This window comes from Lutjanus erythropterus, chromosome 19, assembly GCF_056507025.1.
Source record: "Lutjanus erythropterus isolate fLutEry1 chromosome 19, fLutEry1.hap2, whole genome shotgun sequence".
NCBI classification, from domain to species: domain Eukaryota; kingdom Metazoa; phylum Chordata; class Actinopteri; order Lutjaniformes; family Lutjanidae; genus Lutjanus; species Lutjanus erythropterus.
The window spans coordinates 1,023,435-1,082,921 of record NC_139335.1 but is presented as its reverse complement, the minus strand read 5'-3'; the positions used below and the strand labels follow the sequence as shown (position 1 = coordinate 1,082,921).

General features: G+C 40.6%; 4 protein-coding genes across 4 annotated transcripts; 1 reads left to right on the top strand and 3 right to left on the bottom strand.

The window, feature by feature from the left end:
- Positions 1-11,824: 11,824 nt before the first annotated feature.
- Positions 11,825-17,671, top strand: LOC146308949 (uncharacterized). The gene is made up of 2 exons (XM_084743571.1): positions 11,825-12,383; positions 15,571-17,671. The coding sequence occupies exons 1-2, from the start codon at positions 11,907-11,909 to the stop codon at positions 16,681-16,683; spliced, it is 1,590 nt and encodes a 529-aa protein (XP_084599697.1). The 5' UTR covers positions 11,825-11,906; the 3' UTR covers positions 16,684-17,671.
- Positions 17,672-20,465: 2,794 nt separating this feature from the next.
- Positions 20,466-26,152, bottom strand: LOC146308948 (keratin, type I cytoskeletal 13-like). Its single transcript, XM_084744006.1, has 8 exons — positions 25,719-26,152; positions 23,979-24,061; positions 23,430-23,586; positions 22,361-22,522; positions 22,133-22,258; positions 21,781-21,855; positions 21,542-21,688; positions 20,466-20,892 (listed from the first exon to the last, which is right to left on the bottom strand). Exons 1-8 carry the CDS (start codon positions 26,124-26,126, stop codon positions 20,761-20,763), a joined length of 1,290 nt encoding a protein of 429 aa, XP_084600132.1. The 5' UTR covers positions 26,127-26,152; the 3' UTR covers positions 20,466-20,760.
- An 11,447-nt stretch (positions 26,153-37,599) lies between these two features.
- Positions 37,600-42,720, bottom strand: LOC146308947 (keratin, type I cytoskeletal 50 kDa-like). Its single transcript, XM_084744002.1, has 8 exons — positions 42,160-42,720; positions 41,844-41,926; positions 40,259-40,415; positions 39,715-39,876; positions 39,484-39,609; positions 39,310-39,384; positions 39,066-39,214; positions 37,600-37,841 (listed from the first exon to the last, which is right to left on the bottom strand). Exons 1-8 carry the CDS (start codon positions 42,652-42,654, stop codon positions 37,709-37,711), a joined length of 1,380 nt encoding a protein of 459 aa, XP_084600128.1. The 5' UTR covers positions 42,655-42,720; the 3' UTR covers positions 37,600-37,708.
- Positions 42,721-53,690: 10,970 nt separating this feature from the next.
- LOC146308946 (keratin, type I cytoskeletal 13-like) lies at positions 53,691-56,860 on the bottom strand. Its single transcript, XM_084744004.1, has 7 exons — positions 56,441-56,860; positions 55,087-55,169; positions 54,841-54,997; positions 54,603-54,764; positions 54,249-54,374; positions 53,905-54,125; positions 53,691-53,809 (listed from the first exon to the last, which is right to left on the bottom strand). Exons 1-7 carry the CDS (start codon positions 56,804-56,806, stop codon positions 53,710-53,712), a joined length of 1,215 nt encoding a protein of 404 aa, XP_084600130.1. The 5' UTR covers positions 56,807-56,860; the 3' UTR covers positions 53,691-53,709.
- Between the last annotated feature and the right edge of the window lie 2,627 nt (positions 56,861-59,487).

Here is a 59,487-nt window from a genome sequence, read left to right as displayed (position 1 = left end):
AGTGGCTGGTGGATTTTTGATTGTTAAACAATTAGTATATTAATAATAATTACTTTTTTCCCTGAATATTTACGCTTATTTAGTTTAGAATAAATCAGATTACAAAGTTTTCAGGGGCTTTAAAATGATTTTAACTTTAATAAAACTAAACTAAATGGATTCATAAGGGCTTTGAGAGGATTTGAATTGTTGACAGATGAAAACTTAAAGGCCCTGGAAATGTATTCGTGTCTTGTTGAGAGTGGCGGGGTCGGCCACAAGCCCAAACAAACCTGCCAAAGTTAAAACACGGAGATCTCTGCACCAGTCATGATTCAGCAACACTTTCATTCAAATCTAAGGGTGACTGGTGGATTTTTGATTGTTAAACTATTGAAAAATGAATAATAATTACTTATTTTAACATTGATGATGCCTTTTTAGTTTAGAATAAATCAGATTTAAAAGTTTTCAGGGGCTTTAAAGTGATCTTAACTTCAATAAAACTAAACTAAATGGATTCATAAGGGCTTTGAGAGGATTTGAATTGTACAAAATACTGTTGAATCCTGGACCAGATGAACCGTCAGAGGAAACGAAATAAAAAGACGAACAAACGGGAATAAAACTGAACCACAGAAGCACCTGATGAGGACGACTGAGATCGAACGAGACGAAGGGGAAAAAAGAGTAAAAAAAAAAAAAGAAACTTCCTCCTCCTGCTGTACATCCACTCCTCTTCTTCTTCTTCTTCTTCTTCTTCTTCTTCTTCTTCTTCTCCTCCTGTAAAATATGTCCCGAGCTCCAGCTGCTGCAGGTGAGTTTCTGTCTCTGCAGGTGAATTTTTTTGCAATAAGCTCGTCGCCTCAGCAGTCGGACAGTCGGAGCGTCGTGTCCTGGTTTCCTGACCCGTGATGATCGTGGTTTTTCTTTTTTTTTTTCTCGTGGATCTGTACAGCGTGGACGGTCACTCACACAGAAAAGAGGAAGTGACCTTTGATTTTTTCTACCTGTTCGTTTTTAAAGTGCTCTTTAATATTGTTTGTTCTTTTTTTAAACCCCTTTTTTGGATCATCGTCAGGTGCATCTTTGTCGTCATATTTTAAAGATTTTTGGACGATCTTTGTGTCGCCACTCGAGAAAAAAAAAACAAAACACAAATTTTGATCAGTGTCACGGATTGTTTGGACTCGTTGAATGTGAATCTCAGCAGTTTTTATCCTTTTTATGTTTTGTTGTACAGTTTTTACTTTTCAAACAGAACTGGTGATGAAGAAACGAGAAAAGAGAAAGAGGTTTTTAAATCTGTGATGGTTTACTTCCTTCTTTACTCACATCTTTCCTTCCTTCCTTCCTTCCTTCTTTTTATCCCTCTGTTTTTTTTCGGTTCAGTAACCTCATGCTCACACACAGATACCTCCTGACAAACATGCGTTTTCTGCTGGAAATGATCGATTTTCAACTAATTTTCAGTTAATCTGATCAGTATGGAAACACATTAACTGCCAGGACAAGAAAACCGTACAGATAAACGTTAAAAACAGACAAATAAAAACGCAGAAATGCTGGGGAAGAAGAAGTTACATGTTTATTTTCTGTAAACAACTAACAGGTGTTTCTTTTCTTTACTTGAATGAATCTGATCTGTATGGAAGCCATTCAGCGTCAGTTAAAGATCAGGTGGGACTATAAAAACATAAACACTAAATCAAAATTAACATTTAACATTTATCCTGAAGAAGAAGAAAATGATGTTTTTGAGGGAAAATTTCTTATCACCTCTTAATTATGAGATGTAAAGATAAAGATAAAAAAACTTGAAGTAACTGATTTTTTTTTTTTTTTTTTTGGAACTGCAAAAGTTTAACATTTGAGTCATTTTATTTTTATCATTAACTTTGCATGTTGTGGAAATGAGCTTCCATATATCTATTAGATACACAAACATATATATGTAAAATATGGATATGAATGAGAGATTTAATGTGCAAAATAATGACAAACCTGTGAAAAACTGATAAATGATGCAAAGCAGAGAAAAGCAGCAAAACTGAAATACTTTAAAATCTGATGTAGCAGCGCTGAGAGATCTGAAACACACCGGCGCAGAAACTCCCTGAAACTGAACCTGACAAGAACATTAATTTTATTTTACAAAGAAAAGACATCACATAGAAAAAGGGACTGGATATCATTTGGACTTTGTGACTCTTTTCTGAGCTACAGGACCAAACAGAGTCTATATGTAGCTGATGAACGAGGGAAAAAATGAGCTCCTGAACGCCTCACGCTGGATGGAATCAGAATAAAAAAGGTCATATTTCTTCTTTTTGTGCTCTAAATTAATAATCCTTCCCTCATATCATCAGTTCAGGTCCTCAGTACATTTTAGTTTTCCTCTTTATTAAATCAAACTCAAATTGATTCATTAATTTCTTGGAATGATAAATTATCACCTGAAAAAACTACTGGAAGCTCTCAAATAACAAAAGCTCAAGCTGCACCTTTTTCATCCAGTCAGTGGAAGTTTGAAGCAGAAAAACAAAGTTTCTGTTTTATTTTTACAGAATTTAAAGTTTTTATCCATTAAAATGTGTTAAAGGGACGTCAGAGATCAAATCGAACCTCCCACTGTTCACTTAACGTCTGATTTAAATCATTCCTGCGTGTTTTTCATCTGTACCACACCGACTTCATCTTCTGTAGCGTTCAGCAGGATGAGACGGACGGAGGGAGGGAAGGATCAGATAATGGATCAATATTTTCAGTGATGTATCCTGATTACTCTCGCGTGTCGGTGTTGTTTTTCCTGCTCCGCCAACAATCAGCCGGTTCCATCGTTTTTACGCTTTGTAAATGTGCAAACTGGGACTTTTTTTCTAGCGAGACAGTGATTCTGTTTTTATGTTTGAACAAGAAAAAAAAAAAAAAAAAAAAAAAAATTGAAGCAATATGAAGCCAAAACTCTGCGGAGTGGGCGGAGTTTGATGGGTTGTAGGAGGAGCGTCTGGAGAACGTTCACTAACAAACAGAAACGATGAAACATGATCCGGAGTGGAAAAACCCGAGGTGGATCATGAATCCGGATTTCTTTTGGGTCAAATTCTTCTTTTTTGATGATGATGATGATGATGATTAATAATTTTCCTGCCTTTGCCTCTGAACGCTGCTTTAAATAATTAAAGCTTGTTGTCTGCTTCGCTAACATCTGAATCACCCAACCACTTTTCTGCAAACGCCCAGCTTTCATCTGATTCGTTGCACTTTCAGCCTCCACACGTTCTTCACATACCTCATTTTTTTCCTTGTTAAAACAGTTTGTTTGTTTTTTCCACACAAACCTCATTACCTCAGTAGATAATAAGGCGTTGATATTTGACTACGATGATGTGTATATTTTATTTTGTTCTGTTACATCTTGAGTGCGTCTCAGCTTCTTTTTCTTTTTAGAAACCGATGCTGTCGGGTAAAAATCACAAAACTGCAAACGCACATGAACTTCTCAGGTTTGAAGATCCCGTAAGATCAGAGATTTTTTTTTAAATCATCTTTCAGGACCTTCATCGGTAGTTTAACAGGTTGATAAGAACCCAACAGAACGCTGCGATGTTTGGAAGCCCCGACGTGCCAAGACCAAGAAAACTGACAAAACAGTTTGAAAACATAAAAACACTCAGTCTCATGTTTTTGACTTCACAGCTTATGATTTGTATCTATCATGAGTATTTTTTTTTATAAAAGTTTTCTTGTTTTTTTTGGTTCCTGGTGTGTAAACGGGTCTCCATACAGAACCGTAAACAGCTGGCTGGTAGTTCAGATTATTTAATAAAAACATCGACAACAGTTGTTTCGTTCGGAGGATTATTAGTGCCAGAAAAAATAAATCAGAGGAACATTTTTATCTTTATTATTTTTGAGAATTTGACACAGAATTTCAAAACTAAAGTTTAATTCTCAACATTTCAATTAGGGTTCCAGGTTGTCAGCTCTAATTAATGATCAATTAATCAAATAATACCATGTGTGTTTTTTCCTTCAGTGGAAAAGTTTTATTTCCACGGCAACATGTTCCACGTTCTCTGGTAGTAATAAGGCTGCTAACTAGAACCATATAGGATTCTTCAGCTTGTCCCCATGTTTGGTTCCTGTTAGAGCTTTTTATAAAAGTTCACTTGGAACTCTTTCTAAAAGTTCTACCTAGAACCCAACATAAAGAGTTATATCTAGAACCATCTGTGATTCATAGATTAAAATTTACATGATTGGTTAAAATCTTAACGATTGATTAATCGATCATTGATTTGAACTTTGACTTTATTTTGAAATCCAACATTAATAAAGAAGCTTCTTCATTTTTTCGTCTCATATCTGGTTCTAATAATCTTCTGTAGCCGAGTGTTTTTGTCGTTGTTTTTCCAGTTTGTCACAGAAATTTAAAGCTACTACAAGGTTGTGTTTTTTTGTTTATTTTTTTGCTTCCACCGTGTCGGGTTCTCCTTGTGTTTACATTTTTGCAGGCGAGGTTACAGCGAGTCGTATGTTAGCTGGTTACAAAGAAGCAGGAGGAGATTTTTATTTAGATAATTTTGTTTTTAAGGTTATATTTTCTGTGAAAACACTACCGCTTTTCTCCACAGGGGGCTCCAAAATCACAAAATCTGAAAGTTCCTTGTAGTAGCTTTAAAATAACAAACATGTAAAGTGCATTTAGATTTACTGACAGGAGTGGATCATTTTTGAAAATAATATATAAGAATGATAAAAATGTTTGTGTAGCAGTTTTAAATGAAGTTATTAAGTGGTTAAAGGGAAAAACAGATTTATTTTAGCTGTTGATGCAGTGCAAATAAAAACTAACAATGAAACATGAGGATAAAATTAAACTTAAAAGGAATGAAAATCTGAAAAATTGTAAGAAGAAGAAGGTAGAAACATAAAATATGCACAAAAGCTTTCATGTGAAATAATGTCAAAGAATATTCAGCCATTTCCAGATGTTCTGCTGCTCGCTGACGCTTCGCCGCGTCGGGATTTTTATTTTTTATTTAAACCAAATACGCACAAAAACAAAAAACTTCACTTTCAAAACTGCAGTTATGTGATTTTTACAGGACGACAGCTGCTTCACTACTGTTCAGATTACAGCTGCTGCCAGAGGGGAAACCTCGTATCTCCAGATGTTAACATCTGCTGCTGCCTGATGTGACGCTGCACTGAAACAGATGTTAAAGTACGAGGTTTCCTCCTGACAGCAGCAGCATCATGTGACCAATGTTGACCAATCAACACTCCTCCTGTCCTTGTTTACAAAGCCATAGATGAGAGAGAGATGTGTCAGGTTGAAAATATTAAAAAAAGGAACTGATGATGTAAAAATTTAAAAACTGTCAAAAAGTTCCTGAAAGTGAATAAAATATTATTTCTAAGACAATAAAGGGACCCGACATTCACTGATACTGATATAAATATAATGAATGTGTTTTTGATTTTCTGATGTCTTATTACAACAAAGTTCTTTATGGATGTAAAAAAGTTTTCTCAGAATCAACACTTAGAACTTAATAGAACAACTGAAGTCAAAAATAACATAAGAAAAAAATGAAATTGCAATTATAATAAGAAGGAAAATTACCTCATAATTTGCTCAGTCTCACTTCAGTCTGTGAAACAGTCAAAATATCAAATCTATAGATTTGTGACACAAATTGTAATTTAATGTGTAACGGTTTTTTGTTAATAAATTATAATTTTTGAAATAAATATGAAGCTTAGATTTACAGACATTTAGATTTATTCCATTTGATTTTATTACATACGTTGTTCTGTAAAAACAGTCTCAGAGTCATGGGATCTTTTTCTTGTTGAGCTTCTAATAATTACGGGATACAGATGTGAAAATCACGTTAGCATCTTGTAATCATCACAAGTAAATATTTCCCCCGTTAGCGAACACAGTTCTGTGAGAAACTAAAATAAAACTCAGGTTGTGTTCTCGAGATCAAAACTTAGAAATAATAATAATAATATTAAAATCCACCTGATGCATTTCTTTCCAAACCTTTTTTTTTTTTTTTTTTTCTGGGAGGAGGCTCCATCAATCAGTCCGTAGTTGTGATGTTATTATTTGGAGCACTGAGGCGCATTCAGACGGCATTCATGTGTACATATCCAGAGCACATCTTGACTCCTGTGACTTTTATTGTAATGATTTTTTAGGCGGTTTTCTGAAAAGTGGTTGTGTTGTTCCCATGTGGAGAGAAGACGATGTCGTTTCAGTTTCAGCCTCTCCGTTAAAAAAAACAAAAAAAAAAAAAAACAAACACTGCAGGCTGTGAAAAGAGAGAAAGAAGGGAATCAAGCCTGCGGTGGAACCCAGAGGAACCTCCATATTTTAAAGATGAAAAATCTTAAATGGTTCCATCACAGTGGGTTTGTAATAGAGCTGGGGTTCCTCAGGGAACGATCCGAGGTCCTCTTAATGTTTGATGCAAACGTGGGAACGAGGGGATGAAAGGGACGTTTTTTTTTGTGTGTGTTTTTAAGTTTTATTATTTTCATTTTCAAATGTTCTACTTTAAGCGGACTGTATGTTTGTAATGACACAGGGAAACGTGACTGATGCTCAGATCCTGGAGGTTTTTATTAATTTTTATTTTAAATATTTCTACTCCTTGTATAATCTCACTGAACTGACTACGTTCATCTCAGTGTTTTTGGATTTGATGCAATACTTTTGATAATAATGTGCCCTTTTTTGTAATTCAGCAGACTAATTAAACCAAATCTTTAAAAAAAAAAGTTTCCTATTTAATGATACGATTTTAAAACAGTGCTGGAGAGAGTCGGGACAGTTCAGCCTTCAGTCAGGAAATGGAAAACCAGATTTTTATTCTCAGTCAATGTGAAAATAAACTCAGAATTGATATGACTGTTGACCGTTTTGTGATCAGTATCAGTTTTGAGTGAATTATTGCCAACTTTCTACATCATTAAACAGTGAAACAGAAGTTTTTACCCGTGTTGATCACAGCAGCACCGTCTGAATGTCATTTACGCCAACTTACAAACTGTCTGCCATGATGATGATGATGATGATGATGATGATGATGAAGGCGATGGTGATGGTGTTTTTTTGTTTTTGTTTTTTCATTTTTATTACCTGTTTTAGTCCATGAGACCGGGTACTTTTTAATGTTAAAATTCAAAGAAAACCAATAAATGTTCTCGACTACCAGCCGAGTCTGACGAGTTTTATTTACTGTCTGCAGACGGAACAACAAAAAGAAAAGGAGCAGTTCGACGTTTTTCAAAGGATCAGTTCTCCTCCGTCCATCTGTTTGATCAGTTTTTCCAAATCAAACATTTGATTAAATTTATACTCTGATATTTTCTGATCAGAACACCTGAGGAGAATTTAAAGCTCTCAAAATACAGCCTTAAAAGTACTGAATTGCTAAATGGTGCTGGGGATCACAGGCAGCTACAGGATTTTTATGATATTTTTAGTATTTTTTAGTTTAGGAAACTTGTTTTTTTCAATAAAAGCAGATGTGGCACACAGGACATTCAAAATTAATTTTTATTGAATTTGGAAAAAGAATATTGAATGAAACAGCTGTAAGACTGATGCAGTGGACTACAAGGTGATGACAGAAACGTCTTTCACATGCAGGAAAAGAAAGATTGTGACCAGAGATAAAACATAATATGTAATATCATAGAAGAAGAAGAAGAAGAAGAAGAAGAAGAAGAAATGCATTTATTCTACATGAATCACAACATGAGAAATGAAATGAGTCAGAAGTGTGATGCATTTAGCTTCTGCCTGTTAGCTGTGATCATCATCAGCTTTGTGATTTTATTTCTGTTGCAAAAAAACAAAAAGAAAACAAATAAAACCTCAAGAAAACTTAATCGATTATAATGTTATAAATAAAATAAATGATCCCTTTGCCACATACGGTTTAAAACAAGCTGGCTCTTTTTTTTTTAACTTTTACATATTAACAGTGTTATTGTATCCTGTGGAGAACAACACTGAAAACTTTTAAATATATAATATATACTGATTCCACTTCTACAACTATCATCATAAACATTTATAACATGTAATAAACATTTATAACTGCAGTGACTTAACTGTGAGGATACAAGATGATTCAATCAGTTACAACGAGGCTGTAAAATAAGATTTTGATGTATCCTCTGATTGACTGATTGGAATCTGTTAATGAGACAAATAAAGAAATACACAACATGTTTGTTATTAATATGATGAAGATCAGTTACAGATCCTGAGGATGATGATGAGGAGCAGAGTCCTGACAGGTCTCAATAGAAATGTCTTTTTTCTTACAGTTTTTTGGCTTCTTGCCTAATTTTTAATATTGTTACGTCTTTTTAAAGTTTTTCATCCCGTTATGTCTTTTTGTCTTGTTGCATTTTTTTCATTCATCTTTTATTTAGATTTTTCAATATAGATTTTTCTCATCTTCCATCTTTTTTCTCTTGTCACATCTTTATTTTGTTTTTATACGTCTCTTACAGTTTTTCAACTTGTTGTGTAACATTACTTTTTTCATCTTATGACAAAAAGTCTTGTCATATCATACATTTTTCATATTAAGTTTACGTCTTTTTTGTCTTGAGACATCTTGTTACGTCTTTTACGTCATTTTTCATCTTTAGTCTTTTTGTCTTGTTTCATCTTTTTCAGTTTTATATGCCTTTTATGTAGTTTTTCTTCGGATTGTTAGGGATACTTGTTTTTCGTAGTTTTTCATCTAACTGCACAATTTTTTGGATTGTTGCTTTTCATATCTTGTTCTGTCTTTTCAGTCTTGTTACGTTGTTTTTTGTCTTGTTATGTCTTTTTTCCCGCTAAGCTGTCTTCGTCTCGTCCCGTCTGTCCTGTGTGATGTCCTCTGTCTGTTAACTGTCTGTTATTGTTTCGTCCATTGGTTGAAATCAGATGTTGGAAGGCGGCGCACAATGATGCAAAATAAAAATGATTCACCTCAATTCAAACTAAAGTAAGGAGTCTGTATAGAAACTGTGAGGAGGAGAAAGTTCAGATATTTGTGTTCAGATGTAGAGGAAAAGTAAATATTTGATTTTCTATTGTCTCATTTCAATTTATTTTCAGTGGAATTTGACAAAAATATAAACAGCTGATCAAACAGTAGACATCTTTGTTCACTGAATCATTTTCGACATAAATTAAAATCACTACCAGATTTAAATGCGTTAATACCGCTTGAATTGTTCAGGACTGACGTCACCGAACTGCCACTTGACCGCGTTGACCCGCAACAGCGGGGCGCGTGCTGCTGCTCGTTCACTCATTCATCAGAAACACCGGGCGCGTGGAGCACAAAACAACACGAGCGCGAGGTGATGATGATGATGACGACGACAACGATGATGATGATTCTATAACAATATGTCGCGCGCGCGCGCCCGTTCGTGCAGCTGCAGCGCGCCGTTGCCGTGGTAACCCCCGTACCCGCCTGAACGGGTGTGTGCACGCGCGGCTAGTGGGCAGGCAGGAAGGAAGGACGGAGGGAGAGGAAGGAGGGAGGAGAGGAAGGTAAGAAGGAGGGAAGGAAGGAAGGAGGGAGCGGAATTAGTGATAGAGGGGAGGAGAGGAGGAGAGAGAGGAGGAGAGGTGGCGGGTGGACGTGGCGGGTCCAGCAGCTACAAGTGACGGGCAGCGGAGCAGCCATGAACCGAAACACCCGCAGGTAACGTACCGCCGCTTTTCTGCTTCATGTTGAGCCGCTCCGCTCGGTGCTCGGCCCGGTGTTAGGCTAGGTGCTCGGCCCGGTGCTCGCTGCTCGGCTCGGTGTGTGCCTGTGGACGGGCTGCTCCTCTCGGCTCTTTTGACAGAAACACACCGACTGTCTCCGGTTGTGTCTCCGGCTCCCCGCTGCGCTCCTCCGGCCTCACACGGGCAGAAAGTGTCGGAGACACGGAGGAGGAGGAGGAGAAGCTCCCCTGCTCCCCCGCTGCACTCTCACTTTCTCCCCCATGCTAACAGCAGCTAGCCCCGCTAGTTAGCTTAGCGGGCTGTGATAAACAAGATGGCCACTGGCTGGCGGAGCTCGCAGCTCGTCATGGCATCCTGCCCTGTCTTTGTATGAAGAGCAGCGGCTTTCAACTGCTGCTCTGACACGTTAAAGACAGACACATGGAGTCTCTGCTCATTAACGGGTTAATTAACTCTCGGTGTCCCCGTGGAGGACACACGGAGACACTGGGAGACACACTGAGAAAAAAATCAGCGCCAGATTGTTGAGTCAGTTGGTTGAGAGGCTGCGTGGCGGCTTCAGCAGCTACCTGAGTGTTTGACGCAGACAGGTAAACTTTCCTCCTCATCACAGCTGCTGCAGATGTTTCTGATCGATCACTGTGTTTTGGGGGTTAAAGTGCAGACTCGTCGTGGTTTGACGGTAACTTCTGCAGGGCTGAAACAGCCTGCAAACTTTTCATTGTGTGTGTGTGTGTGTGTGTGTGTCGGTGTGTGTGTGTGTAAAGTTATTTGTGTCCTGCTGCACATTAAAGTCTCCACTTGTTCCACCTCATCTACAGCTGAAACAGTGACACAGAAACAAAAAACTTTCAAACAAAGAATCTCCTCCCTCTGCTGGACTGAACCGTTGACTCTGCACTCACTGTATGGTATTTAAAGGAACAGTTCCCCTCAAAATCAAAAATGCACATCTGTCCTCTCACCTGTAGGGCTGATTATCCATCTCTACTGTTTAAGAGAGATGAGCTGCAGAGATGTCTGACTTCTCTTCAGTATAATGGAAACTGTTCAAGGAGCCAAAAAAATACACTGACAATAATGTAATCACTTTCATGTAGGAACTATTTTCTCTTTAATGAACTACACCTACCAACTGTATCACTGTGCAGAAATAAGTGCACACCCACTCACATACACTTATGTATATTAGTGCTGCACAATTAATTAGAATTAGTACGTAACGTTTTGTGTTGTTACATCTTTTACGTAGTTGTTTTGTCTGGTTACGTTCTCTTTTGTATTGTTAGACCTACATCTTTTTCATCATGTTACGTCTTTTCTGTTTTGTTACGTTATTTTTCATCCTGTTGTGTCTCTTTGTGTCATTACATCTTTTCTGTTTTCATGTTTTTTATTTAGTTTATCTGTATCACCGTGCAGAAACAAGTGCACATCTGCTCACATACTACAGACCTACATACATTAGGGCCGCACAATTAATTGCAATAATATCACAAGATGGTCCAGTGCATATCCAAATCGTAGAACCAGAATTAAATTAAATGCAGTTGTTTTCAGGAAAAACTGTGAGAAAACAGCATCATAATGAGGCTAAAAATCTTTGTTCTCCAGGTGAAAGAACATGTTTGTCTGGTTCAGACCTCAAATATCACATTATCATGATTTTAATAGTTTTTTTTTTCAGTGAACATGAAAATTGTGCAAAACTTTAAACACACTTCACCGACGGCTTCAGATTGTTGCTGCGTTACAAAATAATCGTTAGCTGCAGCCCTGTTCGTTATAACTTTAAGTGTCTGAGTTTCTCCTCTTCCTCCCTGCAGCAGCAGGAGGTGAAGTCTCCTCACTCTGTCTGACCCTGTCTTCCCCGTCGTCTCTCCCTTCAGGCTCCTCCCAGTCAGGTGTGGGTGGTGACATCAGCAGGACGTCTCGCCGACTGGTCGTTGGGTTCCCAGAGGAGACGCTCAGGGAAACGCCCCCTACCTCTTGGCCCCTCCCCTCTCAGGACAGGTAGATTTCTTCAGAGGAGGGAGGGAGGACAGACAAGGAGGAGGAGGAGGAGGAGGAGAAGGAGGAAGGTGGACTTTATAACCTCAGCTATACTTCAGGTTTTGAACTAGAGCAAGGTGCAGAGGGTTAGCTCCGCCCCCTCACCATGACTGATTTGGAGACTGAATGTTTGAGCCTCGGCCTGCCCCCCGAGTGCGGCGGCTCCCCTCCCCCGCCTCTGGACGCCTCCATGCAGGTGGACTGCGTCCCGGGGCCCACCTCCTCGGCCCCGACGCCGACTCTGGCCCTCCTCTCCTCCGACTGCCCCACGCCCACGCTCAGCTCGCTGGCGGCGGAGATCGCCGAGCCGCTGGTGATGCTGCCTTGTGTGAAGAGCGAGCCGGAGGATGGAGACCTGGAGCCGATCCGCACCGTCGACCTGTCGGAGATCCAGCCGCTGTCCACCGCCGAGCTGGGCCAGGAGCAGATCAAGATGGAGATCAGCGGCCTCGACTACATCAAGTCCGAGCATCATGGTCACCACGGAAACCACCACCTGGGCCACTTCCACCACGCTGACGTCACAGAGCTGGACTACAAGTCGCACTATGAGCCCAGCTCCGTGTTTGACTACATCTCCCAGGTAAAGATGAGTAGTGTAATACGATATGTAATCGATTCTTTGGACAACAGTAGATTTCTCAAACACAAACTCTGCCAAGATATGATTTTGATTGGATTCAATCAGGGCTCTGCGATCAATATCAGATGATATCTCATGTCCATTGAAATAGAGCTGCAATGATTAATCAATTATTAAATTAATCTCCAACGTCTCTGATTTCAGTTTCTTAAATGAGAATATTTTCTGGTTTCTTTCCAGAAACACTGATCAGAGATTTTTCACAATTTTTTGGTGTTTTAGAGACCAAACCACTAATTGATTAATAATTGATTAATCAAGAAAACAATTGTCAGATTAATCAATGATGAAAATAATCATTAGTTGCAGTCCTACATTTAAAATATTCAGTTGTTTTTATGTTAACTTTCAAAAGGCAAATTATGATTTGACAGTTTTATGACTGAACTTTTGTATGGAAGCCCATTTCTGCCACAAAAGAAAAAATATCCCCACGGTAAATCAAAATTATGAGATAAAAAGTCAGAATTTTCACAATTATGACTTCTTTTAAATTCTTATCTAAGAGTGGTGACTTTATCATATTTTCTAGTTTTGAGTCTCATAATTCTGACGTATCATGAGGACATTTTTTGTTTCAGTGGCAGAAAAAAGCTTCCATACATTTGGGACACAGACATGTCATGAGAATTTCAAAATAAAGGCGTATCTTAAAGATGATGATATAGATTGATATGTTTCATCAATAATATTGGATCGTTGCACATTGAATCTACTTATTGATCCAGATTGATGTATCGTTAGAACCCCAGTAAAGACACAGATCTCTGATCACAGGTCGGTTCTTTTATGTTCCACTTTTCTCAATATGATTTTGTTAATCCAAAATAAATTTGTGAGAGTGATAAGATTTGCTGAAGGATGTGATTCATTGATTCGTCCTTTCAGAAAATACAAAGTCAGTTTTAAATGTCAGCATATATGTATAAATATGGACACCTAACTCATGAATTTGCGGAGTGCTTTTGAGAACTTTTAAAAGTTTTCCTCAGACATTCTCTCTTATTATACAAGACACTCGAAGGACTTAAATCTCCCACATTGTCAGACTTCACTCAATCAATATACACTGAAATACAGAGGAGAATCTCTGTGGAAGAATCTGCATACATCACCAAAATCAACATTATCAAAAAACATCAGAAAAAGTCCTCAATTTAGCAAAGATTATGACACAAACTGTGCACAATGTTTTAACTTTTTATTATTTTTATTTGTCTTCTGTATATGTGTGTGTGTGTGTGTGTGTGTGTGTGTGTGTGTGTGTGATGGTGTGCACACACAAGTGAACGTCATGTCAGGGCTCTAGGAGACTTGGATTACATCACACAAACAGTATGGAGGCATTTTATGGATCCATTTGAAAACTGGTCACCATTCATTTCCATTGTTTGCTGTTTTCCTGTGAAACTCCAGCAGAGTTTTGTGGACTAAAAAACTAATCCTGACCTTCAGCCAGCATCAGCGTGAGGAGATAATGATCTTATGATCTCTTGAACTCTGTGAGGACCAAGTGTTACAGTTTAGCACAGAATTTCTGACCACGTTCTGCAAAAGTTTTCAACATATCAAAGTGAAGTAAACAGAACTGCACTCGTCTTCTGTCCGTCTCATTTAGAGTAAATTAGAGGTGCACTGATTCCAATTCTGACCTGCTGATTCTGATTTCCAGTCTAAAAACTATAAGTGACAGCATTCACAAACGTAAAATTAAATTGGATGTTCATAAGAAAACACTGACTATTAAATATTCATTAAATACTATTTTACATTTTCTCCAAAGTGCTCCAGGTTACAGACAGGCCTTATTATATTTATTATTATCTCACAGGATCTCATCAACACAGGTTGTTTACTGTTCAGCCAGAACAGGAGGTGAGATTTTAACTGTCAGTGTGCTGCTGGCTAACGTTAGCCTGAAGAGCGACAAGGTTCCCAGATGTTCTGTGACACCGTCAGCTGCTCAGCTGCTGCGTCTCATTGCAGACTGTCTGTTTTCTCTTTATCCTGTTCTTGGAATCTGTTGCTGACACTGACTTCATGCAGGTGTGTGTCTGTGATCAGTGCTGTGATGTTGCTGTCAGTGTCGCTGCATGAATGACCTGGCCATCGTGTTGAGCGTGTGTGGATATGTTACTGTTACTGTTACTGTTACTGGCCGGTCAGTTACACACCGGTCAAGTCCTTATCTACCAAAACCTCTGAAAACTGTCTCCACTGTAGTCTGAAAGGGAGGGGGGGGGGTGCATAGAAGCAACAGCAGTGAGAATGAAGGTAAGGAACAATTAGAGTATAAGTACAGTACAGTACCTACAGTACATCTTTTACAAAGCATTTAACGTGTGTGTATTGTTTTAGTGATGACAGGAAAAGACAAGATCCTGTTAATTCATTCATTCATTTATGAATCAGGCTGAAATGTTCTGATAAGAGGAAATAAAAACCTTGACCTGGTCTGGAACCTTTATTTACACAAATTTATTACAGATTTTCACAGAATGTATTGATAAGGCTCGTTGTGATTTGGGTTACAATGTGTTTTTTTAATGCTGTCTTTAAATGCATAAAAGTTTATGCAGTGGTATCAGAGTGGTGCTCAGTATCAGCTGATATGCAAAGTTTAGGTTTTGAAATCCGCATCAGGAAGGAAAACATCATACTGGAACATCTCAAGTAGATTATTATAGTTGTAGGTATTTTTTTCTGGAAGCTTGTTTCTGTTGGTTTGTTTTTAAAAGTTTAAAACTCCACCTGTGTCGTGCCTGTGTGGAGTCAGAGGTGTCTGATTTCTGTCCCGCTGAGCTCAGCGTGTCTCCAGATCTTAAGATCATTAACGGACGGCTGCAAATCCTTTTAAAGGAATACCTGCTTACAGCTGATCCTCTCACAGCTCTCTGCTCACAACACAGAGACCTGTCAGGCTGCTGGACAGGATGCAAGTACACAAGTGTGTGTAGTACTTTGTGTACAGCTTCATTCAGAGTTTAGCATTCCCTCTAATATCACAGTTGCAGTATCAGTCAAAATAATCACTCATTTTTTCCAAATGGTTGAGCTCCACTGTGAGGTTGTCTGAGGTTTCTAACGGAGCGAGTGTTTCATGTGTGTGTGTTTGTGTGTGTTGCAGGTGACGGACACTCTGGAGTACATCAAGTCGGACCACCATGTTGACCTGCAGTGTTACTACACCACAGAGTCCACCCACCTGCAGCACAACGGTCTGGAGTCCATCCACATGGCGGAGCTGCGCACCGAGCTCAACAAGCTGCGGCCCGACGCCCTGCTCATGGACGGCATCGGAAAACTGGACGCCGAGTTTGGAGGCGGGGCGCTGTACGAGCTGCAGCCGGCCGACCAGGGCAAGACAGCGGCAGAGGTGGCAGTGGCAGGGGCGACGACGGGGCAGGGAGGAGGAGGCAGCGGTGGCGGCGGTAGTCTGGTCATCACGACCAAAACCCAAAGCCCGACGGTGAGGAAACCTCGTAACATGCAGGGCGAGAAGCCTTTCTCCTGCACGCAGTGCGGGAAGAACTTCAGCACGCTGGGAAACCTGAAGACGCACCAGCGCATCCACACTGGCGAGCGGCCCTACACCTGCTCGCAGTGCGGCAAGAGCTTCGGCCAGGCGGGAAACCTCAAACGACACCAGCTGATCCACACGGGCCAGAAGCCATACGTGTGTGCTCACTGTCCCAAAGGCTTCACCAAGGCAGACGACCTGCGGTCGCACCAGCGGCTGCACACTGGCGAGCGTCCGTTCATCTGCGTCACCTGCGGGAAGAGCTTCGGCCAATCGAAGGAGCTGAAGGCTCATCAGCTGAGCCACACGGGCGAGAGGCCGTTCTGCTGCCAGCACTGCGGCAAGAGTTTCAGCAAGGAGACGAGCTACCGTAACCACGTGCAGATCCACACGGGCGAGAAGCCCTTCACGTGCTCGCAGTGCGGCAAGACTTTCAGCAACTCGGGCGTCTTAAAAACCCACGAGAAGATCCACTCGGGCGAGCGGCCGTTCGGCTGCACGCAGTGCGGGAAGAGCTTCGGTCGCCTCGGCCACCTGAAGGCTCACCAGCAGATCCACACGGGGGAGCGGCCGTACGCCTGCCCTCAGTGCGGGAAGACTTTCAGCCAGTCGGGTCACCTCAAAGCTCACGAGCAGATCCACAAACGAGAGCGCGTGGACACGGCGAGCACCAGCAGCAACGGCAGCAGCAGCAGCACCGTGGGCAGTGACAGTAGCTAAAACAAACTCCACACCCTTTAACCTCTCGGAAAAACAAAGTATTATTCCTCTTTTTTATAAATACTATATATAAATTTTTTTCCTTATGAATTTTTTCATACATTTTCATACCTTTTGTGCTCTTTTGCATTTATATGTGGGCAGGGTGACTCTGACTGATTTGCTCTTATGCAAGTGTCTGTGTGTGTGTGTGTGTGTGTGTGTGTGTCTGTGTGTGTGTGTCTGTGTGTGTGTGTGTGTGTGTGTGTGTGTGTGTGTGTGTGTGTGTGTGTGTGTGTGTGTGTACATGTTGTGTGTCTGTGGGAGGCTGTGACACTGAGGGGCTTGTAGATAATCTTTGAACTGGTCTGTCTGATCTGTAGTGAGTGTAGTGTCTGTCTCTGGAGGACCAAGTCCCAGTACTTATTTTGAAGTACTTACCGATACACAAGCACAAATACTTCAGTGTGAGTACTTCACCTGTTTCTTTTTTTTTTTTACTGAAACAGACCAGCAGCTCCTGATGAACCAGGACCCCGTTTACTGATAAATCCTACAGGTTCAGTTTCTTTATGCAGGTGTTTCCTGAAGCAGTACTTCACAGTGAGTACATGTACACCTCAGACAAAAGTCTCACTGTCTCTAAACTGTATTGAGAATACAGTGAAGAACAGGAATGTTTTATACTTCACATGATTCAGAATGAAAACTCCAGATAAAATCCAGAGGTCATTTATTTCATGTAGTCAGTCATGTTTGTGTTTGTGGTGTTCAGGTCATAGTCTGACTTCTACTCAACTTTAGAAGCAGATACTGATTCTGACTCACTGCCTCTGTATTAACTGATCAGTACTGATATCAGTATTAAAATGCCGTCGATTCAGCCTAAAATGCTGCATCAGGTATCAGCATGTAAGTAAGCTATGCACAGATCAATCTGACGAGGGCTCGCTGCTGCAGACGGGTTTAAAACCAGAGTGAAGATGAATCTACTTTTTAATCCCAGACGTCTGAGAGTCTCTTCACATCTTTGTATGAACTTGTTTGAGAATTTGAACAAATTATCTCCGACCAAACAGGAAAAACCTTTAAACCTTATTAATACTGACACTGAAATTTAGCTCTTTAAGGATTCATATATATATGAAACATGTAATTAATGAAATGTTTTGGTCTAATGTGTTTTTTTTTTTACGTTTTTGAACAGCCTCGTCCCAGACAAGAATTCACAACTTCAATTTAAAAATGTTAAAATCTCAAACTAACAACACCTGCTGATAACTCAGGTGTAAAAATGTGCTGCTATCATCATCTTTGTTTTAAAATATATTTTTTATGAAGATGTTGGTCCTTAAAAGTTAAAGTTGTGTCCCAGATGATTTAATCAGGCATAAAAAGAGTCAGCTGTACCCTGAGGACCCTTGTCTCACTTCCTGGTTTAAAAAAGGCGGGAAAACTGTTCAAACTCTGGTAAACTTTCTATTTTTAGACAAAATCATTCAATAATATTTCTATCAGATGTGTCTCAGTCTTAACATGTCGACTCTGTAGTTCTTCTAAATCAAAGATTGATAAGAATTATGGTTTAAAAATGTGTATTTTGATAAAATACAGTTTTGTTGCAATTTTCAGGAATGAGTGATATAATTAACTTCACCTTCTGTTTGAACACACCTCATGTTCTGCACTGTGAAGTTGCCCGGAGGAAAATTTTGTTTCTCAGAATCATCTTTTCTTTGTCTTTTGAGAAATAACTGAGATTCTTATTTTGAGCTGAGGTCTCGTGTTTCTCCTGAACAAAAAAAAAGAAAACGTGTCTCTGTCACTGTGATCTCAGGAGCTGATTATTTAAGACAAATTTAAGATCAGTGCTCTGAGACAAAAAGACCATTTTAAGATCTGAATTTGGGCTCAAATTGGTTTCAAGCTGAGAAAAAAATGAAGAAGTTGAGAAAGACGAAGTTTTCCTCCGTCCTCTGGGTCAGTTTGTTTTTCACATCACAGTTCATAAGGGTCACGGTTACAGTGGTTCTGTTCAGTTGGGTTAAACAGCCTTTTCTGCATCTTTTTTTAACACAAGTTTACATTTGGGCTACCAAAACTTTACTTTGGCCACCGGGTGTAGAGGCTTGTTGGCTCGTGGAGTTGGTGCTTAAAAAGCGTCTCGCTGTGTGCTGGTTTTGGGAAACACCTGTTTATCTTCAGAACTTGATCGGACGGATTAAAAATCATTTTTGCCTTCAGACGTTTTTACTAAACGGGCTCCTGGTTCAGATTTTTGACAGCAGTACTTTTGCCAACCATGTGAGTACTTATTTTTGAGTACTTCCTGCCAGTGTACTACAGTAGTATTTTACTTACAGGTGTTGGTTCTCGCAGGCGTACACTCTGTTACTGTATTGTTAAAAATCTGACGATATAATTTTTGATATTTCTTATTGACCAGTATTGATTGATTGATCGATCAGGACAGCACAGTGATCTTTTTGTTGTTTGATAATCTGCTGATGACATTCCTTCAAATCATTCCAGTATCGTCACGTCATCGACCTCTTCTCAGTTTTCAGTATCGTTGGGCTCCAACAGGACCAAACACATCAGCACAAAGGAACCCAACAAACCCCCCCCCCCCCCAACACCCCCGGACCAGATCGCTCACTGTGTACAAATCTTCTATTGATAATTGATAATGTCATTCCTAAAAAAATTAATAAAATTAAAAAAAAAACAGCAGTAAAAAAGACAAAAGTGATGCAGCATCTTGTACTGGAAAAAGAATTATTAAAGAAACTAATGACACGTCTGTTGTGTTCAGGTTTCTGTGGTTGTTTGTGTTTGAACTAACTTCTACACATTTAATACAAACGTCCACTTGGACTCGAGGATGAACGGATTAGAATTTGGAGGTCAAAGGTTTCAAGAATCTCACGTTTCCACGTCAGAAATGTTGGAAACAGTTTTTCAGATCCAGCACATTTTGCTTTCTTTGCTCTGTTTAGTGATTTGGGCCTGTTAGACTTTTTAGAAGAACATCGTTTTAGAAAAACAGAATCTTTTTTGTTGCTCAAGGGCACCGCATCCTAGCTGGACCTTCCAGTCCCCAACCCGCAGTCTGAGGTGCTGCCACCCTGCAGTACTGGACTGTGACGAGGACGGTTTCAGTGTTTTGGGCCTTTTGGACCTGCAGATTGATGATTCTGGTCTTCAGGCCCTGAGTGCTGAAAAGACACGATTTCCATTAGCATTAGTTAGCATTACCGTTAGCTAACTCTGCTGTTATAGTTTAATAAGTTCACTACTACTTCAGGTAGAGTGAAAGTTAATCCACCTTTACTTTTATCCTTAACTTTCGAGAGTTTAAGATTTTTGGAAGTTGGGATGTGAAGGATGTTTTGATTGAGGAACATCTGTAACAGATTTTTTTCTAAATCACATCTTAATCCACCTGGAGGTTTCTGTTATTCAGCCGCTGTACTTGGACGCAGCTAAATGCTAACATGCTAATGTTTCGCAGATATAATGTTTACCATAATGCACCTTATTTTAATGTGTTCACATTTGCAAATTATGCTGCATTCAAGTCCTGTCAGAATCATATTAATTATGAGTTTCTGAATCTTTTTTCAAAGTTTAGTTTTGCTCCTTTAGCTCATAGTCAGAAACCCTGAATATAAACTGACTGGTCTCTTTATCAGGTATCTAATCTGTAAATCTGAGCTATAAAGGTCCAGAACGTCCTAATATTTTTTAAATAAAGGACTAGAACTGATCGTGGAAGAAAACCATAAAGTGAGAAACATTCAGACACTTTAGTTGATTTTTATTCCTTGAAGCATCAGACAGAAGGTTTGTTAAAGTCGTCCCAAACCCCGACTATCAAGGACGTAAACGTAAATGTTCCCCTCAGATTCACAACCTTTGGACTGATCGTGATTTAAACTACAGCAGAAAACAAGTGTGAAGTGAAGAAACTGCAGCCCGATGAAGAGGAGGAACACTTCATCATGCTCCTGATCTCTGAGGCAGGGAAGTGGTGAAAGGTTGAGATGTGACTCCGCCCAGACAGACAGACAGACAGACGTGTGCGATTGGTCTCAATCACTCGGTCTCCTCAGTGGTCTCTGTGTCCTCGATGACCTCTGTAACGACCTCTGTGATGACTTTGGTGGTGGTGGTGGTGGTGGAGGAGGAGGAGGCGGAGGCGGAGCCAGAGGACATGAGGGACGAGGACTGCAGCGGGATGGACTTGAAGGAAACGGAAGAAGATCTGCGAGAAAAAGATTCAGGTAGTTAGAGAAACACCAGACAACCAGCTGAACGCTCTGATGTTGTCACCGTGGCAACGAGAAAAACCCTGAGTTAAAGAGGAACTGAGATCATTTTACACCACATGGAAATATTCACGTTTTATTTTCACGTTTCATTCTACTGACAAGTTTGAGAAAGTTTCTCATTTTTTGAGAAAATTCTTATTTTTTTAAAACACGAATTCATTATTTGTAGAAAGTTAATCATTTATTGAAAAAGTTTCATATATCTATATATTTTTTAAATTTATAATTTCTAAGATATTAAGAGGAAGTTTCTCATTCTTTTGACACATTCACATTTTTTTTAAAATGTTAAGTCATTATTTTGAAAATGTTTCTCAGTTTATGAGAAAGTTCATCATTTAGAGTTTCTTCTTTTTGAGAGAGAGAACATTTTCTCATTTTTTTAAATAGTTTCTCAGTTCTTATTTTTCTCAGTTCTTATTTTTAAGATGCTAAATCATCATTTTGAAAAAAAAAAAAAAGTTTGATAAAGTTATTATTTTCAGTCCGACTCGACCGGTTTTAGTTTAAACTCTGGTCTCTTCTTACCCGACTCCGACTCCGACTCCGACTCCCTCTCCGTCCAGCAGCCTCCTGTACTCGGCGATCTCCATCTCCAGCCTGGTCTTGATGTCCAGCAGCATCTGGTACTCCTGTGACTGTCTCTCCATGTCGGCCTTCAGCTGCACCAGCTGCTCCTCCAGGCTGCCCACCTGCACGGTCACACAGGTACACTCTGTGTCAGAGCCGACGCCCAACGCAGCTAACGGACGTCAACGTGTTCACGGCGGTCTGAACTGCTCACCTGCATCTGGAACATGTTCATCTGCATCCCGTAGCGGCTCTGGATGTCGGCCAGCGTGGATTCAAGAGCAGCTTTCTACAGGAGGACAGACCAGTTAGAGGACAGAGGACAGAAACTGGACAACCTGATGTAGACAATAACACACGAGGCATCCAGATAAATTAAGTGTTCAATATATTTTTAACAGACAATCAGCACCAATCAGAAAAGAGGATTTGCTCTGGCCATGATGTCATTTAACGTTTCTCCTTTTTTGATCTATTATTTCTAAGATGTAAAAGTCAATAAAAACAAAATTTAAGCAGAACCATGAAGACGTGAGCGTTAGCATCAGTTAGCGCTGTGCTCTCACCATGCTGAGCTGTGATTGGAGCTCGATCTCCAGAGCCTGAAGTTGACTCTTCACCTCCTTCACTTCAGATGTTGATGATTTCAGCGTCATCTCTGTGGTCGCCACCTCCTTAGATAACATCTCTGACTGAGGGGAGGAGAAGACGAGAGCGTGTCACCAAAATACACAAAACAAACAAAAAAATGCACAGGTTTGTTATAGAAAGGTTGTTTTTTTGTTTCCTCCTACCCGAGCCTGGAACCAGCCCTCCAGGTCTTTGCGGCTCTTGGCGGCGACGCCCTCGTAGTGTTCTCTGATCTCCTCCATGACCTTGGTGAGGTCCTCCTGAGGAGCGGCGTCCACCTCCACCTGCACCTGGCCGGTCATCTGAGATCGCATGCTCATCAGGTCCTGCAGGAAGAGGATGGAGGTGAGTCAGGTGACGACATGAGAGGACGACCTTCAGCTAATCAACAAATCACTGCGCTTCAACTGTAATATTTATTATTCACTTTTTCTTCAGGCACCACGACTGAAAACCATAAACAACTTGTCAGCTGAACTTAATTTCCTCAGTTTGAATCTTATTTTCTGTTAAAAACTGTGAGCTTCTTTATTCAGCTGCATCTGAAATATAAAGTTTTACTTTATTTAAGTTGCCTGTTGGGCATGCTAATTTGCTAACTAGCTGTATTTTGAGATCTATAACATATATGCTATCATGCTAATGTCAGATGCTAATATGTGTTAACAGGTCAAACATTACATACAATATGTTAAGAAACTAATGTCACATACTGTCAATGCATATAGTACGCTAACATTAGCATTTTAACATGTTATGTTTGCTCCCATTCAAAATACAGCTGAGGCTAACTCCTCATTAGCATGCTAACAGTGTCTACTTACTGAACTTATCGTTGTCATGGTTGGATTAGTGTATTATTAGGACAGTGCTAATGTAGCATGCTAAAATGCTCTAGTTAGCCTGGTTTAGAATGCTATATTAGCATATTGCACATTATGTTAGCGTAAATCTCAAAGACCAGCTGCGGCTGACAGTTTAAACTTTGACCTGCTGGTGGCGCTAAGTGAAATGTCATGTGACCATCAAGTCTATTTTCAGGGCTACACTTTAAATATATTTAATGTTCATAACTTATTTATAAAAGTTTTTTGTATGCACTTTATATTTCTAAGGATTTCTATTGGACAGCGTCAGTGCCGTTGAACAGGGCGGCGGCCGGCTGGATGCTGGCAGGTGCAGAGGAACACCTGGTGGTGACACGAGCGTCACGTGTTCAGACAGGTGTCCTACCTCCTCGTGGTTCTTCTTCATGGACACCAGCTCGTCCATCAGAGCATCGATCTGCATGCTCAGGTCGGTCTTGGCCACGCCCAGTTCTCCCAGCAGCATCTTCAGGCCGGCGATGTCGGCCTCCACCGACTGACGCATGGACAGCTCGTTCTCGAACCTGCGCACAGTTCAGTACGGGATCCCGTCAGGGTCAAAAAGATTCTGTCTGACGTTCAGAAACTTTTTGTAGAAAAAGTTTGTGCATTTGAAGTATAAATCCTACAGACTTTTTTTTACAGGTTTAAACAGGCTTTGAAAATATTTCTAAACATCAGCTCGTATTTTATTTTACAGCTGATTGATGATTTTTAATGTTTCATTATCAGTTCAATCTTCTGTGTCTTTTCATCACAGTGAACCAACCAGCTGCATTTTCCACAGCGACCAGCAGAGGGAGTGATGCTGCAGGTGATCACAGCTGTCAGGTGATCACAGAGAATCAGCTCTGATTTACAGAAAAGAAAAGAAAAGAAAAGAAAAGAAAAGAAAAGAAAAGAAAAAGGTACTGACTTGACTCTGAAGTCGTCCTGAGCCAGCTTGGCGTTGTCGATGCTCAGCATGACTGAACCTTTGGCGAGGAGAGCGTCCTGGATCTGAAAACACAAACACAAAACAGGAAAACAGTGGATGATGATGATGATGATGATGATGATGATGATGATGATGATGATGATGATGCCATAGGCAGAGAAAAAACTTAAACTTTATCATCCAAAAGGGGGCGACGTGTTTAAATTGACAAATAAAAGTCTCTTGTTATTCACTGCTGTTTGTTCACCAGGAAAAGAACAAAAACATTTTTTTATTCACAGATTCTTCATCGTTCATTGATCTACTGTGCAGGTATGAGTCATATTAATGAACATATCCAAGATTATATAAGATATAATTAGAGGAAAATGAACAATCACTAAACTGTGCAGAAAAGTTGTTAAAGTTATGTATTATCAGGTATCAATATCAATATTTATGATGTGCAAAGGTTTAAATTAAACTCTTGAGTCTGTCTCTTGTCTATATTTCAAATAATTTAAATGGATTGTTCACTTATTTAATATTTTTTATTTCTTTATTTTTGATTCTGTACCTAAAATACAGTTTATAAATGGAAAATAAAAAGTAAAACATTAAATAAAGATATTAATAATCCAAGATTTTAAAAGAAACACCACCTAAACCGTGGAAGGGGGCGTGGCAGCCTCACCTGGATCAGGTGCATCTGATCCATGTCTCAGTTTGCATCTTTTCCTCTTCAGAGCTGCAACCGTTGCATTTTTTAAAAATCTTTTTTCACCTTTTATTGTCTTTTGTTGGTTTCAAGTTTTTCCTTTGATTCTCCTCCAGCCAATCAGATTGTCACGCCGCCCACATGACTCCGACCGACGGCAGGTCGATTAATGAGGCTGCTACGTTTTCATTTTGTTTTAGTTTTTCATTTTCAGTGACATAATTTATTATCAATCTGCTGCTTATTAATTTCTTGTCAATCAACTCATCGATTAATCACATTTCCAAAACAGAAACATCCTGATGAGGTCGACGGAGAGAAAATACAGTCGAGAGGAATAAATGAAACCTGATTGGCTCCTCACAACTTTCAGCTGCTTCTCTTTCTGTTGATTGTTGTCAGTTATGGAAGTTTTATTTTCAATCCTCGTGTGTATTATTGCTTATTTTTTAAAGATTTTGTTTCTGCTTTTAAATTTGTAATTATTTCTTCCTCTACAATTCATTTATTTGTTGGTTACATTTTGTATTTTCATGCTGGAAAAGTTAGAAAACTTTGTGATCAGATGTCTGTAATGTCTTTTCTCAAGCTTCTTTTTTCTTTATTTTCATTATTTTCAGAAGTTCAGAGCTGCCAGGTTTCGTCTTGTTACATCTTTTTTGTCTTGTTAGTCTTTTACATCATTTTTAAAATTTGTTGCACCTTTTTGTCATTTCCGTCATGTTACATTGTCTTTAATGTTGCTTTTGTCTCATGACATCTTTTAGTTTTCATCTTGTCACATATTTTATGACACGGTTGTCTTGATATTTATTTTTGTTTTGTTACATCTTTTGTCTTTTTTGTTGTAGAAATGTTTTTTATCTGTTTTTCATCAAGATCACAGTTTTGATTTTTTCCAAAATGCTTGTTCTGATATAAGGACAAAACAAGAGTGTTAACTCAAGATAATTCACAAGTTTTGTCCTTTGTAGAGTCGATTTCTACTGAACACCATTTCCCAGGATGCCTCTCTTCCTCACCTTGCCCTGCAGTTCTGCGATGGTGACGAAGAAGGCGCTGTAGTCTCTGGTGGTGGGTCCGACCTTGCTCTCCACAAACTGTCTGATCTTCAGCTCCAGCTCGGCGTTGGCCTTTTCCAGCGCCGCCACCTTGGCGAGGTAGGTGGCCAGACGGTCGTTCAGGTTCTGCATGGTGAACTTCCCGTTGCCAATGAGGCTGTCATCTGCACCGCCGCCGAAACCTGCACCGCCGCCGAAACCTGCACCGCCGCCGAAACCTGCACCGCCACCGAAACCTGCACTGCCGCCGAAACCTGCACCACTACCAAAACCAAGGCCACCGCCGCCACCAGCAGAGAAGGTCCTGCTGGCTTGGGAGACCCTCAAACCACCACCAACTGATCCTCCTGTCACGCTGAATGAGCTCATGCCGCCGTAGGACGCTCTGCTGCCGCGAGAGGAAATCATCGTGGCCATGGTGATGATGAAGATGAGGAGGTCTGTCTGCTCCGGAGGGAGTCTGAGAGGAGAGAAGTGAGGAGAGACGGAGCAGTTTGCTTCTTTTAAAGATGCTCAGGTGGGCTGAGCTGCAGGTGAGGGGCGGAGCCCACGGCACACACCCCCGACATGTGAAATGTTCCTCAGGACAGTAAGTCCTCAACTCTCATATGATTTTTTTGCTGCTTTTTATGCAACTTTATAATCTGCAACACCACATTTAAGAAGGAAATCCTGAACCTTTTACTAAACAATTAACTGTACGTCTAAAAGCTCGTGATCAATAAAGTTTTATCATATTTTAAAATCATTTGTTGATGAAATCTTTTATCTTTAATCTCAGGAATGTAGTGAGGTCCACTGCGTCGGATTTGGGGGATTTATTGTCATTCTTTGACAGAAATGGAACAAATATTTTATACTTTTCATCTTAACTCTTTTATGTTGTTTTTGTCGTGTCACATATTTTTTTTACTGTTTTCATATTGTTACATATTTATGTATTTTTGTTTTGTTATCACTTTTACATTGTTTTCGTATTGTTACGCCCTTTAAATCATTTTTGTCTTGTTATCACTTTTTCATTGTTTTCGTTTTGCCGCATCTTGTTTCAGCTTTTTTGGTTGTTTTTGTTGTTATATATTTTACATAATTTTTGTCTAATATCTTTTGACTTGAGGAAATATACTTAGTTACTTTACTTTCTACTACTGTCCACCTGTATTGGAGTATTTTAGATTACGGTGTGTTTGTTTTTGCTGAAGTGAAGGACCTGATGCTTCCTCCTCCGCCGCCTGTCACTGCATGTTCAGGAACAGCTCACATGTAAATGGAGGCCAGTCACTCGTAGCCAAATTCACTCTGACAGTAAGTGAAAGATTCATTTGCAAAAACATATTATTGTCCTAAATCCTGTTCTTGTTGTGCATGAAACGGTTCTTTTATTCCTTGTAAAGAACTGATTTGATCTGTTTTTGCAGATGAGCTCTTGTTGTGCAGCGCGTCTGACGAACACATGCAGGGACTGTAAACGAAGCTGACTCATAAAGTCAGAGGGTTCATGGGTAACACTGAGCACACGAACACATACCTGAGCTCACAGGAGACCCACTGAGCCGCAGGTCACCATGACGACACAACAATCCATCTCTCTCTCTCTCTCTCACTGTGAGCCGGGGGCGTTTTCCCACATCACACACCTGAAGAAGGACGCTGCCTGTCAGACAGGTGAGAGCTTCGGTGCCAGGAGGCGTTTCAGTCACCGCTGCTGCTGCCGCCGCCGCCGCTGTCACTGTGAGCTCTTTGTGCTCAGAGAAAAACTGCAACGCCAGCAGAATCACATTCAGTTCATGTGTTATATCACACAGACGGGGGGGTGGGGGTGGGGGGGGGTGGTACAAGAAGTACTACTAAGAACTACTGTGCATGAACTTCATGTAGATTTACTGGTGAAGCTCCAGTTTCACTGTGTAACAACGCAGTGATTTACAAAACCTCTATTCAATGAACTACAGCACAAAGACAAGATGTTTAATGTTCAAAGTGCTAAACTTTATTGTTTTTTTGCAAATATTCCCAATCAGGATCATGATCGGGTATTAAAGGGGCGTCAGTGGTTCACAGCATGGACGGGGTCAGATTCACCACTCTGTGAAAAAACAGTCCAACAGTTTAAGAACGTTTGTCGACACAAAACTGCAGGAATTTATAGATTTCATCATCTACAATCCATAATATCATGAAAAGATTCAGAGAATCCAGAGAAATCTCTGAAAACCAACAGTGAATGTCTGTGACCTTTGACCCCTCAGGCAGCACTGCATTAAAAACTGCATTAAAAATCCTCATCATTGTATAAAGGACACTACATGGACATGTGCTGCCATTACTGACGTCTTCTTCAGAGACGTCCCTGATTATTTCAGAGAGACGATGCTGAGACACGTTGTGGACGTGTTCCAACAGCGTGTCTTCATAGTAAAAGAGTTCAGGTCCTAGACTGACCTGGACCTGCAGTCCAGACCTGGACCTGCAGTCCAGACGTGTCTCCCATTGAAAATGTGTGGTGCATCATGAAGCACAAAATAGGACAACAGAGACTGTGGACTGTTGATCAGCTGAAGACGAATATCAAGAAAGAATGAGACAGAATTGACCTTTAAAACTTCAACAGTTAGTGTCTCAGTTCACAAACACTGACTGAGTGTCAGAAGAAAAGATGATGGATCACAGAGAGAAACAGACTTTGCATCAGTTTTGCTTCCTTAGTTTTTGTTGTGGTAAATGTGCTCATGTCCCAACTTTTCTGGAACATATTGCAGCCACCAAATTCAGATTGAGTGTATATTTGCAAAAAACATTAAATATAGTTTGAAATGAGAGCACATGTGCTGACTGTGCATGGAGCCTGTTGTGATTACTGCAACTTGTTTTTTCTGTTTTCTTAACTTCTAGTTTTCTTCTTCATCATATTTGATTATTTTTACACAAAAACATCTTTGGACGCCTTTCATGAGTTTAACGTTTGACACAACATGAAATTATTTGTTTTTATGTGCAACATCATACATAAAGTGGAGACTGATGATATCCTGGGGAAGTGTTAGTCACACTGGATCTAAAGGTGTGTGTGTGTGTGTGTGTGTGTGTGTGTGTGTGTGTGTGTGTTAATATATGGCCGCTGTGTGTGAGAGAGTTCATGTGTTCAGCCGGCAGCAGAGCGAGTTCTGATCTGAGGAATGAAAAGACTGAATCTGATTGATGGGCAGTGATTTGCTGTCACATGTAGGAGCTTTAACCCCGCAGCCACTGAACCACTTATCCCTGAATGATTGGTGAGATTTGCTGAGCGTTTATGTCTCTGCATGCATGACTGCAGGTATTTCTATTATTTATATTAGCTCCCATATGGACTTACTATATCTGCAAGTAAAGGCTATAAGCAAATTCTGCTCCCTGTTCCTGCAGACTCAGGTTCAGTTTGGACTTGATTCAAAAATCTTGTCACATTGTTTTAATTACACATCAGCAGAGAGGCGTTCAGGGTTCATTCTGCAGAACATCTGGAGCTGCACAGATGTACATACGTATAGTATCTATATGATCTGTGAAAACAAAGGCATCATTGTCATCACAGTCTTTTATCAAACCCAAAATATCAGACAGAAGGTGGATTCAGACTCGACAGGATCAACAAACACTGGAGCTTCATCAACACAAACAGCTGCTCGATTTCCACAGCAGGTAATATCAGTGACACGCTCACCATGTGACACTACTCTGACCAATCAGACGTCTGCACTGTGTCAGGTCACCAACTCACCTCAACTGAGAAAAACCAAAAATACCAACAAGTCCCAAGACTAATGCCGAGTTAAGACCAACAAGTCCCAAGACTAATGCCAAGTTAAGACCAACAAGTCCCAAGACTAATGCCAAGTTAAGACCAACAAGTCCCAAGACTAATGCCAAGTTAAGACCAACAAGTCCCAAGACTAATGCCAAGTTAAGACCAACAAGTCCCAAGACTACAGCCAAGTTAAGACCAACAAGTCCCAAGACTACAGCCAAGTTAAGACCAACAAGTCCCAAGACTAATGCCAAGTTAAGACCAACAAGTCCCAAGACTACAGCCAAGTTAAGACCAACAAGTCCCAAGACTACAGCCAAGTTAAGACCAACAAGTCCCAAGACTAATGCCAAGTTAAGACCAACAAGTCCCAAGACTACAGCCAAGTTAAGACCAACAAGTCCCAAGACTACAGCCAAGTTAAGACCAACAAGTCCCAAGACTAATGCCAAGTTAAGACCAACAAGTCCCAAGACTACAGCCAAGTTAAGACCAACAAGTCCCAAGACTAATGCCAAGTTAAGACCAACAAGTCCCAAGACTACAGCCAAGTTAAGACCAACAAGTCCCAAGACTACAGCCAAGTTAAGACCAACAAGTCCCAAGACTAATGCCAAGTTAAGACCAACAAGTCCCAAGACTACAGCCAAGTTAAGACCAACAAGTCCCAAGACTAATGCCAAGTTAAGACCAACAAGTCCCAAGACTAATGCCAAGTTAAGACCAACAAGTCCCAAGACTACAGCCAAGTTAAGACCAACAAGTCCCAAGTCAGTCCTCAGCACTAGTTTGTTCTATATTTCTTTCTTTCTTCATCCAGTTCCAACTGATTAACCAAAGATGGAACTAAACTGTAATCTCATTTTACAGCCTTGTTGTAAACGATAAAGTCTCTTTGTATCCTTGTTATTTCAGTTTGGACTAAACGGGCGGAGCGTCAGATCGTCCAGAGAACCGCGCTGCTGCCATACAGCGGATCGCAGCTTCATGCATACATCATGTCACGGTGGATTCTTAAATTTGTTCCAACGAAAGCCGAACTGCTCCGTGAGACGGACGTTAAAAACGCTGCTGGTGTGGATTGTAGTCGTGTTAAGAAGGGATCACTTCAGGACCAGTATGGACAAGAGGAAAAAAAAAATCCAAACCAATCTGCCATTTAACATCTTCTTTATTAAATTTGACTGAACGTGCAGATTCACATTCAGTCAGTTCAGCAGTTCAATTATCGTGTCTGGCTGTCGGCCACTCGGGCCTCTTTGAGGTCAGCGCCGTGTTGAAGGGCTCTTTGATTCAGTAGACTCTGGTTGGATTACTGACGGGTAAATCAGCTCGTTTCTCTCCGCTGACTTCAGGCTCTCCTCTGGTGGCCTTGAGAAAAAGAAATGTAAAAAAACGACCACACCTCGGCTCTGAATGAAGCTTAAGCTCTGTAAACCTTCTGCCAATCAACGACAACAATGAGGTTTAACATTTCTTTTTCTCTCCAAGTCAATGAAGCCAATGAGCAGCAGATCAGGAATCTAAACCGACGCTGAGGTTTAAAAAGAACAACATAGTCCTGACATCAAGTGTGAAAGTCAACTGTTGACATAGTTCTCCTCTGGATCTTATAGTTAAATTCCAGAATGTCACTTCACTCTGTGGTTGATTTGAACAGTGTCAGAGAAGACAACATTCGTCCCTGAACTTTCTGTCCCTGAACTTTCTGTCCCTGAACTTTCTGTCCCTGAACTTTCTGTGAGAAGGAACCATGCATGGATGACAACAGACCGACTGACTGTTTGGTTCTTGGTTGGACAGTCTGATTGTCTTCTTGCATCACCAGAACCCAGGTGGAGGAAATTGAGTTGTGGTGACAGATTTAAGTTTGTTTTGCAGCACTTTAATGCTCCTGATGTGTATATTTATGTTCTCTATGAAGAAATAAGTGATGATAAGCGACAACAGGTAGAGACAGGACAATAACGAGACGTCTTGCACGCTAATGATTCAGACTTATTATTGTGGGATCACTGTCACCAACTTTTAATGGACTGAAGAGTTGCAGTTTGAACAGCTTTTGGTTTGTTAATCAGGTGCTGACATGCAAACATGTTGCTCAATGATTTGAAACATATGCATGTTTTATGTATTAATAATCCTGCCTTTGAAATCATGCAACTCTGGTGTCATAAAATCCACTTGAAACCTCAGATCCACCCTGTCAAGTGGTCTTGGTTCGGTTGTTGGCTCTGGTTGCACCGGGGTCCGACACGAAGTCCAATAGTTTGTTTAGTTGTTTATAGAGATTGAGGACATTTTTGGGTGAGAAGAATATGTCTGGAAAGTGAGGACATTTATGGAACATTTTGAGAAAGTGTGGATGTTTTGGGGACATGGAGACATTTTTAAAAGTGATGATATTTGGGGTGACATTTTAATAAAATGATGATGCTTTGAGACAGTGGGGACATTTTTTTTAAAGTGAGGACATTTCTGGGATGTTTGTAGGGACGGGGGAGATTTTTAGTATTTGAGGACATTCCTGGCATATATTATTTTGGGAAGGTGAGGACAACTTTGCAAAATGGGGACATTTATAGAAAGTGAAGACATTCTGGAAAGGGAGATGTTTTGGGGACATGGAGACACTTTTTTTGAAGCGAGTGTGTTCTTGTGCGAGGGGACAACGGAGCGTGAGATGGGTCAGAGAATCGGAGCAGCAGGAGCGGCACTGCGTTCGCTTTACTGCACCGCTGTGATGAAAAGAGAACTTAGTCAGAAGACAAAGCTCTCGATCTACCGGTCAATCTTTGTTCCTACTCTCACCTGTGGTCATGAAGGGGTCACGACTGAGGATACGAAATGTGCCGAAATGTGGAGGGATTATGTCTCTGCCCTGACCTGGGAACACCTCAGGATCCCCAGTCAGAACTGGCTGCTGGAACCTTTACCTCCACGACCCGATTTCAGAAAAGCGGTTGAAGATGGTTGGATGGACGTACACGTTCACCACTGAGCACCTGACACTGTACGCTCTCAGTCGTACAGTACGAGAAGATTGATTTACACCTCTTTGCTTTTACAGAAGAAAATTAGCCATCGGCACAACTGTCAGATTACAGAAGATCAGATTTACGAGGAGTTTGTGGTTCGACTGCAGAGTTATATAATACGAGGAGGTGTGAAGGGCGGCCTGAGGCGAGGGAGAGCCTGAAGATTCATGAAATAGTAAATGTCAGACTTCCTTCAGATTCAGCTTTTACTACTGCTGCTGCTGCTGAGAGGTCATTAAACCACAGCCAATCACTGCTCAGTATCAGGCCAGAGACACCTGACGATTGTCACTGAACTGAACTACAAAAACCCCACAGAATTTCAGTAGTTTTATGTCTTAAATTGAACGTTTTCCATCAGAACGCAGTGGTGAGTAATGAAAACACATGACGCAGATCTCTGCAACATTTTAACAGAGAACTGAGAAGAGTTTTTGGTTTATTTTGATTCTGATAAATGTGACATTTTGCTCTTAAAACATTTGTAAAACGCTATTTTTATTCCCATGAAACATCTGATTTACTTTCTCTTTTATTGGAGTTGAGCTGCCTGCCAGAGTTTTAAGAGAGAACGAAGGAACATTAAATAAAAAGCAGTAAAATCACACATGAAGCCCGAGGGACATTCAAACTGCTCCTGTGCTCTTTACGTGATGATTTATGGCTTTAAGATGTCGGAACGCACACGCATGTCTCTGTGTCCTCAGATCTTTGTGAGGAACACACTTTTTTAACAGATTTGTTTTTATTTATTTATTTATTAACCAGAAAGTTGTCAAAGAGGACATTTTAAAGACGAGCTGATGTGTTTTTGGAAAAATATCACATAAAGAAAAAAGTTGCACAGTTTTACAAAGTCAGAACATTTTCAGACAGGGAGAAGATTTTTGGTTAGATGGCCTATTTTTGGAAAGGGGACAGATATGGAAACATTTTTTTGTGAGTGGGACTTTTTTTAAAAGCAAAGACATTTATGGGGCATTTGAGGGGACGACAATTTATAAAACCTGAGGACATTTCTCTGAAGTGGGGACAATTTTATAAAGTTGTTACAATTTAGCAAAGTTAGGGTGCTTTTGGAAAGTGAGGACAAATATTTGGAACACAAGGACATTTCAGAGACATTTTTATAAAGAAAGGACATTTATACAATGTGAGGACATTTTATACAGAGTGAGGACACGTTTAGATAAGAAGAATATTTCTGGACTATGAGGATATCTGTGGAACATTTTAAAAAGTGTGGAACTTTTTGGGACATTTGTGAGAAGTGGAGACATTTTTACAAAGTCAGGATGTTTTCAGAAAGTGGACAGTGAGGACATATTTGGAACACAAGGACTTTTTTTAAGTGAATGGAGGGACATTTCTGGTGGGTGACGGATGTATTTTAGAAAGTGGAGAAATTTCTAGACAGTGAGGAAATTTTGGGATAAGGAGGACATTTCTGGAAAGTGAGGACATTTGTGGGAAGTGGGGACATTTAAGAAGTCAAGACATTTTCAGAAAGTGTGGACAAATTTGGAGAGTATACTTATTGGGGACACTTTTATAACACAAGGACATTCAAGGATTTTTTTTAGGAAGCAGGGACAGAAAATTTTGGTGAGAACATTTTTGAGGATGTTTTTTAAGGTTGGGACAGTTTTACAGACAAGGAGGACATTTCTGGAGGATGAGGACATTTTTAGCAGCTCTCTCTGTTGGTCGTCCTCAGAAACGTCTCTCCTCCTCCTGGTGTTCACCGTTTTCGCCTGAGGAGGCTGAACTTTGGCACGGAGGTCGCGTGTGGGTTTGTTTGCGTGTTTGTCATCATACCAACTGGCAAAAAACGATGCATGATGGGAGGAGAGGGCGTGGCCAGTCACTAAAAGCCTCGTAACTTTCAGCTGGATTCACACGACGTGTCCAAACTTTGCAGGAAGACTCGTATTCTTCATCACTTTGTGTGATCAAGTGACAACTTTACCAGTCAGTTTGTCCCCTCTGGGCTTCTGTAGCTGCTCAGCTTCTGTCCTGCGGAGCAGAAACAACATGATATTTATTCATTTCAGTCAAACTGGATTCACACAGAAACTGTTGTTAAAAGATTCAGGTTTCTGTTTTATCTGTTAAACTGCAGTCGCCACACAAATAACTAAACACACAGTCACTCCCAAACACTGGGTCGGGACCCACAGAAGGGTCACAGGAGATTTTATTTGGGTCGCCAAATAAAAACATGATGGAAGAAATTTATCTAAATTATATTCTTATAATTCAGTGGTCAAAAATGTTCCATATTGTTTTCCTGATGAAAGAAAATAAAACCAAAATCAGCCTAAAAGCATTTATTTCTCTTTTATAAAGTATTTAACGTGTGTATATGTTTGTAAGAAGATGAATCAAGATTAGGGCTGCAAACCAGGTGGAGCACACAGACGTGTGTGTGCTATTGATCAATCTGGAAATAACTTTTCTTGTTTTGTCACCAGCTCAAAAATATTCAGTTTGACAGTCAAGAGGAGGAAAGAAACCAAAAAATATTCACATTTAAGAAACTGAAATTACAGAATCTTTCCTTTAGAAATGACTCAAACTGATTAATTGATTATAAAAATAGTTTAATTTAATTATCAATTAAAAGTTGCAGCTCTGGTCAAGATAATTGAAAATAAGCACCGGCAGACTATTTAAGAGCACCTTTAAAACCCTTAATGTCACTTTACCTATAAAATGCGACTATTCTAAACATGCTCCAACAGAAATATTAATTTTCTTTGTTTTCCGTGAGAAAATCAAATCATGCAACTTATCCTAAAACATTCTGAGAAAACCAGGGGAGTCGACAATAATGAGAGGAGTATTAGTGTCTGATCCATGTGGGTAAGTTGAACGAATGAAGCCCGGAGGGGCCGATAAAAAATATCTCACCTCTAATGATGGGAGGAAATTAAATCAGCGGTGATGCGGGCGTGAAGCAGCCTGCAGAGCTGCTGCTGCCAAAAACACTCAGAGGTTTCAAATCCAACATTTCAGGAATGATGAGCAGAAAAAAACAGAAAAGACTGAAAAAAAGAGAGAGAAGACTTCATGTTTGCTGAGGACCAGCAGAGGGCAGCATCGTCTCGCCTCTGGGTTTGTCTCAAAGGAGCCGAACATCAAACCTGCAGAACTTCACAGATGTTCAGACTCAACACATCTGGGAACAAACAACTAATCGATTAGTGGAGAAAATGATCACCAGATTGATCACTAGTTGAAGTGGAAAACAGGTTTGACGTACAGGATTAATTACAGGAGACAGTTGCAGGCAAATTCAGAGAAATTCCAAATGTGTCTTTTATTACCATCAACTACATGATGAAAATGATGCTTTTTAATTATCACACACTTAACTGTGAAATTCAGGATTAATTTTGAGGTAATTTGTGAGTAATTATGATGAAATTTCAGATATATTACTTGTTAATTACCTCCTATTGACTATGAATTGAAGTGTTACCAAATACTTCAGTTACTAATTAACATAACCTTTAATTTCAGCTTCCACGCGTCTTTATTTGACCTTTTTAATGTCTCTTATTTGTATGTCTGCAGGAATTTTATTCAACGTTTTGGATTAATCTTGTGTAAAATTAATATTATTAACACATTATTTATTTATGCAGTTTCTGCAGTGGTTCTCAAACTGTGGGGCGGGGCCCCCTGGTGGTACACGGAGGTACTGCAGGAGGATGAACAGGAAAAAATGCAGTGATGCAGTTGAATAAATAGAACTTCTATAGGAGAACAAAGAAATAAGTTAATTATTGTTATTGATCAATCAAAAAATGGGGATTTTTAAGTCAGGATGTTTTTGGACAGTAGAGACAAATATTAGAAACACAAGGACATTTTGGAGACATTTTTATAAAGAAAGGAATTTTATAGAAAGAGGACATTTTTGAAGGTTGGGACATTTACAGTGAGTGAGGACATTTTTTAGGTAAGAAGAATACTTGAGGATTTTTTAAAGGCTGGGACATTTATAGAGAGTGTGGACATTTTAAGATGAGGAACATATTTCTGGAGATTTGTGGAACATTTTAAGAAAGCATGGACATTTTTGGGACATTTGGGACAGTTTTTGAAAGTGAGGGAATTTGGAAAAGTTTTAGACTTTGACATTTCTATGAAGTGGAGACATTTTTATGAAATCAGGATGTTTTTAGAAATTCGGGACATTTCAAGGACATTTTTATAAAGAAAGAGCCTTTATAGGACATGAGGACATTTCTGGTGGATAAAGACATTTTTGAGGATGTTTTTGAAGATCGGGACATTTATAGATACTGAGGACATTTTTGGAAAAGTAGATTTCTGTAAAGTGTCATCAAACTGGCCTTATAACACTTAATGACATCTTTATGACAAGTCCAAAATGTACCACTGTACCTGAAAATATTCATGACACACTTATGAAGGTCTTATGACAGTCGTGTCAAAACCAAACATGTATGACAGTTCAATGTCATGTTAAAACATAAAGCTCAACAGTCTGATAATTAGGTCTGCTATGACATGTTTATGACAGGTCATGTTCTCATAACCAAGACACCTCAGACAATGTCAACTTTGTGTTAAAACTGACCAGTGACAGCAGTCATAAACATTCATAAAGACTCCTTCATGTTCATGCGAGGTGCTGTGTCACAGTTATGACTGTGTCATGTCAGTCTTATGCTCACTCCTTCAGTAAGTCGTGTTAAAGTTATTTTATTTAGATAATTATCACAGAAAATGATTTGATAATAAATTTAAATCAGGATAACAGGGATTGGTCAGACATGAACTCTTCTGACCAATCAGCTTCTGATCTGACTTATGATTTTTTTTTATGTTTGTTCTTTTGTATTTTTATTCTATTTTTTCTCTTTAATCTTGAATCTGTCCAGTTTTATCTGCAGGTACAAAACTGTATTTTGTCGTATTTACTGTGTTTTAAATGAGATTTTGAGGTAACCATGGCAACAGAGGACATGAATGACATACACAGTTTATCTGGACTCTCGTTTTATTGATTTTTAAAATCGGATCATCTGCTCAGCATCAGTGAACCAGGATGAAGATGATGAAGAAGATGATTGGCTGTCGCCCTCAGCAGCTCAGAGGACTCTGGAGGACGAGGTGGAGGAAGAGGAGGAGACCACCTTCCCATCAACCACCTGCTCCACCACCGTCACATACCGCTTGGTTGTGGTGGACGTGGAGGACGAGGAGAGGGAGGAGCTGCTGATGCTGTCGACCAATCAGAAAACAGATGAGTCAGACTGGCAGATTTTTAGATTTTTTTTCATATTAACATCTTATTTTGCTGAGTTTATTTTATTATGTTATTAAGACATGACTTAGTTACTTATTACACCATTTTCTGTTACTTAATTATTCTATTAAGTCTATTTACTTAATTACTAATCACATTTACTCTTCTTCACCCTTCATGTGCCGTATTACATTTTTCATTATTATTATCATCTACAACAGTCGGTCCCAAACACTGGGTCGTGGCCCTCAGGTGGGTCACAGGAAATTTTATTTTATGTCGCCAAATAAATAAAAGACTGTGGAGGAAATTCTGCAGTTTTAAGATTTATATATGCAGTACATCTTTTAATAAAGAATTTATAATGTGTATATTTTCTTTACTAATGAGAGGAAAAAACAAAAGCCTTTTATTTTTGCCTATATGCTCTTATTTTGTCTTATTTATGAAGGAGGTTATAATGTCTTAATATGTCTATAAAAATGAAAAAGTTGAAAAAAAAAATTTAGGGCAACTTATTTGAAGAGATTTGAGCCCAACTCAAACTCTTTAGTTCTGGAAAAAACAACTAATAAAGTTTTGCTGAGATAATTTACTTTTCATCTTTAGATAAACTTGAATCTTTTAAACTCCACAAAAATTCAGCATTTCAAAAAATTATTCACTGTGAAATATGAACCTGATTTGTAATTATATATTATTATATAAAGACTTTTTGGGTGAGTTTCTTAAACTCAAAGATTCAAGTTTATCTAAAGAAGAAAAGTAAATTATCTCAGCTGGTAAAACTTTTTCACAACTCAAGAATTTGAGTTGAGCTTTTAATTCAAAAATTTACTTTTTCTTTTTAACTTTCTTATGTTTTGTAAAAAGTTTGTTTTTACAGTGTTTGTTACTTTAATGTTGGAGCAATCTGAAACACAAATTTCCTTCTGGATTAACAGAAGTTTTATCTTGTCTAATCTTAACATAAGATACGTTAGGAACATGTGGACGCCCCCTGGTGGCTGGCTGCACTATAGGTCATAAGCCCCGCCCCCTCCATGTTAGCAAATAAATGTTTCCCACAGATGATTTCTGTCACTTTAGGTTGTTCTTGTTACTCTGATGTTTGTTCGAGACTTAAATTTTTCTCATCAGTTTGGTTTTAATCATTTATTTCCTGGTATAAAAAGGGGGTTTTCACTGTGGAGTCTCACCTGCTCGCCGCCTCTCCGTCCAGCAGCCTCCTGTACTCGGCGATCTCCATCTCCAGCCTGGTCTTGATGTCCAGCAGCATCTGGTACTCCTGTCCCTGACGCTCCAGGTCGGCCCTCAGCTGCACCAGCTGCTCCTCCAGTGACGTCACCTGAGGACCAAGAAGAAGAAGAAGGTTGCAAATTAAAATCTTCCCAGAACTGTAGAGACATGAAACGGTTGAAAGCTGATTTGTTTCTGTCTCACCTGCATCTGGTATCCAGAGAGCTGCATGGCGTAGCGGTTTTGTGTCTCAGCCAGAGTTCCCTCCAGCGACGCTTTCTGCAGAAACAAACACACAGAGACAAGTTATCGTCACAGCTGTTGACCATCAGTTGACATCTGTCTTTTTCTTTCTTTTCTTGTAGCAGCGACACTCACCATGCCCAACAAGGTCTGCAGCTCGATCTGCAGGTTCTGCAGCGTTCGTTTGACCTCTGTGACCTCTGTCCTGGACGTCTGCAGGGTCGCCGTCTGAGTGACCATCTCTTTGTTCAGAGTCTCCGTCTGCACAACACACACACACACACACACACACAGAGGTCAAATCTACACTTGAACGCAACATCCAGGTAATCTCTGCATCCACAGGAAGTGATGTCATGGTGTTACCTTGGTCTGGAACCAGTTCTCCAGTTCTCTTTGGTTCTTGGCGGTGACCCCCTCGTAGTACTCTCTGATCTCAGCCATGACCTTAGTGAGGTCCTCCTGAGGAGCGGCGTCCACCTCCACATGGACCTGTCCACTCATCTGTGCTCGCATCGCCAGCAGTTCCTGCAGGCAGACGAGAGGACAGTTTTACTGCGTTCTTTATTCTTCAGCATTCACATTAACAGAACCTTCAGAAACTGCTGATCGTCTTCAGGTTCCAAAATGTTGGAAGTAGAAATATCAAGAATTAACAGCGCAGCCTCTAGGGGCTGCTAGTGTGGCTTTCATGTCGTTAATCCTGTTAGATGCTTAAAATAAATCAATTCATTTATCTGATTCAAAGTGCACATTATGAAATTTAAAGCAAATAATTAGAAATGATCAACAGATGTCACTAAAGAGGCCTGGGAGAACCGAAACGATTCAAATTAAATTGATTTTTATGTAATGATGACAGGTCAAATCAAATAAATGAACAGGACTCGACACTGTGCGCTCCACTGACCTCCTCGTGGTTCTTCTTGAGGAAGATCAGCTCCTCCTTCAGACCCTCGATCTGCATCGTCAGGTCTCCCTTGGCCATGTTCAGTTCATCCAGGACCCTCTTCAACCCGGCGATGTCTGCCTCCACCGACTGGCGCATGGCCAGCTCATTCTCGTACCTGCAGGAGGAGGAGGAGGAGGAGGAGGAGGAGGAGGAGGAGGAGGAGGAGGGATCCACCATCATGTCAACTGTCACATCAATAAAACAATAAACACTGAGTCACATAAACCAGCTATCAGAGAGAAGTTACCATCTTATTTACACTCAGAACACCAACAGAATATGGAAGCAGTTTCATGACTCTGAAAACACCAAATGACTTTTTAAAAAATGGATTTCATTTGTTTAAAATGGTAAAATATAACTTCTGAGGCTGTTCAGTCAGACACTGACAGATCCCAGGCTGAACTTGGCCTTTTATCTTCATAACTGTAGAAAAGATCAGGCTGCATACATCATGCGCCGTTTATAATAATGTTGATCTGCTGTTCTTCTGCCTCAGTAATTGTTAATACCACCAGAGGTTTGGAACCCATATACATCAGGATAATGTGCTTCTGTTTCCAGGAAAGAAAATGTTTAACTTTTGTGAAAAATATTTATCACTACTCCTCAGTAAATCTAACATTACTGAGGCCAACATTTTTCCCTCCTTTCCCATGACAACCACTGCTACAGTGGTGGCTTACAGTTCTCTCTACTACTATTATTAAACTGTTAAATTGTGATAAAGTAAATTTGCTGCTTTGTTATTTTCAGAGTTGGCCACCTGTTGTGATAAAGTTTAATTATCCTTTAAAACATTTTCACGTGATTCTAAATTCTTGAAAATTCAATTTAAGGTTTAAAAACAGTGAAACAGCCCTTTACGTGGCACTGTGAGCTGCTCTCATGTCGAATGTCTTTCATTTTAATGATGTTTAAGTTAATTAATATTGTTAATTAATGTGTCAGTCTTAATGAAAGACATGAATGAGTCTTTGATTTCTGTCAGTGTGTCAGTGTGCTGTGGTTGATGAAGTGAAGCCCTGAGGTCACAGCTGCTGCTGCTGCTGCATGACGACACATGAAACTGTCTCACCTGTCAATCAACACACACCTGAGACTGATCATCAGTGCATCTGACTGTCAGAGTGTCTTTATCCACCTGAGTCTGTGGTTTCATGTGGGTTCTGTTCTAGATGTTGTGGTTCCCTCATCTGGAAGTCAGTGTGTTTTTTGGTTTAACATCTGAACTGTGGTTTAACATGAGCTGAAAAGATTTTCATGTTTTGTTCTACAACATAAAATATGTCTTATATTAGCATAGAAACTTAATGTTAGCATTAAAACTGTTAGCATGACAAAAACTTGATTTTAGAATTAAAAACTGTTAGCATGATTAACACTGGGATTAAAACTAGCACTGCCTGCAAAACTGACAGCCAAAAACAAATTAATGTTAACATTGAAAGCTAATGTTAGCATGAAAAAGCAATGAGAGTGCTGCAGGAATGAGTCTTGAGTGATCATGTGATCAGTTGTGTTTCCCTCCATTTAGACTCACTTGGTCCTGAAGTCGTCTGCAGCCAGGCGGGCGTTGTCGATGCTCAGATGGATCGCTCCATTGGCCCTGAGGGCGTCCTGAATCTGAGAGGACAAAAAGACAAACGGAGTCTCGTCATTGCATCACTCACATGTGAGAGACAAAAGTTAGATAAAGTTAGAAAAAAGGAAGAAGTCTGGAATCATCAGACTGAGTTTATTCATAAATTCCATCCAGACTCACGTCACTGAAAACATGATCTCATTCATTCAAGAAAAAACCTTCACTGCTCTGTCCCTGATTCACCTGCACCTGGGAGGATGAAGATGAGGTTTACCTTGGCAGTGATGTCAGCGATGGTGACGAAGAAGGCGCTGTAGTCTCTGGTGGTGGGGCCGACCTTGCTCTCCACGTACTGCCTGATCTTCAGCTCCAGCTCGGCGTTGGCCTTCTCCAGGGAGCGCACCTTGGCCAGGTAGGTGGCCAAGCGGTCGTTCAGGTTCTGCATGGTGAACTTCTCGTTGCCGATGACGCTGTCCTCGCCACCGGACACGCTGTAGCTCATGGAGGACGAGTAGCCACCGCCACCGCCAGCACCGAAGCCACCACCAGCACTGAAGCCGCCGCCGTAGCCACCGCCGTAGCCACCGCCGTAGCCACCACCCATGGATGCCGAGGAGATGCGGACAGATCCAACAGAAGCTCCTCCATACACACTGCCGGCCTTCATGGAGGAGATCCGGCGGCTTCCTCCGCCAATCAGGGAGCCGCCGGAGCCGCCCGAGGAGGATCTCATTGACACAGAAGAAGAAGAAGAGCGTACGAAGGCCATGATGGATGCTGTCTGTTAGTCTGCTGTGGCTGGAGACGACACAGAGAGGAGAGTGAGGAGCTGCAGGACTCGCCTCCTATTTAAACCTCCTGCAGCAGGAGAGCCGTCAATCACTCAGCAAACGCTGTGACGACAGGTGAGGCTGAGAGCCAGGTATGTACACCAGAGGCCCGTCCTGGGTGTGGCAGGGGATGGTCAGGGAACAATGTAACCTTCAAACACACTGTTTGCGTGACAGTGCTGGTTTGGTTCATTGATGCCAAGGCGTAAGGTCTGCAGCACCTCCAGGCTCTGTGCAACCTTTAGATTGTAATTACCCAGCAGGCATTACTGTAAACAAGACTGTCAAAGAGAGAGGAAAAGCCAATCAAGAGCCGGAGTTCGTCCACAGAAGTTTACTGTAGTGAAAGTCTGTCATGTGTGGAATGAATGTGGGCGTTGGAGATAATTATACAGTTACAGTCTTACTGGCACTGAGAGGTTAAAGATAATATCAGCCTGTAAAATCAAACTGCTCGCTCTGCACTCGTACTGCAACAACGTTCAGTTTATTGTTTATTGTTTGAGTAAAATCAATGTTTTCTTAAGAGCAATGCTGGCGTGGCCTGTGAGAGCATGAAGACCTGCAGGACCATGTCAGGTAAAGGTCACATTAACTGGGAACATCACAGAGAACGCAACAAACGTTCTACTCTTGTTTGTGTGGAGGAGAACAAATCAGTGTGCACAAATGTTTCAAAACATCGTGAAGCACCTTCTGCAACTATCAGACGCAACCAGCAGAGATTTGTACAGTTTTTTGTTTTGTACAGAATCACCAAAGTTCAGTTTGTACAGTAAAGTCCAGGGTTCACCTGCTCACCTAGAAACTAAAGGAAACCATGAACAGGACGATAAGTCCAAACCTTAGAATGTTTTCTTATTTATTTATTTATTTATTTATAATATTTTGTAATGCATTTAGAATAGTTTTTAGTTTATTTAGAAGATTTTGTTTTTATTTGGAACATTTTGTTGTTTATTTAAGATTACAGGTGGCTTTACAACAATAACAGATACACACTGCTCAAAGTAAAACTGAGGGAACACCTCTGGGATTTCCATAAACAAAACATTCAGGTTGAAAATGTTTATTGATATATTGATTTCTTCACTGTGTAATTCATGAAGAACAAAATGACTGAAAATCAAAGTTAAAAAATGAAAATCACAGGCTGATTCAGCTTGTGTGAACTCATAACGTGACTCTGCGGTGTGTTTGGCCCCCATGTGTCTGTTGAAACGGTGGATGGCGTCCTGAGGGATCTCCTTCCAGACGTGGATCAGGGCGTCAGTGAGCTCCTGGACAGTCGGTACATAACGTCCAGGGGGTCTCAGTTGGACTGAGGTCAGGGGAACGTGAAGGCCAGTCAAAGGCATCGACATCTTCATCATCCAGGAACGACATCCACGCTCTGACCACGTGAGGCCCAGCGTCGTCCTGCACCAGGAGGAACCCAGGGCCCACTGAACCGGTTTACTACCTGGACTACCTGTGAAACCTGAATCGGCTGCAGGTGGGACCTCATGCTACCTGAAAAATCAGTCAGGAGGGATCAGGACAGAGAAAAATGGTCTGTGGCCACCACCTGCAAAACCATTTCCTGTCTGGTTGTCTTGCTGTTGCTTCTCCTGTTCACCTGTTGCTTGGTAACTGGACAGATCGATGTCCCACAAGTTTAACCCACCTGGTGTTAAACTGTGGTGATGAACTATTTTAAAATTTCAAACTCTTGTTTATTAAACTTTGATTAAATGTTTTATTAAATTTAGACACAGACTCGACAAAATGTTCCATGTTTTCATTTCACAGCGTCGTCGTAGTGATCAAACATTTTATTTTTTAAAGTGTCTCAGAGTCTCACACATTTTTAAACATCGACATGTTATGGCTGAGACACATCTGATAGAAATATTATTGAATGAATTTGTCTAAAAATAGAAAGTTAACCAGAGTTTGAACAGTATCCTCGCCTTTTTTAAACCAGGAAGTGAGGCAGGGGTCCTTAGGGTACAGCTGACCCTTTTTATGCCTGATTAATCATAAATTAAATATATTTCACATGCATAAATCCTTAAAGAATAAATTTTCACCAGAATATTGGAATGAGAGCGTTGGTATTAATAATTATTTAGAGTTGAAGTTCAGCTGAGAGTCACTGGTTATATAAGAGAATATGACTCGAACTGTGACGTGTTTCCACAGTCAGGAGTCGAGTCGGGACACGTGAAGATGCTTCTCTGCAGAAATATCAGCCTCAGCAGTTGAAGTTTTTAAAGGTCGTCTCCTTCTCATGTAACACTGCTCAGGTTCTTAAAGGTGAGTCCTGTTAAACCACCTGAGACTCAAATGGGATCAAGAGATCAACATTTTCATAAAGAACCCACACACTCCCTGTCATGGTACTTGAAGTAACCGTGCTGAGTCCTGTTAAAAAGAGAAAGGCCACCTTAAATCCGTGTGGCAGCTCTCCCAGCAGCTCCGGTGGAGTCTGATGAAAGCTCACTGATGGAAATCATCAAACATTCCCGTGACACTTTTAGTCTCCGGGGCATTAGTGTCTGTTGTGAGAGAGATGAATAAACCAACAGACTTCCTGATCAAATGAAAGATTAAACAGGATGCGTTTTTACATGTTTTTTGAAAGGTCACTGAACGAGTCGTGACAGTGTGAGAGTCTCTGTGACAGGATTCATTTTCCTTTAGAGGTCAGAGGTCAGCTGAGGACTGAGGGGAGGTCACTGACAAGATGCATCAATGTTTTCTTATTTTTCTATCATATTTAATCTGAAACAAAGAAATTAAAAAAAAGACATGCACCGACAGCTGAGTCTGTTTTTACCCTCCTGAGTGTGTTGATCAATCGTGTTTGATCTTAAATTAGATGCACGAGCAGGAAGTTTGCAATTAGCCACAAGAAACGCTCCAGTGAATCCATCTACAATCCACAAACCAACTAAACAACTGACAGCAGAATCATTTCCACCACTCACTGACGACGGTGCATTTTGTCACTAAAATAAAGACTCACAGGCAGATTTCATAAGTGTAGCTGGCTGATGTAAGCTAATGCTAATGCTAACTGGACTTGAGTCAGCTGAGAGTCTCCAGCTGATGTTTTAATGTTTCCAACGTGGGAAAAGGAAGAGCAGGGACTCGATTAGTGCAGTGGACCTTGAGACGGGTCACCCAGACAGACCAGCTGGACCACGATCACCACAGGAAGAGAGCCGGGATAACAGCTAAGTTAACCCGGTTTAGACCTGAGACAGCGAGCCAGAGAGAGAGATGCATCATCATCGACCCACTTTGATTCTTCATCAGCCCTCATCCTCCTCCTCAAACCCCCACAGAACAAATGCAGATGCAGTGGATCTAATGAGTTTGTCTGCAGGTAAAGTTAAAGCTAGCATCAGTTAGCCACACATGCTAATGTTTGCAGCTTATTTTAGAGCAGATGAAGACAGAGTTTAATCCATTCACCACACGTTTTTTCCTCAGTGCCTCCTGCACACCTTCAGCATGGAGAGAAATGGAAAGTTTCGCAGCCCTAGATACAGTTGCTAAGCTATGATTGGACAGTTGCTGTTTGGAGGCGGGGCTTACCAAAAGGTCAGTTGAACATGATTTTGGTGATTATGGAGTCATGTGTTCTTGCCGTGTCGTCTTCACGCCGCTCCACAAACAATCACCATTTGCAGTCTTTCACAACGTGCGAACTTTTCCACCTCGCAACACGGCATCATCAGTCTTCTTCTGCTTCGCCATGTTAGCATCTCGTACGTCTGTGCGCTCCACAAGTTTTGGACCTATTTTTCAATTGACAAGAATTTTTTCTGACATTTACTGGACAAATTGATTAGTGGGAAAATTATTGCCAGATTGATCACTTTTTGAAAAATAGGTCCAAACGTGAAAACAGGTGGAGCGCCGGGCCGTCCGTGCGCTCCACCTGTTTTCATGACAAGATTGTGACAGGCTCAATTAATCAATTTTGCAAGTTGATCTTTAACAGCACTTGTTTCTCACGTTGCTTGACTTTCACACTTTTAATGATTATATAATAATAATTTCCTTTTTTCCATCTCCGGCTGGAATTAAACCCTGAATGAATCAGTCCCCACCTGAACTCAGTTCTGTTTGCCATTACAGTTTCTGTTTGTGTAGTTTAAATATTTAAACACTTTCATCACCTCTTCATTCCTCTCCACTACGAGCCTGTTTATGACCACCTCTCCCCATTCCAGCCTTTGTCACAAACCACACACCCAGCTGACAGCGTCCCATCTTTCATCACCGGGCCGATCACACCCTGACACAACACAGCAGACGCTGCAGGAGGGTTGATTAAAAAAAACAAACAGTTAAATTTAAATCTTTCATGTTAACAAACCTGTTTCTACACCCTGAACCTGACCTCTTCCCCCCCTCATGGTTTTCTGCCGGTGTCATGCATGACTTTCTCTGCTCGGTGACACAATGACAGCAGTGTTAGCGGAGCGCCAACCCATCACTCACCCAAACATCTGTCACCATTAATCCGCCCGCAAAAAACCTGAGCCTGGTGGTTTCCAGCTCAGCTCGCCTGCCAAAACACTGATTGATCAGGTTCTTCAGGAGAGTCGGGTGTTCTGAAGATTCTGAAAGACTTAAGTTTCATTCCAAGATGAAATAAAATCTGAAGAGTGACACGCTCATAAACGAAGTGAAGGATTATCACAGTTTATTAAAGTATGAAAGCACAAAGTTAATCTGCTGTGTGTTTCACGGTTGGTTGGTGGACTGGTTTCTATGCATCGTTCTTACATAACGAGTCATAGACAGAAAACTGTGAAGCTCCTCTTTTAAAGCTATTAAAGCCCCGATTCTAAAAAGGTTTGGACGCTACAAAAGAACCCAATGATTTGAAAAACTTTCTGACCTATATTCACCTGAATCCACCACAAAGACCAGATATTTAACGTTCAAACGTTTCTCTCTGTGATCCATCAGCTGTTCTTCTAACACTCAGTCAGTGTTTGTGAACTGAGACACTAACTGTGTGATCTCTGAATGATATTATAGATTACAGATGGTGAAATCTATAAATTCCTGCATTTTTTTGTTGACAAACGTTCTTAAACTGTTGGACTGTTTGTAGTTTTTCACAAAGTGTTGAACTTCACCCCGTCCATGCTGGTGAACCACTGAGTCTTTCCAGGACGCCCCTTTAATACCCAATCATGATCCTGTCACCTGTTACCAACTCACCTGTTTAACTGAGGAACGTTCCAACAGTTTGTGGAACGTTCAACATGTTTCACAGTCTTTTGTTGCTCCTGACACAACTTTTTTGGAACATGATGCAGGATGAGAGTAAATTTACAGGAAACAATAAAGTTTATCAGTTTGAACATTAAACATCTCGTCTTTGTTCAGTGGTTAATTAAATGCAAGTTATTTTATGTTATTTATTTAATGTTGGCCACAAACTTTGAATGTTGGTCATATAATATTATCTTATTATATTTGCTCAGACTATCATTATCAATGATGAAATCCAGTCAGGATCACCTTCCTCTCTCCTCATGAGCTCTTTGGCTCGTGAGTCTAAGAATGCTGCTTGTCTGACAGGATGTGGCTCCACTGTGTCCTCAAATGGTCACATAGTTCAGTAATTAAGTTTTGACAGCAGCGTTTGCACTGTGATGAGGATAAAACAAAGCAGCCTGGTGTTGCTTTCAGGTTTAATGAAGGTAAAACAGTGAGCAGGGGACGTTCTCAGAGGCTGCAGATTAGGGCGCAGGAGGTGCAAACTGTGTCAAGAAAACCTTTTAAGGTCCTGTGTGTCAGATTTAGGATCGAATATTAACAATAATGGAATATATTATGCTTTAATTAGTGTAGAATTACCTGAAAACTGTCCTTTCTATAACGAGCTGTTTATCTACAGAAGGCACGGCTCCTCTTTCGTTGGAGGGCGCCAGGTTGCACCGCCCAGAATGGACAAACACTGGCTCTAGACGAGGCCTTTCACATTTTGCACAAGTTTTTTGCAGCTACTGTCGGCTCTGCTGCGTGTCTGGAAGGGGAGAGTTTTTGCAATGTGCAGGCTAACCGCCAGATGAAACTAAACCCTACACACTGGTCCTTTAAATCAGACAGAGATTTTATTTGGGTCCCAGCATGAAATGCATTTATATCACGTTTTGTACATCAAGATAGAATACTGTGATGCAGAAATGGCAGCAAAAACAGTTTAATTTATACACAAATTAACTGTTCACAAGATTTATTATTGAGGTCTATTGTGACTTTGGGTTGTGATGGTCTGTCTTTTTTAAAAAGTGGCTCCCCAGAAAACAGGTTTGGGAAACACTGCTTTGAATGAATGACTTAGAAAATCTAGATCTCTTTTTTCAAAATCATTCAGCTGCAGATGTATCAATGAATCAGCTTTCTTTTATGTGTGCATGCAAATGAACACCATGAATGCTGCATCTCCCTGACACCTGCAGAAAAGTAGGAGCCCTGAACTTTAAGATGGAGGATCATTTTTTCTTTTGCATCGTGTCCCCCAGTTACATACGGCAGTTACGAACATGATTTGAACAGGTCAGAACCTGCTGCAAGACGGGAGCAGCACGTACTGCCTGTCTGCTGACTACTGTAGCCACCAACCTGCTAATTATCAGTCTGAATAAAATGTCACACAGCAGACATTTTGACATGAAATAGCAGAGTCAGGCTGCTGCTGTTGTGCATCTTTGCTCACCTGAAAGGCTCTGCTGCACTAAATGCAACAGGATCTTAATTATTACTATTTTATATCAATATGGCTGCCGTGCAAAGGGTGCGTTGGCTTTGACGAGGCTTTGACCACCACATGTTTAGTATTTCTAGTTTGAGACTTTCAGCACCAAAAGACTTTTGATTTTTGATTTATTCTTATTTATGGAACAATGAACACGTCCTCAGGATTCGCGGTTCATCTCACCTGAGCAACAGGTTGAGGTTTTATTGAACAGATTTATTGCTTTTCGATCACTGACACAAAGCCCTCGAGTCGCCTGTAAAGTAGTTTCTAACCCGCAGGGCTGTTGGATCGTCTCCAGCTTCATACAGAACATGTCAAAAGGTACGATAGAAGAGAACGAATTGCACAAACTAATTGACGGGAAACGAGATCGCAAGCTTTGATATGAGGGAGAGGCACAGAAACATCCACACAGAGAGCCAGTCAGACGTGAAGATATATAACTGAAATACATCTACTGATGGAGAATCATAGACGCCAATCTTCAAATGAACAATGTGATCTGTCAGAATTATAACTCAATATATCTGCAAAAATTAGAATTCATCAAGCGTTTAATCTTTTATTAAACCGACAGGATTCACAGCACAGATTCCTACAAAGAATTTATGCAGCGGTGAAAGAATACATGGATGTAAGAATGTAGAAATACTCAATTACAAGTAAAAGTTCTGCATGTTGAGTCCTACTTCATAAATGTACAGAAGTATTAAGGAGCAGTTCAAACACCGGGTCGTGACCCACAGGCGGGTCCCAGAAGTTTCTATTTGGGTCACAAACTAAATAAAAGACTGTGAAATTTAAGATTGATATCTGCAGTACACTGATAAAGTATTTAAAATGTTTTACTGATAAAACAAGAGCCTGATAATTCTGCCCAAATGCTCTTTGAATGTTCCACAGTGAACAGAAAAAAAAAGTGTTGTGTTGAGATAATTTACTTTTCTTCTTTAGGTAAACTCGAACCTTTGAGGTTCAGAAACCACAGAACCAGAAGTGACAGTGAATAATGGTTAATAATTTCATTTAAAACCATTTAATTTTCAGGAACAAACTGACAAACAGCTTCACAGCTCACTGACGAATCCAAAGAACGTCTCCACAGATCACAGACGTGTGTGTGTGTGTGTGTGTGTGTGTGTGTGTGTGTGTGTGTCAGAGCACATTCAGACAGATCATCTCCAGCTGCATTCAACCCACAGATCTGACAGAAAGGCTTAACTGAATTTCACTTTTATTCAAAATGTTCTCTTCTGTTATTTTAGTGGAAAATAAAATCATAAAACAACAATAACCTGAATAACAAACTGCATTAACAACTAAGGATATAACAACACCATGATACCAAAAACTCACAGTAAATTACCACTAGAAAAAAATAAAAATTGCATTGTTATGATGATGATGATGATATGAAGAGGATGTGCCCCGGCCTGTTTTATAAGACAGAGGAGGACCGACAGCAGCAGATCTGTCCTGAGTGTTTCTTCTCTCTTGGTAAGTCTGTGCTTCATCCATCGCTGTGAGGAAAGTCTCAGGATCAGTTTCACCAAAAAGCTGAATTATCTGCAGTACACATGTAGAAGGGCCTCAGATCCTGGAGAACCCCGAGACCACTTCAGGGGACACAAGTGAGGCCCTGAACCAGAAGACGTCTCCTCCACCATGGAGACCTGGACGAGGACGAGCCACACAGACAAGATAACCTGTCTGTCATGACCTTTATTTAAGACAAAAGCAGACACTGAAAATACTGATGGGTCTGTGTGTTCTGGTCCAAACATGGACCGTGTTTAGTCTGATCGTCTCTTTAATGACAAGACAAAGACGTCTTTTCATCTTTCACTTTCAAAAGAAAAAAGCAACACATCACCGAGCTAAAATATTCTAACATAATGTCGTCGAACGTGTTGCCAGCACACACTCGTCCCCTGTAGTTGTAGTTATGCAGTTTGTTTCACTTGAAATTCCAGAAACCACACCAGTGACACTGACAACCACCAAAACCACCAACAGTAAACAAAGCATCTTTTGGCTTGTGAAGACTTTGGTGCTGTTAAACGGTCTCTTCGTGCCACATGGACACACCTACTGGACGGATCACGTCTGCAGAGGCTTCAGCGTTGAGTCACAGTCACAACGCTGTTTTGTTGTTTCATACTTTAATAGATTTTTATCTCTCTTCACGTCTCAGGGTGCGCTGATTCTGACAGGAGGTTTAACTGTGTGGTTTGGTCACACAGGTGAACAGATGATGACAGACGTCACCATGAAACGTCCTCAGGTCTTTACTTACATTAAGATAATGTTTAGTTTTCTGAACTGTTGTGTTTAATTTGCAAATGAGGCGTTATCCAAAATGGTTAGAAACACAGAAACCATAGTTTGTCCTGCCCGTCTTAGCAGGTCCTGGACGCCAGGTTGGGAACCAACGCTGTGGACCATATTAAGTTGTGTCTGGCGCCCTCTGTCTTCAACTGGAAGCTACTGGAGCTCAAACAACTGAGACCTGAAGACTCCTGTGATCAGCCCCAGTACTGCTGTCACAGTACAAGGCCTCAGTGTGACACCAGACAGAGCAGAAGGACAGCAGTTCTGGGGGACTCCCTGTCCTGCAGACAGGTTCCTCACCGAGTCGAAGCTTTGAACTAAACAAGATAAACTCAGTCATGCTAAGGTTTCGTAGAAGAAGGTTATCTGAAAGTCAGCGAGCATCAGCATCACAAACTGTCCACTGACCGACAAACTGTCCACTGACCGTCTCTAAACTGAGGGATGTATGCAGAGATGCTGAGCTGTCAATCAAAGTTTGATCCGCGTCCACACAGTGTGGAGAAATGATCTAAACACCAAAGTGAGCTGTTTTTTTTTTAATCTTTCTGAATGTTTATGTTGAAGCTTCATGAGAAACTAAACTTTGATATCATTAAATGCATTTTACTTAAAGCCATGTTTCCACAGGCTTTAACTGCTGATCAGAGGACAGTCCCAGCTGCACCCTCACTGGATCTGGATCTGCTTAATGGACTGCTCCACTCTGTGGTTACATTTTGTACGACAGGTAGTAACAGGTGGAGCCACAGCTGGGTGTCTCTGTGCTGCAGGAATGAATGAATGAATGAATGAATGAATGAATGAATGAATGAATGAATGAACAGATTCGTGAACTGAGACAAACATCTGGCTCCTGTCTTTATTCACCAACGTGCAGCAGTGCAGTGTTTGCAGCATCTGACCAATCACAGCATGGACAGGACGACTGACAGCAGAACCAAGTATGTAATGTATGTATGTAAGTTTTGTTCTCCCTGTATTTTTATTTTAACATCAGCCTGCTACATTAATTACTGTAATTAAGTAGTTTTTTGGGTGGTACCTTTATGAATAGATTTTCAAGTCTGTACTTTTACTCATACTTAAGTATGCATTACAAGATGTAACCTACTTAGTTACTTTTTTACCTTTCATCTGCATTCTAGTAGCTAATCAGGTGATCTGATCACAAACAGGCCAATGAAAAGCAGGACATACAACTGAAAGTCAAAACAAAACGCTGCAGCAGTAAGGATGTTAATCTTTTATCAATTAATTTAAGTTAGTAATTTAACCATTTAAAATGTATTGATGGATATTTAATCAATAGTCTATAAATGGCAGTAATCTGCACCTCATTTGACTTTGTTTTGTCTGGCAGAGCCGTTTGTTCAATAAAGAAAATTAAACTTGGACTTAAAATGAGAAAGAAATGAAGAAATAAACATATTTTGTATCTAATAAATTATTAATGATCAATCAATTATTAGTGTCAGGTATCGGTCCGATACTGTCCTCACATACTCGTACTCATAAACCTACTCTGATACTCCACACCTGATACCACGTCACGACAAGAAGCTGCTTGATACAAACAAACATGTAAAGAACCGCCATGACGCAGAGTTCAAAGGGTTTCCTGATTCTTACCCTCTTTCTCTGGACACGTCATCATCATCATCATCATCATCAGCGAGGGACTGTCTGTCCTCGACATCATCCACTAATGACCGCAGAGACTTTAGAAACACCATGGAAGTCCAAACAAACAGCAAACAGCTGGTGTGTCAGCGTGAAATAAAAGCAGCACAGAAACAAAATCTTTTTCACTTTATTTTTATTGACAGACTTGTTTTACAGTTTACAGCCTCTGATTGGTCCGAGGTGTTACTGGTTTGGTTCTGGTCTAATTGCTGTTGGTGGACAGCACGTTTCCAGACTCGTCCACCTCCTGCACGATGGTCACCACCCGGGTGGTCTTAGTGGTGGTGGTGGTTTTGACGGTGCTGCACAAACACAGGACAGACAGGGTTGTTTTATTTTATTTTATTTTATTTCATTCATTTAATTCCTTTTAAAATTTTAATCAATAAATACTCACGTCTCTGCGTCTCCGTCCAGCAGCCTCCTGTACTCCGCGATCTCCAGCTCCAGTCTGGTCTTGAGGTCCAGCAGCTCTGAGTACTGGACCTTCTGGTTCTCCAGGTCGGCCCTCAGCTGGGCCAGCTGCTGCTCCAGACCCACCACCTGGCCCTGGTACCCTGCCAGCATGTTGGCGTAGCGAGCCTTCGTCTCCGCCAGAGTCGCCTCCAGAGCTCCTTTCTGTTGAGGAGGAGGAGGAGGGACGAAGGTCGGGTCAGTTTCCTGATTTATCTTATTTTTTTCAGTTAACAGACCAAAGTCAAACAGTTGGCTGATCAATAGAAGTATTGATTGGTTGCTCACCTTGCTGATCTGAGCCTGCAGTTTGATCTCCAGAGACTGTACGGTTCTTCTGATCACTCCGATCTCAGACCTGGACGTCTGCAGGGTCTCGGTGCTCACGGCCACCTCTTTGTTCAGCTCAGCCGTCTGTGGAGAACAGGTGTCCATAATGTTATTGATCAGATATCAGAATATCAGACAGCAGCCTGATGGAGAGTCGTCTGACAGTTTACAGGTCAAATATGAAAGAAAGATGTGACCAGTCAGCTTTAACAAACTCAGGGTCCATCAGTACAACAGTTCTGGAGCTTTCGATCACGTCACATGATCTTCCTCAGCAGGTGAAGAGCAGGAAACAGGACTTTGTGGTCTCACCTTGGCCTGGAACCAGGACTCCAGGTCTTTGCGGTTCTTGTTGGCGACAGTCTCGTAGTGCTCTCTGATTCCAGCGAGGACAGCGGACAGGTCTTCCTGAGGAGCGGCGTCCACCTCCACGTTCACCTTCCCGCCCATCTTGGACCGCAGAACGAGCAGGTCCTGCAGGGAGAGGGACGGTTACATCTCTTTCTTTTCTTTTCTTTTCTTTTCTTTTCCTCAGTTTCGTTGGACTCACCTCCTCGTGGTTCCTCTTGAGCAGGATCAGCTCCTCCCTCAGAGCTTCCACCTCCGTCTCCAGGTCGGTGCGGCTCAGCGTCAGCTCGTCCAGGACCCTCTTCAGCCCGGCAATGTCGGCCTCCACCATCTGACGCATCGCCAGCTCGTTATCGAACCTGGAACACATGAAACGAGTTCAGAAACTCAACTGAAAGTTGAAGTTAAGTCACAAAAACAAACAAAGGAAATGAAGTTAGAGACTCACTTGACTCTGAAGTCATCAGTGGCCAGCTTGGCGTTGTCAATGGCGAGGACGAGGGCGGCATTTCCACGAGTGGCAGCGTAGATCTGAGCAGGACAGAAGAGACGAACTGTGTGAACAGCTGGCTGATGATTGGATAAATACTTCAGACTGAGTGAAGAGTTTTTAAAATGTTAAACAAAGTCAGTGCAGCTCTGTGGCCACCAGGGGGCAAAAAAACCCAACAAATTCAAAACGTTTCTTCCCATTTTCTCTTTATTGTTCTCTTTTATATTTATATTCTTACAATCTCTGATTAAAAAAAAAGCTTCACCAGGCTGAATAACTGCAACAAGTTTTTAAATGATTTATTATTGTTTGTTTGTTTGTTTGTTTGCTTCTTAAAACAAAAATTAAAACTGTAAAAACTGAGTATTAAAACTTTAAACACCCAAAAGTTCTTAAACTTAAACAGGCTGCAAACAACAACAGAAGTAACTTTTTGAAACTAAAACTGAAAAAGTTAAAAGTTAAAAAAGTTATTTATTTCCTTTGTGGAGAAACTCAGTCAGTCGAGTTTCTCTGTTGAACAAACAGGTTTTTCTACTTTAAACTTTTCGTCTTTACTGACTTCAGAACAAATATTGAATGAGCACACGTGAATATATTTAAATATTGACAGTCACCTGTTCATGTCTTACAGTTTAACTCTGTATATTCTGTTGAGCATTTAAAGGAATCACTCTTCAAATTTAATCTTATGTTTATTAAATTATATGTATTTTTTTTTATTTACTAAAAAAAATAAGATTAAGTGTCACAATAAATTTTGCACAAACAAGTTTTTAAAAAGAAAATAGAAATCTCTTTTCATTTTATTGTTCTTATTATTATTGGCTAGAAAAGTCAAATTTTAGTCTGAAAAAGCCACAGTCAGATTTTCCTCAAAATATCCAAAATACATGGACTTTTAACTACACTGTGAAAAAACCCTCATTATTGCTAACTTTTTGAAAAAGTTTTGAAATAAACTAAAAAAAATGACCATGCTCTGTTGTTGAGATAATTTCCTTTTCATCTTTAGTTTGAATCTTTGAGTTTTAAAAACTCAGAAAATTCTATATTTCAAAATCTGGTCCCAAACAAACAAAACATTAAAGGTCTGCAAAACTTTTGTCTGAACTTAAGAGTTTGAGTTTGATTTAAAACTGTTTTTGATGACAGTTGCCTTGAGAGTCCTCTTAACTTTTTTTTTCAGTGTACTTCTCTAACTCTGGTCTGTGATTGGTGGATCAGGTTGAGGCCTGCCTGTAGAAATGACCCACCTGACAGACTAAAGTGAGGGTAAAGTCAGCGTGTGTCAGGTGCGGGGTCTCACCTGATCCTGCAGGTCTCTGATGCGGATGTTGAAGCCACAGAAGTCGTGGGCCTCAGGTGCAGCTCTGCTCTCCAGGTACTGTCTGATCTTCAGCTCCAGGTCGGCGTTGGCCTTCTCCAGGCTGCGCACCTTCTCCAGGTAAGAGGCCAGACGGTCGTTCAGGTTCTGCATCGTGGCCTTGTCGCTGGCAGAGATGTCGATGGCGTCGGACAGGTTGAAGCCTCCGGCGGGGGCGGAGGAGGTGAAGGAGGCCTTGGAGATGCGGACTCCGGAGCCTCCGGCTCCTCCGTACACGCTGCCGGCGCCCATGCTGCCGACGCGGCGGGTGGAGGACATGAAGCTGCTGCGGCTGGAGAAGGAGGTCATGGCTGCTGTTGGCTGGTCGGCTCTGAGCGGAGACTGAAGACCTGCTGGGACGTCAGCTCCTTTTATACATCAGAGCGAGGCCGGGGGACAGGGTGGGGGGCCGTCGGGTTGGGATGCCAGACATGCCTGAGGAGCCACACGGTGTGGCCCCGGGGCCCCGCAGAACAAACAGGGCCGAGCAGGGCAGGTGAGGTCCAGCAGGTATGATGGGTTCCCAGAGAAAGTCTCAACACTTTCTCTGCCTATCATTGGGGGAGGCTCCGGGGGCCCCAGGCCACGACTCAGAGGGGCCCCTCCTACTCCTGATGGTCCGGTCCTGTCAGTCCACACAGAGCCCTGAGGGCCACAAATCCAGTCAGACCTCAAACGCCTCACAGAGAGATTCAAGGACAGCAGGGGGTTGTTCTGGACACATTTCTAATCTTTGCCTCTGGAAGAGAAAGAAAATCATTTTTAAATTAATATTTTGTGACAAATTATTGATTTCTCTGGTCAGTAACCATGTGATAATGTGGTTTCCAACCTGGGGGTCAGTTGGGACTCACAAAGGGGTCGCAGCATAGATCTGAAGGGTCACAAGACTATTGACAAATATCTTTTAAAAATGTGTACATTTATTGACTTTTAACAAATATTTTTGACGTCTTTGGTGTTTTACTGTAAAACACTGACTAGTTTTACATCTGCAAACTTCTTCAGAATAAAAATATGACAAATAAAAAACCTCATCATGAAACCTTTGCTTCATCTGAGAAATGTTTGACAGACACCAACCAAACTCTGGGCAATTTTCAGATCATTTCAAAAATCACAATTATTCAGTCATTCTGGTTGAAATACTGGCTTCTGATTGGTCAATTACAGCAGGTTGCTATGGACACAATTCTGATCTGGAGGAGAAATTAAATAATTTTTAAATTAACATTGTGTGATGTACAGTGAGCAGGTCATTGGTATAAAATAAAGTCCTGCATCAGCCTGTCAGGGTTTATTTTCTAATAATGACCTAATAATGAATAATAATTATCCCTTATTTATTGATCTATTTATTTATGTATTGTCTGTAAACCGTGAAGCTGCTGGATCTTTTCTTTTATTCTTTTACACAAAATCACAATTTTTCAGAAACACAACTTTAATCTCAGAGGACAGTTTGACCTCTTCAGGCTTCTGTTTAGTTCACTGACTGTCTGGTCTTTTAACGTCTCAGTGAACTGACCTGTCAGCTGTGAGGCGTTTGAGGCCTGATTGCCCAGAGGGACAGGAGGCCGCCCAGTAACAGGCCCGACAGGTGAGGCTCCATTCCTGCTCCTCCAACCACCAGGTGACCGACAGCATGAAACTCATCAGCTGCTGCTGCTTTCACTGACACGACGTCACAAAATAAAACACTTTTTATGTGGAGAAAATTCATAATTTTAAGGATACTGTCTTTGAAATAAATAAAAAAAGGGTTTGCTGACCTTCAGTTAATCTTTTGTTTAGATAATTAATTAAACGAATACAAAAATGTATTTCAAAAACTGTTGAATAAACTCATTAAAGTGAAAGTAATTTTTCTTGGGTTTCTGAAACTCAAAGATTCAAGTTTCTCTAAAGAAGAAAAATATTATGTGATGGCAAAACTTTTCGAGTTTGAATTAAACCTAAAACATTTAGTAAGTTCATGAGTTTCCTCAGTGTGTTTATTGACTTTTTATAAAATTCTCTCTGTCTTTGGGTTTTTTTCATAAACTTCTGGAAACTAAAAATCTGATCAATTAAAATCAAATTGTGTAACTTTATGTACAAAACTCTCATCATGTAACTTTTGTTTCACCACACGTCTGAGAAACGTTTGATCAGCCACCAACATTTAACAGATAAATCTGAAGGGACACAACATGATTAGAAAAAGAAGGAAAAACACAAAAAAATATTGACTTTGACTATTGATTATTGACAAACATTTCTCTAATCTATAAAACACAGACACAGCTCATAATCTGATAAATAAAAAAAACTTCTGACCAGCAAACAACCAAACTCTGTACAATTTTCTGATCATTTAGTATGAAATTACAAAATTTCACATTAAATTTATTCACTTAAATTACAAATCCATTTCAAAATTTAATTATCAATGTTCTTCTTAAAAGTTGTGGCAGCAGAAAAGTTTCTTTTCTTTTGTTTCCACTGTTCACTGCAACACGTCTTTGTTTGACGGAGGAATCAAACCTGCGGTCTCCTGAGTTTCATTCACGCCACCTCGTCCATATGTGAACTCGTTCGTCTTCATACTTCTCCTGTCAGCGTCACTATGGCCACTAGATGTCGCCACCTAACAATAAACTGGATGTACCAAACTGTTTGCACACCTGGACCAAGGAAACTCAACTTGTTTTTGACAGGAGGCCAGTTACTAAACAAACATTAATTATTCAAATTCAAATGATAAATAAATGATTGATTCTTGCAGTACGACCAGGCAGGAACGCTGCGCTTAAGTTAGCATGTGTTGACTCGTGGTGGCGCCTGATATCAGCAACTTTACCTACAGAGTTTTGTTATTTGGTAAATTAAACTCAGAGAAATGTTTAATGTGGCTCCTCAGCATTATGAAGCTGCTGGATGCTAACGTGCATATATTAGGCAATTTGAATAATTAGCATTTAGCAGTTAGCACGATAACCTGTATGGAC

Bases quoted from the DNA above. Each gene is read 5' to 3' on its own strand.
- LOC146308946 (XM_084744004.1), bottom strand. From the start codon at position 56,806: ATGACCTCCTTCTCCAGCCGCAGCAGCTTCATGTCCTCCACCCGCCGC. The intron at 54,765-54,840 runs GTGAGTCCAACG...CTCTCCCTGCAG, and splicing joins TCAAGAGGAACCACGAGGAG to GACCTGCTCGTTCTGCGGTC. The intron at 54,375-54,602 runs GTGAGACCACAA...TGTTCTCCACAG, and splicing joins AGTCCTGGTTCCAGGCCAAG to ACGGCTGAGCTGAACAAAGA.
- LOC146308949 (XM_084743571.1), top strand. From the start codon at position 11,907: ATGACTGATTTGGAGACTGAATGTTTGAGCCTCGGCCTGCCCCCCGAG. The intron at 12,384-15,570 runs GTAAAGATGAGT...TGTGTGTTGCAG, and splicing joins TGTTTGACTACATCTCCCAG to GTGACGGACACTCTGGAGTA.
- LOC146308947 (XM_084744002.1), bottom strand. From the start codon at position 42,654: ATGGCCTTCGTACGCTCTTCTTCTTCTTCTGTGTCAATGAGATCCTCC. The intron at 39,215-39,309 runs GTGAGACAGAAA...CTTGGTCCTCAG, and splicing joins TCTCTGGATACCAGATGCAG to GTGACGTCACTGGAGGAGCA. The intron at 37,842-39,065 runs GTGAGACTCCAC...ATTGGTCGACAG, and splicing joins GACGGAGAGGCGGCGAGCAG to CATCAGCAGCTCCTCCCTCT.
- LOC146308948 (XM_084744006.1), bottom strand. From the start codon at position 26,126: ATGAGCTCATTCAGCGTGACAGGAGGATCAGTTGGTGGTGGTTTGAGG. The intron at 24,062-25,718 runs GTGAGGAAGAGA...TTGTGTTTTCAG, and splicing joins TCGCAGAACTGCAGGGCAAG to ATCCAGGACGCTCTCCTCGC. The intron at 23,587-23,978 runs GTCAGTACCTTT...AACTGTGCGCAG, and splicing joins CAGGACGACTTCAGAGTCAA to GTTCGAGAACGAGCTGTCCA.